Raw genomic sequence first — 72,089 nt, forward strand, 5'->3', positions numbered from 1 at the left:
TATGATGGAGATAAGGAAGAAAAACTCGTTCATCATGACTTTCTGATGGAAAATAATGAATCCTACCTAGGAAAACTAGTGAAATTCAAGAACAAGTTATTGGTTATCAAGGATAAAAAGGCCAATGGAGTTCTTGAGATTGAGTCTCCTTACTCTAGGAGAGTCAAGTTGGTGACAAGAAAGATGCTGAGATTGTGTTGGTATCATGAAAGGAAGAAGCACATCAATATTGAAAATCAAACTTGAGCTTTATTGGGTCAAGCTAGTGACGTTAAAGAAGCGCTTGTTGGGAAGCAACCCAGTTTTCTAAACTTGTCTTTTATTTTTATTGTTGAACTTATTTACTTCTGTTATTAATATAGGATTTGATGTACTTGGCTTAAAACTTAATCTGTGATGCAATGGTTTGATGATGATATGATTTTTGTGATGAGTGTTGCTTTATGATGTTGATTATATTGATTGATGTTGAGATGATGCATGATGCTGATATACATGTGGTTGCTCACAATATTGTGAAACAGATGCATAAGGTAAACTTGTGATTGTGATATTGAGCAGGATGTTTATCTAAATGTTGGAACTTGAATTAGCCTGTGTAAGGATTGAACTCTAAAGTTTTTTTGTCAATGATTGCTATTACTTTGAAAGCAAGAATGATTTTGCCCAGGTTTCTATGATTGAATCACTTGCTTGCTTGTGTCATATGATCAAGGCCATCTGTTGTTATCCCTTTTTTGCCAATGCATGATTTTAGCCCAATAAAAGAGAGCACAATGTGTTATATCCTTTGAACCTTTAGCCTTAAACATGATATCAAAAATCTTTTTGAAAATCTTTACCTTGAGTTAAGTTAGGAATATTTGTGTGGTATTGATAAAGGTTCAAGTTTGGGGTTGTTGGGAAATCTGAAAAGGGAAAATAAAAAGAATAAGCATTGAGCTAAGTATTGAGCAAATGAAAAGCAAAAGAAAAAGAAAAGAAAAGAAAGAAAGGAAAAGCTCAATGCAAGGGAAAGTTGGGAATACATGAGAATGGTTTCTTAAAAAAGAGAGATTGTGTTTAAATGATGAAATTATGAATGACTCTCTTAACTCAAGGATTCTGTGATCTGAAAAAAATAATTTTTCTTCTTAGCCTAGCCACATTACAAGCCATAGAAAAGACCTTGTGATGATACTTGCTTGTGAGTATGTTTGATTGCGGTTAAATGAAAGGCAAAATTGATTTATGTGACATTGTGATAGTAGAGTGAATGAGTCACCTCTATATACACATGTACACCTGTGTGTTTGAGAGAAACATTTTTCCTTGGTAAGGAGTAGTTCCATGTGTTAAAATAGAATGGCTTAATTTTCAACACCAAGAGGGGGGTGAATTGGTGAAATACAAAAGAAAAAGATTTTTAAGATCAGCGGAAATGAAGTTGATTAAATGCAGTACAAAGTCGATTAACTAAAAGTGTAGGGATAGAAAAATCAAACACTGCTTTTTATACTGGTTCGACCACGCCTACATCTAGTGTCCTTCCTCACCAGGAAGCAAATGCACTATAATGATCAAGGTTTTTACAACAAGACTTTTATAGAGACCTCCACGTCAAAAATATAAAACACCTCTCTAACCCTCTAATCAAAATATAGGCATACAACACACAAAGACAAGCAACAAGATGTCCCCTCTCCTGCCGTCTTCAACCCTTTGAGAAACCCCTCAAAGTCCAGAACGCAGCACTTCCTCTTCCTGTAGTCACAACAGGGCAACAACACCAATCTTCACAAGTTTGAATTCCTGATCACCAAAACAGACACCTTCAGTACATATTTGATCAGACAGTAAAAGCACACAATCCTTGCTCTTCAAGCTATCTCTAAAGATGAACACCACGGTCTTCTTTAAGATTTCTTGGACCTTTTCCCAAATTTGTAAGACAACAGTAATATGAAAATTATCACATAATTCGTTAGATTTTCAAAACTTCATATAGAATTCAAATTTGCATCAATATATAGTTTTTCTTAATTCTAATGCTCTTCAGTCGACTTTGCCACTAATGAAGTTGAATACAGTCGTGACAATTATAACAGTTAGTAGTAGTTATAATAGTTAGTAGCAGTTATAACAATTAATTGATTATGCAATTAATGTAGTTGATTCACAATTAATGCTTGGTCAAACATATTTTAAAATATAGTCGTTAGACACTTTAAGACAAGCATTAACAGAATTTCAAAACATAACAAACTTAGTCGAATGGCTTGTGCACATAATCGACTTTGTAACGGTTAAAACATAGTTTTAAAAAACATTCTCTTCAAAAATTCTCACAGCACACTTTGAAAAAGTTTGTGCAAAGCCACGAGTTTTAATCGACTTACTTCATAATGAAGTTGATTTAAAACTATTGTTTTGCTACACATTTTAAGTTCAACTAAAGTGCATGTGGTTTTTCTTTTCCAAAACAATTTTCATGCAATCACAGTTTAAATCTTACTTATATAACATAGGGAATTGCAATTATCAACACAACACAAACATGTTCTCATATAATCATAATCACGAAAGTAATGAACATGTAACACATAAACACATGTGATATTAATTATGTGTTGTCATCATAAAAAATCAGAAGCTCTGAGATTGTAGGTTCAGCTAAACCAATGCTCCCCTATCAACAATCTCAACACCATATATGCATGATTACATCTTATCTTGGTTGATTGATCATTCAAGAGGATAACATCTGTTGAATATTCTGTGATTAGGTGAGCACCATAATGAGTTAATTGAATCAAGGCATGTATTCATCTTGATTGATAATCTTTATAATAAGCTGATATGAGCGACTACTTGTCTTGAAAGAAAAGGTTTTGAAATGTGTTGAAACCATTGTAGTGATTGTTTGAAAGCTAAGTTACATTTTGTTTGCTTGAGGACAAGCAAAGTTCTAAGTTTGGGGTTGTGATAACGGTTGAATTTACCGTTATTTGATACTTAATTTTGATACTAAAAACACCATTTTTGACTTACAAACTAGCTTGAAATCATAGTTTTGTATGAATAAGAGAGTTGAAGGTGAATTTAATGATTTTATGCTAGATTTCCTTGTTTTCAATAGGAATTGAGATGATTTGGAAAAAGAATTGAAGTAGTAAGGAGTTGGAACTCAAGAAGAGCTGGAAAACCATTAGAAAGGAGGAACGCAGCAATGCTGAGCGCCATTTCAGGGGCCCTCAGCGCCAGATTACACTGTCTCACACTTGGCTGCCCTTTTTTTGAAGCCCTCAGCGCAGGAAGTCCCTATCTCGCGCCTAGGCGCCCTTTTTAGGACGCTGAGCGCCACTTCCTCAAGTCGCACCACGCCTGCTTGCCTTTTGAGATGACCCCGAGCGTCAGATGATTCGGCACACCGCCTGGGCGCCCTAAGTGGAGCGTTGAGCGCCAGTTTCGTGGGCTTGGACCCATTTCCTATTATTTTTATGTTCTATTTAAGGACTTGGACGTCCTAGGGACTGTATCTTTTGACAGAAGAGGTGTAGAAACATACTCTTTGACTCCTCGAAGGCGGATTTGGATGCGGAAGCTCCTATATTCAACTTTAGTGTTTTATCTTTCATTCTTTTTCCATTCGTCATCTAGTTTCACCATGTCAATAGTGAACTAAACTTTATTTGTTGTTGGGGCAGGATGTAAACCTTTGTAAACTCTCATGTATTGAATTGATTCTTCATTATATATGCTTCTTTCATTAATTGTTAGGGTAACTCTTCTTCGGTCATTGCTTGCTTTGTTTAACTCATTCATTAGCATGATGTATGATTTGCATGAGTATCGGAAGGTATCTCACAATTCAGGTTCTGGAGAATTATTCCTAGAAGCAGTATTGCTCAAGAATGGGGGTATGAGTTATGTTGTCTTAAGCTTCTGTTCGTAAGAATTAATTATTAGGGATGACGAAAGACGTTATGATCTATAATTAAGGACAGGCTTTCTTCGCCGAGGAATCAGGTTTTAAGTGTTTAGATAGTGACATTGACATTAATGAAGAAGTATAATTTGTATATACATGAGAGCAAACTAGGTGAAATCTAACCCCAACAACATATTCATCCCATAATATCAAATTCGTTCATCTTTGCACTTTTGTCCAATTGATTAAGTTGCATACATATTTACTTTTCTGTATTTGCATTTTACACCAAAAGAGTTTGTTTTCAAGTCTTATTTAATCAAGAAATCACAGAATTGTTTAAGCCGTGAGTCCTTTGGGAAACGATACTTGGTCTTACCATGTTTATTACTTGATACGATTCGTTACACTTGCCGGAGTCTTAAAAATGATCAATAATTGCATGTTTTCTGAAGTATGTGAGTGTTAAATTGTTGCTAAATATCAATGGTGTTTACTTACATGGGTATTTTGATCGTAAACACAAGCCAAAGACACTTGAGAGAGTTGAAGAGAAAAAGATACATTTTGACTTGAGTGTTATTTTGAGCGTAAACACAAGCCAAGGTCAACTCATGTGTGAAGAATAGAGTGATTTCATTTGCATATCCATGACAAATTGATTTCTAGATTATTGATCTATATCTAGTGCTATTCATTCTTGTGATCTAGATGCAAATATGGAATACAATGACTTAGAACAAAGTCTTGGAATTAATAAATTTTGCCTAGGAGTGCAAAATGAATAGTGTGGGGGTGTGATGACTGCATATTTATGTCCACATTTTAGATTTAATTTCAAAATTTTAGTGGAATAATTGTGCTTAAATGATTGATTTGAATAAGATTTTGCATGATTGGCTTTATCGGGTTTGGGAAATAAAGAGGCTTAAAATGTGATTTTAGTTGCATAAATTATTTTGGATAGTCTAAAGTGCAATTGGGGAAATTTTTGGACTTCTGTGCAATTTTGAATAAAATAAAAACGGTTGAAATGTAATTTTGGGCAAGTTTATTTTAAAAGATAATTTGAAGAAAATATATCTTAAGATATTTTATTTAATATTGTTAAATAATTATCTTATTTAACTATATCAATAAAAATCAAAAGATAATATTTGCCAAATCTTTTTGAATCTAGAAAAGATATTATCAAATATTCTCAACAAAAGATATTAGATATAAGATAAAAGATCTTATCAACAAAAGATTCAGATTCCAAGCCTAATCAAGCCTATATAAAGAGACCCAGGGAGGCATAACTCATTCATTCTCTCAGACTCCTCCACTAGGAAACATTCATCCACCACTCCTCTCATTTTATTTCATCCTGTATTCTACTCCATTCATGGAGGGCTAAGCTCCTAGTGCAATTCCACTGTAATTTCATTATGGATTCTGAGGTTAAGTTGAATTAATGCAATTATTTCTTTTGATTATTGATTTGAGTTGCTATCTTTCTATGTATTTCATCTCTCAATCATATTAAAAGCAATTATTTTTTCATCACAACGTGTTTGAATCTACATGCATATTAATTATATGAGTTCAAAAGTTTCTAGGTTTGGTTAAGAATCTACTTTGATTAAATTTAGGAACTTTCATTTGATTAAACAGGTTTTTACTATCAATTGAGAATGTACTTTGGTTGGTGATAATAATTGCAACTATAATTAATTGAGAATTTACTTTGATTAATTGGCTTTTAATTTTGTTAGGAGAATTAAGAATACACATGATTAAACACAATAGAATTTGATAGAGAATGTACTTTGGTTGAATTCATTGTGAATAATCTAGAAAGGTTTTGCATTTGATTGAGAATCTACTTTGGTTAACTGCATGATCGCCCTCAAATTAGTTAAGAATGTAATTAATTTGAAACTTGAACAATAATCAATTGAACAATTATCTGTGGATAACCGATGATGAATCGATCTTGGAAAAGTAGTGGAATTAGCCTATTTCATCATAATTGTTTCTAGGTTTCTTCTTTGTTCTTCAAACATTCTTCAAACATTAACTCCATTAGCATAGTTTCTCACTTTCATTATGGAGCATGGCATAGCATTCATAAGATTCAAATATTGAAAAACAATTCTGTATTCGTTGGGAAACGACTTAGGGTTACTTTAACCCTATCTACTTTCTTGACTACTGACTTGGCAATATTGAAGTTGTCTTGAAAAGTAGTATTAATTTGATAGCTTCAACGATAGCGTATCAACATGTTCCTGATCAAAGGAGGCACAAGCTTGAAGACAAGACTATACGAGGAATATTCTTGGGATATATATCTTGAGAAATTAAAACAAAAAAAATTCGCAAATTCGCTTAGGAGTGGTTTATTCAGAAACCGCCGAAAATCCTTTTAAAAAAATAAGAATATTTATCTGCGGTTTTATTGAAACCGCTAGAAACTTATGGAGATTTTTAAAACCCCAGAAATTAACCTCTAGTAAAATTTTAAATTTTTTTAGCGATATACTTTTGAGAAAAATTACAAAAATGTCACCGCACCATTTTTTGCTTCAATTCCAACTAAACCGGTGTCAAATGCGCAAGTTAAAATCCTTTTTTTTACTAGTGCTACTTCCACATTTTCTCTACATTTCACTATCTCTACATTTTCTCTACACCATCAACTATTTATTTCACAATCTCAAAAAGACTAAGAGTAACTATAATCATTTATGAAATATTTATATATAATGCAGTATTTGGATCTGTTTATTGATATTCACGGCTGTTTGGAATGAAAATATATTATCGAAAAAACTTACTCCATGTATGTTGTTCATCTTGGATTAGTAAAACTAATTCATAAAATAAGTTAGAGGAGATGAGGGGTAGTATTTTAAATTTTAATTAAAAAAAAAGAAAAGAAAATTGTTGCGGACAGATTCATAATAAAATGGGAAGCAACAAAATGTAAAGTATAAATGAGAAATTATGATATAAGAGTTTAAGGTTGCATTTAAATATGAATGGGGTAAATTAAAGTAAAACTCGACAGGATGTATATAAAGTTAGTAAAATTGTAAACCTTGTTATTCTTATCCGGTTATTTTCTGGGTTGTCTCCTTGAATGAACCTTAGGTAGGTGTGGAGTTGATAAATACTATTATGTTAAAAGCTGTTACAGATCAGTGATGACCGAAGTGTATCATTTGCATAATGAATGTGGTCTAGCTTCTGAGGTTTCTAGTGCAAGTTATGTTATGTTATATATAGTGTTAGGATAATAGTTTCGCTTTCCTTCGCATATAAGCGTTTTACTGCTTTATTATTTTCTGATGAGTGATGGTCGTTCAACGACTTTGTGATTTATGCGACGCATTCTTTTTACTTCAGTTTGCAGTGATTATGATCTCTACATCGCGGCCTATGTTATTGATACCGAGCGACAGTAGTTTATTAAAGAACTCGTCCTTGACTGTTTGGCTAAGTTGACAATGATTTCTTTCCGAACTCTCCATTCATCAATTTTAGTGTTCTATGTACTGGGCAACTCTCCATTCATCAATTTTACCGTCCGACTAAGTTGACAGTGGCTCCTTTTGGGAACTCTCCATTCATCAACTTGGGTTTTTCCGGGACTGGACAACAGTGATTACTTTGAAGAACTCGTCGTTCATCGCTTGATCAAGTTGACAGTTGTTCCTTTTGGGAACTCCGTCCATCAACTTGATTTTCATTTGCTCATTATCCGTTCGTTGTTAGTAGTGGTCGTGCAACATTGCCATGGGCAGAATGTTGAGAACATTATATTAACTTTTAACAAGAAAAGGAAATACAATGAATAGTTATTCAACTAAAATAAAACTTTAAATTGTGAAGTGTTCTAGGTGTTGGGGATGTGGCCGTCCGGATGGGCTAGGCGATAAGCCCCATTCTTAAGGTCTTTTGTTATCCTGAAGGGTCCTTCCCATTTGGCAGCGAGTTTGTCGTGCGACGTCGTCCGTCTTGCGGTTCCTGTCTTTTTCCACACAAGTCCCCCTCTTGAAAGTTCCTAGGCCCTACCTTGGTGTTGTATCTTTTTTCAACTAGTCGTTTGCATGCCTCCGATCGCACAACCGCTGATTCCCGTCGCTCCTCTAGGGTGTCTAACTCCACCCTCAGTTCTCTTTCGTTTAACTAATCATCCTCCAATTGTCGTCGTAAAGATGACTCTCCTACCTCCACATGTAGCATGGCATCAATGTCGTAGTTGAGGATGAACGACGTTTCATCGGTCGTCCGTGTAGGACGCACTAGTATGCCCATAAGACTTCAGGTAATTCATCCACCCAAGCTCCTTTCCCCTCAACTAGTCTTCTTCTCAACTTGGCCACGATTGTTTTGTTGACCGCCTCTACTTGACCGTTTGTTTGCGAATGCTCCACGGAACTGGTGACTTGTTTAATCTCTAAGATTTTATAAAATTCGACTATTTTTTTATCGATGAATTGTCATTCGTTGTCTGTCACAATCGTCTGGGGGAGCCCGAATCGATAGACCAATTTCCAAATAAAATTCTGCACTTGTTGGGCCGTGATTGTCGCCAAGGCTTTCGTCTCCACCAACTTGGTAAAGTAGTCGATGGTGACGAGGAGGAACTTCTTCTAGGCCCGCCCGGGTGGGAAAAGGCCGACAATGTCCTTTCCCCACTAGCAAACTGCCAAGGAGAGACCATGCTATGCAAACGGCTGGAGGGGCCGGTGTATACATCATTAGCGTGGGCTTGGCAGGCTGGGCACTTCTACACGAATTGTTTAACATCTTATTCCATGGTAGGAAAGTAATAACTTGCCTTGATAGCCCTATCTTTCAGAGTCTTTCGTCCGGTATGAAAGTCGCAAACTCCGTTGTGTAGCTCATCCAACATATATCGTGCCTCGCGCTCTGAAAGGCATTTGAGGAGAGGGATGAAGAATCCCCTTCTGTAGAGATCCCCGCTTATGATGACGTACTGAGCGATCTTTCGCACCTCCGCCAGGTGAATTAATTGTTCGACATCCTACTGTTTCATAAGTCGTACGATCTCCTATTTCCAATCATTATCCTCTATGATGGCTGCTCCTATTCTACCGAAGGCCCTGTCAACACCCGCCGGATGACAGCGGTGAGTTGTTGATGCCAAATCCCCTAGCCATGGTCAAGCACTTTCAAGAGAGTGGAAGCCATCCATGAAGATGACATCAACTCTACCTTGTGGGCCACCTTTGGAGCCATCCTGGAGCATGGATTGAAGATTAGTGTAGGAATTTAGGCCATTGTATTAGGCCATGTAGTGTAGGTTTGTTTAAGACTTGTATTAAGGCCTAAGTAGCATAGGATTTTCCTTAAAAGTTAGACATCCAAACCAAGGAAACTGTGTGCCATGTGTCAGGCTTCCATTGGAGAGAATTTACTTTTTAAAAGGTAGCCACATGGCACCTTAGGAGTGGAGAGTTTTTTCTTTTGGTAGCGACCACATGGCACTCTAGGAATGGAGAGGATTGTGTTTTGTGAGTGGCCACATGTCCTCCCATCATTGGAGAGGATTTGTGGACACTTGTCCATTCCTTAGAAAGCCTCATTTTTGGCCAATGAGGGCAAAAGTGGGAGATCATGCTTTTAGGGTTAGAAGGAGACACCCTTGGCCTATAAATAGAGGTATCTCCACCCTTGTATTTCATCTTTGATGTTGAGTAATGTTATGCTGCCCATTTTTGGCCATACTACTCATCTTAGATCAAGACTAGAGCAACCCATGAGGCCCCTCTAGTCACCTTTTTCCTTGAGTTGGCCTAACCTCTCTTGGAGCCACCAAACACTACACCACCACCACCACCATATCTCCTAGAGGTTTTGAGCTTCTACACCGTTCATACATTAGCTCATCATCCGTGGACCATTTACCACCACATTTCTGCACCATTCATCCAAGGAACACCCCTCCATGCACATCTCCTAGCTTTGGCCTGACCTAACCAGGGAGGTTGCCATCAGTTGTCCCTTCTCCTTACCACTGGAAAGTTTAGAAAGCATGTCCACCTGGGAATTGTCTTCGCGAGGGATGTTCTTGATCTCAATCTTTTCAAAGTCCCTTGTCAAGACGAAGGCTTTTTGGACATATCCCAAGAGGTGGTCGTCCTTTATCTGGAAGTCATCATTCATCTGTCCCACCACCAGCTATTAATCCGTTAGACACGTCACCCATTGTACGCCATGTCCTTTGCAAGTTCCAATCCTGCCACTAGTGTTTCGTACTCTGCTTGATTGTTCAAGGTTTTGAATTTGAACACTAGGAAGTGCTTCAAGAGGAATTTGTGTGGTCCTTCCAATACAACCCTTGCACCGCCACTCGCTTGACCGGACGCCCTGTTCACAAACAGGTTCCACTCAAAATTAAGGGTGGTTTGGGGTAATTCTACTTCGAAGTCTGCCAAGTGTTGTCCTTTGACAAATCCACTTAGTTCGTAACGTAGGCCGAATTTTGACAGCTCCACCGCCCAACCGTCCATCCGACCGGCAAAACCGGGCTTTCTTAAAATTTTTGAAACGGGATGATCCGTTCGAAACCCTATTTGGTGGCTTCAAAATTCGGGTCACGTTGAGTAGTGCCAGCGCGACCTTTTCTACATGTTGGTAGCGAGTTTCAGCGTCCTAAAGAAACCAGCTTATGAAATAGACAAGCCTCAGCTTAGACTTTTCTTGCATCAAAACGATGTTGATGGCCTCATCTAACACCCCCAGATAGATTTGTAGATCTTCCCCTTCTCCTGGTCGGTTCATGACTAAGGAGAAGGTCAAGATTGTCTTCACCTCTTCAAAGGCCATCTCGCAATTCGCTACCCATTTTTCCACCGACTCCTTCTTCATCTTTTTTAGTATCGGTCGTAAGCGCTCGGTCAACTTAGGGATAAATCAGAAGAAGATTGTCAATCTACCGACCAGTCTTTTGACCTCCTTCAAGGTCGTTGGCCTCTTCCATTCTAGGATGGCTGCACACTTGTCTGGGTTAGCTTTTATTCCTCGGGTTGTCAACATGAACTCTAAGAACTTCCTGAGGTGCATTTAGCCGGATTCAACCTCATTCCATACTGTCGAACCTGCTTGAAGATTTCCTCCACTAGTTTCTTCTTGATAGTCGTGCTCTTAGCGGGGACGATTTTTGTCCCACTCTCCCTTACCTTGGTCTCGGTCGTCCGCCAAGAGTCGTTAGGCGTCATGTTTTGCTTCATCCTTTCCTCCAGGGCAGCCTTGCCATGTTCTTCCTTTACCGTCTCGCCTGCTTATGGTGCTTTTTCCTACACAACTTTAGTTGTGCACTACGCCCATAGTGCTTCCAACTCTACCCCGTGGCGCTGTTGCATCTCCTCCATTTTTTGTTACAGCATCCTAATCATCTCTGTCGGATCTTCTGAACTCATATTTCTCGTGGTCACCATTGGGTATTGATCAAGTCACTCGGCCCCATGGTGGGCGTCAAAATGTTTCGAGTATGAGGTCAAGTTACTTCAAACACCTACACCATTTCTTCTTTAATGTCGTTCGGTACCTAACTCAAGTCTTTGTCTTCACTCCACCGTCTGGACGGGTACCTGCCAAAGGTTCTCCAATGATAAAGTCAATAAACTATTCATACGGGTGTTCAGTGTAATGGTAATAAATGCATAGTAAATGTGATCACCTACCTCTTACCTTTGACATATATTTATAGTTTTTGACATGGTCTTGAGATTAATGAAACCTTAATCTCGGCCCAATCTCAGTCTAATACCTCTAATTACCATTTACCTTAATCGCGGTAGAAAACCTTTATATCCACTAAGACCGGACATCTCTGCTCTTAGCCGTTCGGTCTTGCGTAGTTGCTTTAGTCCCTAGGATCGTCCGACTTGTTTGGTATAGAGTGTCATGTATGGTCGTCCGGGCCATAGGGTACACTTCCATTTACATTTTTGTGCTTCTGCTTCACAGTATTCAAAGTCATGTTTAGGCCATTCCTAAAACAACTTATCCTCATGAAATCGATACCACCATTCGGTGGAAACATCTTTCAACTTCGTGTAGGATATCAATTGGGGGTCATGGACGCCGTTGTTAGATTGTAGTAGAAAAATTCGGCACGATAGTGAATCGCAACGGAAGAAGGAAAAGTTAAATTTGTTGGGATGATATTTTTGAAATCGCAATCGAAAGAAGGGTGTGTTGCCGAGTTTCAAGAGTTGATCGGGAAGACAATTTTTTGGGCCATGTGTTTCAATTAGAGTAGATTTTTAATGAATTTTTCTGACAAACAATTGTGTTTTGGTTGAAAGTGTTCGAGGGTCAGTCGTTCTTCCTTGCTCTGCTCTATTTCGATCGTCCAATCCTCTCCGAGAACTTAATCCACGTCGATGGCTTGTTGACCTGCAGAAGACACTCTGACGCTCAAGTCAGATATATTTCATAAAGAGCTCTCTATTTTATCATGATAGATCAAGGTTATTTTACTTGGACATCAATCGTATATTTATAGGGCTTGTAGCAGCCAAGCACATTGATTAACCATTAACGCAAAATATTTTTAGGCAATCAAACTCGACAATCAAACCCAATAATCAATTATTAATATTGTATATTTGTAAAGCGTAAGACAATCTTACCCATTAATACCTGCTAATATACCTGTTAACTGCCCATAAATGACCATTAACTCCGATTGTTATATTTCATATAGTACATAAGTCCCCCAAGCCCAAGCAAGCTCTTTATTGAAAGAGGTGTGTAGGGATTATTACAAGTTTAAGAGAGCTCGCTCACCTTGTATTTAGAGAGTCTATTTTCGATGTGCTTTAAGTCTTCTTTGGAATCATCGAGTGGCATGCTATAGGAGTTCTCTTTGAAAGCTCCTTCTGCTCTTAGTCGAGGTGAATTCGTCTATGGAATCACCAAGCGGAATGATGCAGGAGTTCTTTATGGAAGCTCCTTTCGGTCTTGGTTGAGGTGATTCGTCATGGAATCACTAAGTGGCGCGATGTAGAAGTTGTTAAACAGTTAAGGTTTGCATTAACACTAGTGCAGAAAAGGCCTTTAACGTCACCCTTTAGACGTTCGACCCTCGAATATCCAACGTAAAAAATGACCGATGGCATTTTCCGTAAATAAAACAACCATATAGACGTCTATTCTGAAGGGAACAGACGTCTAAAGAAATATAGACGTCTGATGTGGGGGAACATACTTCTATATACTCATTTTCTAAATCTAAAAAGTCACCTTTTGACTCCATTTAGACGTCAGATCCCGCCAATCAGACTTCTACAGCCATATAGACGTCCGATGTGGGGGGAACCGACTTCTATATACTCATTTTTGAAATCTAAAAAGTCACTTTTTAACTTCATTTAGACGTTTGATCCTACCAATCCGACTTCTACAGTCATATAGACATTCGATGTGGGGGGAACCGACTTCTATATACTCATTTTTTAAATTTAAAAAGTCACTTTTTAACTCCATTTAAACGTCCGATCTCGCCAATCTGACTTCTACTGTCATATAGACGTCCGATATGGGGGGAACCGACTTTTATATACTCATTTTTGAAATCTAAAAAGTCATTTTTTAACTCCATTTAGACGTTCGATCCTATCAATCCAACTTCTACAGGCATATACACATTCGATGTGGGGGAAACCGACTTCTATATACTCATTTTTGAAATCTAAAAAGTCACTTTTTAACTCCATTTAGAAGTCTGATCCCGCCAATCCGACTTCTACAGCCATATAGACGTTCGATGTGGGGGGAACCGACTTCTATATACTCATTTTTGAAATCTAAAAAGTTACTTTTTAACTCCATTTAGACATCTGATCCCTCTAATCTGACTTCTACAGCCATATAGACGTCTGATGTGGGGGGAATCGACTTCTATATGGCTCCATTAAAACACCTCGAACGCGAGGCAGTAGTTACGCGCACTTAATCTTCATCCTCTTCCTCGCATTTTCTCTCTACGGGTTACGTTTTTCAGATTCATTTTCTCACTTTTGCACCGTTTTAAATTAATTTTACTCCGATTACATCACTCTTTGATGCATTATCTTTCATTTGAACCGATTAAAATGCGTTTCAGTTGGGTTTTGGTGCAGTTTTGCTCGTGTGCTTGGGCGGCGTTCTTGGGCGGCGATTTCTTGCATTTTTCACTCCTCCAATTCTCTCCACTACATTTTTAAAACCTTCCAAGACAAAAAAAAACGTACAATACATTCTCTTCAACTAAAATATAAAGTTGTAAACTCGAATCATCATGAGCCAGGAGCAATCCGAGAGGCCTCTGATAAGTGTGAAAAAGAGTTGTTTTTACACTTATAAATGATCTCAATCTTCTAATTATTCAAGTTATTACTCAGTGAAATGTTGTAATAGGAAGTAGATTGTTTGTAAATTATTGTACAGGAAAGGATGTATAATTGGGAGTCTGTCAGCCAATTCTCGCATAGCGCAAGCCAAAACTCGCACTGTCAGGAAATGGAAATTCGCATAGCGCACCATTGCTTGTGCGCTGTGCGAATAACATCAGTTGAGAGGCAGTGGTTACACGAAATTCGCATAGCGCACACACACCTGTGCGCTGTGCGAATTAATGAAGTTATTTGTTTTAAAAGACGTGACAGAAAGGCAAAAACCATCTTCTGACACACGAAAATAGCCAGAGAAAGACTGGAGAATTCAGGAGACGATCAGGAGACCTGTCAAGACATCAAGACTTCACTTTATGCAAGGAATTGCTGTAAAGAGTACGTTTGAGATGTCTAGGATAGGCTAAATTTTCTGTTCATTGGAATTGGTTGTATGATGAAACATTGATGTAAAATTTCTGTGCAATATATGTTTTTGTTCATGTTCTTTTCTTGACTTGCTTTTGATTATACGTAAGTATTAATCTCTTTAAAATTTATTTTGTACTGGAAAGTATTTTTAGAACCAGAAACGTAAGAAAAGAAACTAAAAGTAAATTACGCTAGGAATAGCTTCTGTGCTTTTGGTCATTCTCACATCTGAACTTAATGCAAAATTATCTGATGAATTAATTAAGGAATTAATAATTCAATAGATAATTTTAGAACTTGTTTTAAGGAATTGAACCAAGATACTCTCATGATAATGCTTGAATAGAGAATATATGTTGTCCAGGATCTTACTGTAATGTTAGTCAAAGACCAATTCCAATGATCTTTTATCGCATTTTTCAAATCTTATTTTTGTTTACGTTGTTAATTTCATGCTTAAATCCAAATTGAAATCACAAATATCATCAGTAATTGATCTTGACAAATAAGTTTAATTGATTAACGTAACTCAAATTCCCTTGGGAGAACGATACATTTTTACTTATCCACTGTATTACTTGGAACGATTTGGTATACTTGCCAAAAAGTCATCAAGTTTTTGGCGCCGTTTCCGGGGATTTTGATTGTTATTGTTAACTCAGACATTTATTGTTTATCAATTTCAATTCTGTTCCATATCTGTAATCCATTGTTTTAATTTTTGTATATCTGTATATATACGTTGTGTTGTATTTCTGTTGTTATTTCTTTGGGTTGATATCTTGAGATTTTTGTTCTCTGAATGAGTAGGAGAACAAAATCTGAAAATTTAGTGTTTAATTCTGAGATTGAGAGAACAGCCCGTAGGAATAACAGTAGACGTAGGAGAGAAAATAGAAAAAAAGAAGCTAGAGAAGCTAGCTTGTCTGCTATCTTCAATACTTTTTCTTCATTTGATCAAAAAGATAAGGATATGGAGGGAAATAATGGGGAGGAACAAGTTAGGCGTACGTTGGAAGATTATGCTTCTGTGTCTATACCTTCATCTTTCAACAGTATAGCCCGACCTGTGGTGAATGCTGCTCATATGGAAATGAAACCTACACTGATTCATCTTGTTCAAAGTAATCAGTTTACAGGAATGACACACGAAAATCCCTATGATCATCTGACAACTTTTAATGAGATTTGTAACACTGTAAAAATTTTACATGTGCCAGATGAAGCAATTAGATTGAGTCTATTTCCCTTTTCTTTGGCTGGAAATGCAAAGCTTTGGCTAAATTCTTTTCCTGAAGGGAGTCTGACTGCTTGGGATGACGTAGTGGCAAAATTTTTGACTAAATATTTCCCCCAATCCAAGATCAATAAAGGTAAACAGGAAATATCCTCCTTTCAACAAGAGCATGAAGAGTCGTTGAGTCAAACATGGGAGAGGTTCAAGGGGTTGCTGAGAAAAACTCCAATTCATGGATTTGACATTCCCACTCAATTAAACCTTTTCTTAGGAGGTTTAAAATCTCACACAAAGCTTATGCTAGATGCCTCTGCTGGAGGTAACATTAGGTGGAAGACACCTGATGAGGCACAAGAAATAATTGAAAATATGGCATCTAGTGATAATGATGTCCAAAGTGAGAGAGTGCAAACGCAAAAGAAAGGCATGTTTGAATTGCAATCCCAAGATGCCTTATTAGCCCAAAATAAAATCATGACTCAACAACTTGAATCAGTAATGAAAAAGTTATCACAACTACCAAAGGAACTCCAAACTGTATCACAGGCACAACATAATCAAACTATGCAAGGTTGTGAACTTTGTGGTGGAGAGCACCAAAATGGACAGTGTGCTATTCAGTCCAATGTTAAGGAAGAGGTAAATTATATGGGAAATCAAGGCCGTTCGGGCAACTATGAAAATTATAATCAAGGATAGAGACCTCATCCTAGCATGGGTCAGGCTAGTTCTAGTAGACCACCACAACAACAGTTTCAACAACAACCTACTCTTTCTGATAGGACATCCAAACTTGAAGAAACTTTGCAACAATTCATGCAAATGTCCATATCAAATCAAAAGAGCCCAGAATCTTCTATAAGGAACTTAGAAGTTCAAATTGGTTAGTTGGCCAAGAAATTAGAAGACAAGCCTGCAAATACATTTGGAGCTAACACTGAAACAAATCCAAAAGAGAATTGTAAAGCGATTACTACAAGGAGTGGTAAAGTGTTAGAAAGGGTAGTTGTGAGAAAAGAGGATGAAAAAGAAAAATCCAGTGAAGAGCAGGAAGAGAAAGAAGAGAAAGTTAATGAAGAAGAAGATAAAAAGAAGGCAGTGGAAGAGAGTCATAAAGGAAAACAAGTTTTGAATCCTTTACCGTATCCAAAGACTTATTCTAGAAAAGAAAAGGAAAGTCAATTTTCTAGATTCATGGCTCTCTTCAAAAAGCTGGAAATCACAATTCCCTTTTCAGAAGCACTTCAACAAATGCCCTCTTATGCTAGATTTATGAAAGATTTGTTGACAAAGAAGAGAAAGTATATTGAGGAAGAAACAATTGAGGTGCAAGGGAATTGTAGTGCAATCATCCAAAAACTTCTACCACCAAAATTTAAAGATCCTGGTAGTTTTACAATTCCATGCACAATTGGAAAACTCCCCATTGGAAAAGCATTGATAGACTTAGGTGCAAGCATCAATTTAATGCCTTTGTGTATGTTGAAAAAAATAGGGGACATGGAAGTAAAACCAACAAGGATGACACTTCAACTAGCAGATAGGTCTGTCAAGTACCCATATGGAGTCATTGAAGATGTTTTAGTGAAAGTTGACAAATTCACTTTTCTAGTGGATTTTGTTATTCTTGACATGGAGGAGGATATTGAAGTCCCCCTTATACTTGGAAGACCTTTTATGAAGACTTCTAGGGTGATAATTGATGTTGATGATGGTCATCTGAAGGTGAGGTTACATGATGAAATAGTTACCTTTAATGTAGTAGAAGCTATGCAACACCCTAAAGATAGAGGAAATTGTTTCAAAGTTGAAGTTTTGGATGATGTTGTTGAAAAAGTGAGAAGTCAGATGTTTGTGAAATCTCCCTTAGAGCGTGTCTTGATAAATTCATGTGAGGAACTTACTTTAGAAGAAGAATCTGAAGTAGAGGAGATTTCACAACATCTGGAAAAATTGAAAGAAGAGAAATCCATTGATGTGAAAGTGGAAAAATTAGAAAAGGCTCACTTAGATGATCAGCAAAAGATGGAATTAAAAATGCTTCCTGGTCATCTTAAGTATGTGTTTTTAGAGGAAAATGCCAAGAAGCCTGTGATAATAAGCAATTCTCTGTCAAAGAATGATGAAGCAAAATTGGTTGAAATCTTAAAAGAAAATAAAAAGGCAATAGGTTGGCACATCTCTGATCTGAAAGGTATAAGTCCAACGTATTGCATGCATAAGATTATGATGGAAGAGGACTACAAACCCATAGCACAACCACAGAGGAGATTGAATCCAAATTTGAAAGAGGTGGTGAGAAAGGAAGTACTTAAATTGCTTGAAGCAGGAATGATATATCCTATCTCTGATAGTGCTTGGGTGAGTCTTGTACATGTTGTTCCTAAGAAAGGGGTTATGACTGTTGTTCAGAATGATAAGAATGAATTAATTCCCACAAGAACAGTCACAGGGTGGAGAATATGTATTGATTACAGAAAACTAAATCAATCCACCAGGAAAGACCATTTTCCTCTCCCTTTTATGGATCAAATGTTGGAAAGGCTGGCAGGGCAAGCCTATTATTGTTTCTTGGATGGCTATTCCGGGTACAATCAAATAGTAGTCAATCCTGAGGACCAAGAAAAGACTGCTTTCACTTGTCCCTTTGGTGTGTTTGCATACCGAAGGATGCCATTTGGTCTATGTAATGCTCCTGCCACATTCCAACGTTGCATGTTAGCCATTTTTGCTGATCTTGTTGAGAATTGCATAGAAGTTTTCATGGATGATTTCTCAGTCTTTGGCAAATCATATGATTTATGCTTACAGAACCTGGATGTAGTCTTGAAAAGATGCATTGCCACGAACCTTGTGTTGAATTGGGAAAAATGTCATTTTATGGTTCGTGAGGGGATTGTCTTAGGACATAAGATCTCATCTAGGGGAATAGGTGTAGATCAAGCTAAGGTTGATGTGATTGAAAAGTTACCACCTCCTACAAATGTCAAAGGGGTAAGAAGCTTTCTTGGACATGTTAGATTCTATAGAAGGTTCATAAAATATTTTTCCAAGATTGCTAAACCCCTTTGCAATTTGCTTGTGAAAGACACTCAGTTTGAGTTTGATGATGAGTGTCTGAAAGCTTTTGAGATATTGAAAGAGAAGCTAGTCACAGCCCCTGTTGTAGTTGCACCAAATTAGACTCAAGATTTTGAGTTAATGTGCGATGCTAGTGACTATGCCATTGGGGCTGTATTGGGACAGAGACGTGGCAAAGTTTTTCACGTTATTCATTATGGTAGTAAAGTTCTGAATGGTGCACAATTAAATTATGCCACAACTGAAAAAGAATTTTTAGCAATTGTGTATGCTCTTGAAAAGTTTAGACCTTATTTGATAGGATCTAAAGTGATCATTTACACTGACCATTCAGCCATAAAATACTTACTGGCAAAGTCTGATTCAAAGCCACGACTCATAAGATGGGTTTTACTGTTACAGGAATTTGATCTTGAGATAAAAGACAAAAAGGGGAGCGAGAATGTCATTGCTGATCATTTGTCTCGCCTCCTTAACACTGAGGTGACTGAGAAAGAAGGAGAAATTAAGGGAAAATTTATTGATGAGCGTCTGATGCTCATACAACAGAGGCCATGGTTTGTAGATATGACTAATTTTAAGGCTGCAGGAATTCTCCCTGATGACTTGACTTGGCAGCAAAAGAAGAAGTTCCTACATGATTCCAAAGAATATCTTTGGGATGATCCTTATCTCTTCAAGTTGGGTGTTGACCACTTACTGAGGCGGTGTGTCATAGCAGAGGAAGTTGCTGGTATCCTATGGCATTGTCATAATTTGCCATATGGAGGACACTATAATGGAGAAAGGACAGCCGCTAAAGTGTTTCAATCTGGGTTCTTTTGGCCAACCTTATTCAAAGACGCACATGTTCATGCAAAAGGTTGTGACAAATGCCAAAGAACGGGAAGCATTTCAAAATGACATGAGATGCCACTGCAGGCTATTTTAGAAGTTGAAGTGTTTGATTGTTGGGGAATGGATTTTATGGGACCATTACCTTCTTCCTACAACAATGAATACATCTTAGTAGCAGTGGATTATGTTAGTAAGTGGGTGGAAGCAACAACATGCCAAAAGAATGATGCCAAGACAGTGGTCAAATTTCTCAAAAGACAAATCTTCTCAAGATTTGGAGTACCTAGGATCCTCATAAGTGATGGAGGATCACATTTCTGTAACGCTCAATTGGCTAAGGTCTTGACACACTATGATGTGAAGCACAAGATTGCCTCACCTTATCATCCTCAAACCAATGGCCAAGCTGAAGTTTCTAACAGGGAAATCAAAAGAATCCTTGAAAAGACTGTTTCATCATCAAGAAAGGATTGGGTTGCAAAATTAGATGATGTCCTTTGGGCATATAGGACTGCATTAAAGACTCCTGTGGGGCTAACACCCTTCCAGTTAGTCTATGGCGAGTCATGTCATCTCCCAGTTGAGATGGAACATAAAGCATATTGGGCACTAAAATTCCTTAACTTTGATTCTTCTCTTTGTGCAGGTAAAAGAAAGCTTCAGTTGCAAGAGTTGGAGGAAATGAGGATGACTGCTTATGATTCTTCAAGAAAATATAAAGAAAGGGTCAAGATGTACCATGATAAGAAGCTGATAAAGAGAGACTTCCAACCTGGACAACAGGTATTGTTGTTCAATTCTAGATTCAAACTGTTTCCAGGTAAGTTGAAATCTAAATGGTCTGGTCCTTTACTGATAAAGGCAGTCAAGCCTTATGGTGCTATTGAATTGACGGATCCAAATTCTTAGGATTCAAATAGAAGCTGGATTGTAAATGGTCAAAGATTGAAACATTATTTGGGTGGAGAGGTTGAACGCCTCACCACAATTATTCATTTATCTGAACCATGAAATGTCTGGGTCAAGCTAGTGACGTTAAAGAAGCGCTTGCTAGGAGGCACCCTAGCACATGTTTGTATATATCTGTGATTTTTTGATTTTGTTTGTGTAATTGTTAAGTTTGAGAGTCGAGAGGAAGTGTGAATGAAGACTAAGGAATGATTTCTGACGCTCTAGTCGCACAGCGCACAGCTGAGGTGCGCTATGCGACTACATGATTTATTGTAGCAGTGATTTATTCGCACAGCGAATTGCATGCGCCATGCGAGAAAGAAAAAGAAATTGTTTTGTGATTATATTCGCATAGCGCAATACATGCGCTTTGGATAAGCAGGACGAAAAAAATCATTAGAGCAATTGAGGAGAAAGTGAGCATTAATTCGCATAGCGCACACTTTGCGCTATGCTACCAAGAGTTTGAGGGAGAACTCTGTCAAAATATTCGCAAGGCGAAATTTTGCGCAGAGCGAATTATATGTGAGAAGGAAAGTTTTTATTTTAATTCGCATAGCGCATAGCTGAAGTGCGTTATGCGAATTATGTTCAAAAAAAAAATTAGTCGCACAGCGCACAGTTGCGGTGCGCTATGCGACTAAACACCAAAATTAAAAAAAATAATAATTAATTATTCACTTCTGCAGAAAACGAGAGAGATTCGCACAGCGCATAGCTGAGATGCGCTATGCGAATTTACCTGTCAGTGAATGACATTTATTACGAGCTTATTCGCACAGCTGAGGTGCGCTATGCGAATTTACTTGTTCAGTTCAATTTTTTAAATCTTACCTATTCCCTTTTCAGTTACCATTCTTCATTTTACTCTTGCCACCCTTCTATTCCACTTTCGCAGAGCGAACGTACCCTCCCTCTCTGTCACCACTTCTCCATTACCACCACTTCCCAGACTTGCCTCTGATTCAGTTTGTCTACCTTTCATCTTCACTCTCTGATCTTGGTCACTCTCCAAAGGTTTCACTCCTACTCCATTTTCTTCTTAGATTCTTAGTGTTCATGGGACTATAATAGGGTTTCTTGTCTACTTGGCTTGATTTGTTTGAACCACATAGTGCATATAAATTTTCAAGCCAAATCTGTTTTTGCATAAACATGCATTTGCATTGTCCTTTGATCTCTGATGGATGTCCCCTATTCTGTCTCGCGCTAGGCGATGGATTCGCATAGCAAATTACAGGTCTGGTTTTCTGATATGAAATTAGCTTAGCGAGCAACTCGCATAGCGAATTACATGTTTGCTTTCTGATACGAAATTCGCACAGCGACTCTTGTCGCATAGCGAATGGTTTCTGAGCGAAGACACCTATTTCTCATTTTCGCACAGCGACTCGTGTCGCATAGCGAATTAGTCTTGACAGCAAGCACTGAAAGTGCAAATTCGCATAGCGCACACTGGCGCATAGCGAATTCCATCTGCCAGCATCTGTGTTTTGAGTCATTCACTTGTTCTGACCTATCTTCCACAATTGTTTGCACTGTCTATTAATTCTTGCAGATGGCACCTCCCAAGAGCACACAAGAAAAGAAGAGGAAGACCACCCGAGGGTCTTCTTCTAGATCACAACCTTCCGAAGCCCAAGAGGAGAACCTTGTCCTGAACTATGATCAGGACCGTTTTATTTCAGAGGCACATTTTGATAGGTTCCATCAGATTATTAGGGGTAGGGCATTATTACCTGAGAGGAGGATTGAATTGAAACCTGGAGAATATGACCATATCCAAGAAGAACTGGAGAAGAGGAAATGGAATTTTGTATTGGCCAACCTCCCAGATGAGATTGATGAAGTATTGGTCAAGGAATTTTATGCAAATGCTTGGGAACCTGACCACTCTCAGCGTCATTCTAGAGTCTCCAAAGTGCGTGGCAAGCTAGTACGCTATGACCGCCGATCAGTGAACAGGATTCTGAATACACTGATGTTTCAGTCGTGCCCTCTAGGCGCTTTCATGTCCAGCTATCCTGACCATGACCTTATTGCCTCCACTTTATGCCTCCCAAGATATGGCTATCAGTTTGGCACTAGTGGGACACCAGTGAGAATATTAAGGAAACATTTGAATTCACTGGCCACTATGTGGAGTCTCTTCACCTTCACAAACATCTGTCCCAACTCTCATACTTCCGACATCAATCTGGAAAGGTCGTATATGGTATATGGTATTATGACAGGGATTGACATGGATGTGGGACCTTATATCTCCCAAGAGATGGCACTGATTGCTGATAATGATACATGTAAGCTTGGATTTCCTGCCTTGGTCACAGCCTTGTGCAAAGCCAATGGAGTTGTTGGAGTCTCTGATATCACTTTGAAACTTCAAACCCCTCTCAACAAGAAATTCTTTGATAGGAATTGCACCAACAGGGGAGAGTTCTCTGCTATGAATGCTCCTGCTCCAGTTCCTCCTCCACGCAGGAATGTTAGAGCTGCCAGACCACCCGTAGCGTCGTCCGTTCCTTCACCTGATCTTTTCACTCGTTACATGCAGCAGAGTCTAGCTCACCAGGACGACATCCGCGACTGGTGCACTAGTATGAGGCAGGGTCAGGTGTCCTTACAGGATAGCATGTATAAGTTGTCCCTGGGAATCCCTGATTTTCCTCCCGACTCACTGATGAGTGGAGCCGAGTTTGCAGTGCAGATTCCATGGCCTGAGGGCAGGCCTGAGTCCAGGTGGGGGAGTGCTTATCCAGGAGCATCAGAGCCAGAGATAGACGAGCAGGAGGACATGATGGCAGGCGATGGTGATGAGGAGGAAGAGGAGCCAGATCCCAGATGGACACAGTAGAGTTATCATTCACAGGAGAGCCAGTGGAGATCAAGAGCTGATGGGTCGTGGTAGAGCGACTCCTGTTGTTATGTTGATTGTCATTTTGTATTTCAGTTTAGTTGTTTGTATGTGGAACTTTGTTTAGTTCAGTTATGTTTGTGGTTGTAAAGACAATTGTGTTTTGATTTAATGATTTGGCATTGTGTGATTAAATTATGTGATTCTTGAGGATGATGACATGTATGTTTGTGGTGGCTGTGCTTCAAAATTTTTATCTGTGTGTATGAATATGACCAGGTCTGTGAGTGTTGAGAGCATATGATGATTGAGAGATATTGAGTTGTCTAGATATGGAATTGGCTTTTGCAGATTTTGATTCTACGTATATACACACAATTTTTGGTTAAGGAGGAAAAAGGCCCTGTTGATTATTGATTATATAGCTACTTGACCAGATAGCCAACCTTTAGACACTGTGATTCATTTGTGAACCTCTTTGAGCCTTGATTTAGCTTAGCGAGTAACTCGCATAGCGAATTACATGTTTGCTTTCTGATACGAAATTCGCACAGCGACTCTTGTCGCATAGCGAATGGTTTCTGAGCGAAGACACCTATTTCTCATTTTCGCACAGCGACTCGTGTCGCATAGCGAATTAGTCTTGACAGCAAGCACTGAAAGTGCAAATTCGCATAGCGCACACTGGCGCATAGCGAATTCCATCTGCCAGCATCTGTGTTTTGAGTCATTCACTTGCTCTGACCTATCTTCCACAATTGTTTGCACTGTCTATTAATTCTTGCAGATGGCACCTCCCAAGAGCACACAAGAAAAGAAGAGGAAGACCACCCGAGGGTCTTCTTCTAGATCACAACCTTCCGAAGCCCAAGAGGAGAACCTTGTCCTGAACTATGATCAGGACCGTTTTATTTCAGAGGCACATTTTGATAGGTTCCATCAGATTATTATGGGTAGGGCATTATTACCTGAGAGGAGGATTGAATTGAAACCTGGAGAATATGACCATATCCAAGAAGAACTGGAGAAGAGGAAATGGAATTTTGTATTGGCCAACCTCCCAGATGAGATTGATGAAGTATTGGTCAAGGAATTTTATGCAAATGCTTGGGAACCTGACCACTCTCAGCCTCATTCTAGAGTCTCCAAAGTGCGTGGCAAGCTAGTACGCTATGACCGCCGATCAGTGAACAGGATTCTGAATACACTGATGTTTCAGTCGTGCCCTCTAGGCGCTTTCATGTCCAGCTATCCTGACCATGACCTTATTGCCTCCACTTTATGCCTCCCAAGATATGGCTATCAGTTTGGCACTAGTGGGACACCAGTGAGAATATTAAGGAAACATTTGAATTCACTGGCCACTATGTGGAGTCTCTTCACCTTCACAAACATTTGTCCCAACTCTCATACTTCCGACATCAATCTAGAAAGGTCGTATATGGTATATGGTATTATGACAGGGATTGACATGGATGTGGGACCTTATATCTCCCAAGAGATGGCACTGATTGCTGATAATGATACATGTAAGCTTGGATTTCCTGCCTTGGTCACAGCCTTGTGCAAAGCCAGTGGAGTTGTTGGAGTCTCTGATATCACTTTGAAACTTCAAACCCCTCTCAACAAGAAATTCTTTGATAGGAATTGCACCAACAGGGGAGAGTTCTCTGCTATGAATGCTCCTGCTCCAGTTCCTCCTCCACGCAGGAATGTTAGAGCTGCCAGACCACCCGTAGCGTCGTCCGTTCCTTCACCTGATCTTTTCACTCGTTACATGCAGCAAAGTCTAGCTCACCAGGACGACATCCGCGACTGGTGCACTAGTATGAGGCAGGGTCAGGTGTCCTTACAGGATAGCATGTATAAGTTGTCCCTGGGAATCCCTGATTTTCCTCCCGACTCACTGATGAGTGGAGCCGAGTTTGCAGTGCAGATTCCATGGCCTGAGGGCAGGCCTGAGTCTAGGTGGGGGAGTGCTTATCCAGGAGCATCAGAGCCAGAGATAGACGAGCAGGAGGACATGATGGCAGGCGATGGTGATGAGGAGGAAGAGGAGCCAGATCCCAGATGGACACAGTAGAGTTATCATTCACAGGAGAGCCAGTGGAGATCAGGAGCTGATGGGTCGTGGTAGAGCGACTCCTGTTGTTATGTTGATTGTCATTTTGTATTTCAGTTCAGTTGTTTGTATGTGGAACTTTGTTTAGTTCAGTTATGTTTGTGGTTGTAAAGACAATTGTGTTTTGATTTAATGATTTGGCATTGTGTGATTAAATTATGTGATTCTTGAGGATGATGACATGTATGTTTGTGGTGGCTGTGCTTCAAAATTTTTATCTGTGTGTATGAATATGACCAGGTCTGTGAGTGTTGAGAGCATATGATGATTGAGAGATATTGAGTTGTCTAGATATGGAATTGGCTTTTGCAGATTTTGATTCTACGTATATACACACAATTTTTGGTTAAGGAGGAAAAAGGCCCTGTTGATTATTGATTATATAGCTACTTGACCAGATAGCCAACCTTTAGACACTGTGATTCATTTGTGAACCTCTTTGAGCCTTGATTTATTTCTTTCACCCTGAGCCTATTGTGTGATCCGACCTTACACCTTAGAAGAGAACATGTACAATGCTTTAAATGAGGTTACTGTTGAATTCAAGTTTGGGGGAAGAAAAGAAAAAAAAAACTTGATAGATGTCTATATAGACGTCTAACCTGTATGGATCGGACGTCTATATAGACGTTTGACCTATTGGGTCTAACGTCTCATTAACGTCACTGACATAGACGTGGAAAGAGATCAGACGTTAAAAACCCAAAATAACATACGTCTAAATCCCTTTCTACACTAGTGTAATGACCATTAAGAGGTAAATTAATTGGTTAGATTCATTTAAACTCTATAAATAAGGGTTTAGGTTCGAGGTAAACTCACGTTTTACTAACTAATAAATTATAAAAGGCCTACAAAGAAAACTTTTGACTTCAGCATCTGAGTGTCTTCTGCAGGTCACCCCATTCGGTGTTCGGTTGGATGAAGATAGGAGAAGGTGGACGCTCGGCAGTGGAGGCAAGACGCTCGACAACGACAGGAGGACATTCGGCGGAGATCCTTGTCCCATTTCAGCAAAAACACAAACGCTTCAATATTTTATAATTTATAATTTATAATGAAAAGCCATTAGAACCTAACAAGGTTGAACGTAGGACTGAACCTTCCTGTGCATCATATTTTTACTCACAAAAATATGCGTTAAACAAAAATAAGTAAACGTTCAATATTTTATAATTTATAATTTATAATAAAAAGCCATTGGAACTTGACAAGGTTGAACGTAGGTGGTCCAACTGATCGAGCGAGAAGGGATTGAACCTTCTTATGCAAGATATTTTTACTCACAAAAATATGCGTTAAACAAAATATTCAATATTTTATTTTTATAATGAGAAGCCATTAGAAGCTGACAAAGCTGAACATAGGTGGTCCAACTGACCAAGCGGGAAGGAACTGAACCTTCCTGTGCAAAATATTTTTACTCATAAAAATATGCGTTAAACAAAATATTCAATATTTTATAATTTTATTTTTTGTGGAGGCATTTAATTTTTTGCCTCAACCTGAAAGTTTTCAAAACAAAAGACATATATGCCTTTTGAAATTATTATGGAATTTTTTGCTCTTGGAGCAAAACTTGGTATTGATATGAAGTAGCGATGACTGAGCGCACGTCTGATTCCCCGTGATTTCATGAGGATTCCGCTTGGCTTCACGGTGGATGCCAAATGTTTCGGTTGAAAGTTTCTAAGGCTCGGTCGTTCTTCGTTGCTCTACTCTCTTTCGATCGTCAAGTCCTCTATAAGAACGCAATCCACTTCTATGGGTTGCTGACCAGCAAAAGACACTCTGACGCTCAAGTCAGATATGTTTGATAAAGAGATCTCTATTTTATTAGGATAGATCAAGATTATTTTACCTAGATATCAATCGTATATTTATAGGGCTTGTGACAGCCAAATATATTGATTAACCATTAACGCATAATATTTTTAGACAATCAAACTTAATAATCAATTATTAATATTGTATATTTGTAAGTAAGATAATCTGATCCATTAATACATATTAATATAATACTAATATACCTGCTAAATGACCATAAACTTCAATCGATATATTTCCTATAATACAAATTGTATTGGAACAGCCGGCAGCTCCAGAATGGGCTCATTTTGTTGGTTGCATAATAGACCGAACTCAGGCAGGTAGTCGGTGGAGTGATTCAAGTTTTTGTTTCTAAGATAAAATGGAAATGCAATGTGAACGTGGCCACATTTATCGGCGCAGTGGTTCTTGCCGGTTGCAGGTTTCCCTATGAGAAACAGCAGCGTCAATAGAAGAGATAGCTTCTGAAAACTAAGCATTTTGTGGTTGATTTGCAGTTTCAGGATGTCTTTCTAGTCAGCACCAACTCCGCGTTGTCTTACTGTTCAGTCAATTCAATGACTTGTCGGTCGAAATTTTCCATTTAAAAAAAAAAAAAGTCCAATATAAGATATAATTTTAAATGAACAAGCTATTGGAATCATCCCGTTTCTTGTCCAGTAGCTTGTGTTTTAAGTGGGATTAAATAACACAAATAGTACCTACCACTTGACTTTTGCAATAATTAAGTGATCAACTTTAGGGAATATATAAAAATTGGTTATACAAGGGAACTTAAGGGAAAAAAAGTTAGGTTTTAACTTGGGGTTTGAAAGTTTCTTATGCGTCGAGCTAAATTTTAGTTCAATTTGTCTACTCAGCTAATATATTGTAATTTGGCTCAACTCTCAACTTTTTATTATTTATTATTATGGGTTGTGTTGAGAATCATATAGATTCAGCACTGTAAAATGGACCGAAGTCCATTCTGTTTTAGGTCTTAGTTTCTTTTATTATTTTGGCCGTTTCCAGTTTATCAGAGCTCTATAAATAGAGCTCTGCTTTATGTTTTACAGTTCAGATATTACAACAACATATAACAGAAAACAGTAAATGATAATCAAGAAAGGTTACGTTTACTTACACTGCTCCTTGCTCTCTTCATTTTTCTCTTCTGCGTCACCGCCGTCTGAAGCCTCCAAGGCTGCCGGACCACCGCGCCATCACCAGTCTTCTCAGCTCTGTGGGAAGAACTCTCTGGAATCCTCTGATCTCTTTCCTCTCTCGTGTAGAAGCCTTTGACACGTCTGCAAAGGGTATTACACTCTGATGGCTTTACTCACGTCATGGGCCGTTCAATATTGGGCCTCTCTCATGTGCACACCATTTTGGGCTTCAGCTTAATATGGTATCAAAGCAGGTCTAGTACCTGCTCTGCTTCCGCTGCCTCTGCTGATATTCTTGATAGCTTCTTGGGCAGGCTCTTACATCTTTAGGCCTCATGGAGCAGGTGTATCAGTCGTCCAGTACTTACTACTCACAACAGGCTGAATTCAACAACCCATCCAGCCCCTACTATCTACACCCAGGTGAGAATCCTGGACTCACTCTCATCACACAAACTTTGAGCGATAACAACTACTCCTCTTGGAGCAGAAGCATGAGAAGAGCTTTGCTTTCCAAGAACAAAGTAAAATTCATTGATGGGTCCATAAAGAAACCCCAGAAAGATGACACCCTGTATGATGCATGGGAAAGATGCAACATGATGATATTATCTTGGATAACCAAGACCCTTTCCCCAGTAATTGCTGAGAGTGTTATATACGTGGAAGAAGCAAAAGAATTATGGGATGAGTTGAAAGAAAGATTTTCCAAAGGTGATCATTTCAAGATTTCGGACCTCCTTCAAGACATCCACTCCATTAGACAAGGGGAAAGAGGAGTCAGTCAATTCTTTACTGATTTAAAGATTCTGTGGGAAGAATTGGAGTTCTTGAGACCCATACCCACTTGCACATGCAAGATACCATGCAGTTGTGATCTTTCAAGAGTTTTCTTGAAATATAGAGAAATGGAGCATGTAATATGTTTTCTAAAGGGATTGAATGACTCTTACAACACTGTTAGAACACAGATTCTCCTGATGGATCCCCTTCCAAACATCAATCGGGTTTTCTCTCTTATCATGCAACAAGAGAAACATGGGTCAGCTGATGCTAAAGTCCTGGTAAATGCTGCTGACAGAAACAGCCAGTGGAAAGGCCAAGGACGGGGCTCTGGATTGCATGGTCAAGGTAGAGGAAGAGGTAGAAATCCTAACTATGGAAAACAATGCTCTTTTTGCAACAAGATGAACCACACAGTTGATGAGTGCTACTCTAAGCATGGGTACCCACCTTGGTACAAGAAAACAGAGGGCAGTCAAGACAAAAAGAATGAATGGAGTTCTACCAATGCTTGCCAAAATACCACTGAGCCAGATGGGAATCAGAGAGCACAGCCTACTAATAACAACAATATTTTTAACTCTCTCACTGCAGAACAGATGCAGAAGCTACTTCGAATGATAGACAAAGATGATGAGTCAACCCACAAAATTAACCAAGTTCAGAGGATTGACAGTGAAAATAAGCAAGGTAACTCTTCCTGGATAATAGATACTGGTGCTACTGATCATGTGACACATGATAAAATGAATTTTATCACGTTTTACCAAATTAAACCTATATCTATAAGATTACCCAATAATACTACCTTAACTGCTAAACATGCTGGTACTGTACAATTCTCTAAGAACTTTGTCATTTTCAATGTTCTATATATTCCTGAATTCTATTTTAATTTGATCTCAGTTCAAAGTCTTATCAAAGACTTGAATTGTAATCTGACTTTCTCCTCTAAGACTTGCCAGATAAAGGAGAACCATACATTGAAGATGATTGGATATGCTAGTTGTTGGGGAGGGCTCTATTATCTGCAGGATTTTCCTAAATCTGACCAAAGATATATTGCCAAGACTGCTTTTTCATTTAAGAATGTTGATGTAAATCTGTGGCACCATAGATTAGGCCATCCAGGGGACAGAGTTATAAAGCAAATATGTGATGATTTTCCCTAGTAAGATTAGGTACTGTTTGTGATACCTGCCATTATGCTAAACAACGAAAATTATCTTTTCTGAAAAGTACTTCTACTACTACTGAATGTTTTGATATTATTCACTGTGATATATGGGGTCCTTTTGGTACTGTCTCTATTCACGGTCATAAGTACTTTCTCACCATAGTTGATGATTATAGTAGACACACGTGGATTTTTTTTAATGAGTAATAAAGGCCAAACCAGGGATCTGCTGCAGAATTTTGTGACTAAAATTAAAAATCAGTTCAACAAAGGGATTAAGACTATTAGGTCAGATAATGGTCCTGAATTTAAGTGTGTGGATTTCTATAAATTGCATGGCATTAATCATCAAAGGAGCTGTGTTGAAACTCCTGAGCAAAACTTTGTTGTTGAAAGGAAACATCAACACATTCTGAATGTTACTCGTGGCCTCCTTTTTCAAGCTAATGTGTCTAATGCTTACTGGTCCTATGCTGTTAGTCATGCTGTCTACCTCATAAATAGGTTACCTACTCCCATTCTTAATAACAAAACCCCTTATGATCTGCTTTATAACTTGCCCCCTTCCTATTTAAACCTCAAAATCTTTGGATGTTTGTGTTTTGTTTCTACTCTTGAGCATAACAGAAATAAACTTGACCCAAGAGCTAGGAAAGCTATTTTTCTAGGCTACAAACCTGGTGTGAAGGGCTATCTTGTACTTGACATAAACACCAAATAGCTTCTTATCAGCAGAAATGTTGTCTTCCATGAAGACATTTTTCCTTACAAAAACTTGCAAGACAGCATTACAGATTCAGCTAGTGGAAATGACAGAACTGAATTTCTCAATGATCTTCTAAAAGATCACTATCACAATGATGATGACATACATGCCGAATCTGATGCTGCTAACCGGGAAGAGGCACAACAACTCACTGCTGATGAAGACAGCAGTGACAGTACAGGAGACAACCAGGATGTACAATTGCAAAGAAGGTCAAATAGACCCAGAAAAACTCCTGACTACCTTAAAGATTATGTTCATCAGGTCAATCAATCCCTATCTTTGAAAAATAATCTTAAAACTCCTTACCCGATATCCAACATGTTATGTTGTGATAATCTTTCAGAGAGGCATCTAAGATACACCATGGCTGTCACCGTAAGCAAGGACCCTAGATCTTACAGTGAGGCAAAAGGCATGAATGAATGGGTGGAGGCCATGCAGAGAGAAATCAAAGCTCTGCAAGACAATGACACATGGGTCCTAACTCAGCTACCTCTAGGAAAGGCTGCTATAGGATGTAAGTGGGTGTATAAGACGAAATACAAAGCTGATGGTAGCATTGAAAGGTTCAAGGCCCGCCTGGTAGCAAAAGGCTACACACAACAAGAGGGAATAGACTACCTTGACACCTTTTCCCCTGTTGCTAAACTAACTACTGTCAGGTTACTCATTGCCCTAGCTGCTTCAAATAATTGGTTTCTACATCAACTAGATGTGGACAATGCTTTCCTACATGGGGAACTCAATGAGGAGGTGTACATGGAGCCACCTCCAGGTTTGACCAACCATAATAAAGGGCAGGTTTGCAGGTTGAGAAAATCTCTATATGGCTTAAAGCAGGCCAGTAGGCAATGGAGGAGACAGGGATGTTAGGTTGCAAGCCTTCTTCTACTCCTTTCCTCAGTGATACAACCTCATTATACAAGGAAGACAGCTACCTGGATGATCCAGGACCATATAGAAGACTTATAGGAAAGTTACTCTATCTTACAAATACTAGACCTGATTTATGTTTCTCAGTTAATTTACTTAGTCAATTCATGCAATCACCCACTGACCATCACTACCGTGCTATTCAGCACATTCTCAGGTATATTAAATCTAAGCCCTCTGAAGGGCTATTTTTCTCTGCTGACTCTCCTATGCAGTTAAAAGCCTTTAGTGACTCTGACTGGGCTACTTGCCCCAATACTAGAAGATCCACAACGGGATTCTGTATCTTCCTCGGATCATCTCTCATTTCCTGGAAGCCTAAAAAGCAGAAGACCATTTCCCGATCATCCACAGAAGCTGAGTACAGAGCACTCGCTGCCACTGTATGTGAGATACAGTGGCTCTGCTATCTGTTACACGATTTCCAAATTGAAGAGTCAGGGACCCCTGCTTTGTACTATGACAACAAATCTGCGAGACACACAGCTCACAATCAGAGTTTTCACGAACGCACCAAGCATATTGAGCTCGATTGCCATGTTGTTCGTGAAAAAATTCAGGAACATCTCCTAACTCTTCTACCCGTGCGATCCGATGAGCAACTTGCTGACATCTTCACCAAATTCCCTCATCGCGTCAAATTCAAATCTATTGTTCCCAAACTTGGATTGGTGACCATACACCATCCAGTTTGAGGGGAGGCTGTTGAGAATCATATAGATTCACCACTATAAAATGGATCGAAGTCCATTCTGTTTTAGGTCTTAGTTTCTTTTATTATTTTGGCCGTTTCCAGTTTATCAGAGCTCTATAAATAGAGCTCTGCTTTATGTTTTACAATTCAGATATTACAACAACATATAACAGAAAACAGTAAATGATAATCAAGAAAGGTTACGTTTTACTTACACTGCTCCTTGCTCTCTTCATTTTTCTCTTCTGCGTCACCGCCGTCTGAAGCCTCCAAGGCTGCCGGACCACCGCGCCATCACCAGTCTTCTCAGCTCTGTGGGAAGAACTCTCTGGAATCCTCTGATCTCTTTCCTCTCTCGTGTAGAAGCCTTTGACACGTCTGCAAAGGGTATTACACTCTGATGGCTTTACTCACGTCATGGGCCGTTCAATATTGGGCCTCTCTCATGTGCACACCATTTTGGGCTTCAGCTTAATAGGTTGATTAGTTAGTTGTTGATTAGTTTTAGATTGTTTTGATTTTTTAATTTATTTCATATATTTATTGTAATATAAACAAGGTGAAATTACTCAAATTTTGTAATTTAAGTCAACTCAATATGGTTTATAGGTTAGGTGGATTGAGTCATAGATGCTATGTTGTTATATATTTATTACAATAAAATTGAAATAAAATGGCTTAACTTTTTTTTATAATAGCATAATCAAATTATCCACTCATTTAATTAAATATGATTGCGATAATAGTTAAAAATTAAAATATCAATTCGATGAGTTCAAATGTTATTGACCAACAATTCAATATTTAAAAAATTAAATTTTTAATCTAAATAATTAGAAATACTAAATAATTATAATAACAACACTTATGAAAAAAAAAGGGTAAAACAAATCATAAAGGTTATTATTAGTTGATTATTGGTTGATGATTATATATTTATGTCTTTATTTAACATTTAATTTTGATTTCTTAATTAATTTTAATGCTAAATGAATTGTTTAAATTAATATTTATTATAATTAGATCGGACACGGATAAAGATATCCTCGCAACAAAAGATCTAACCAATTATTCATCTCATTATCTTTCAAATATCTCTTTAAAAAATATTTATAAATATTTTAAAACTTTTATATATTCGTGGATACTCAGTGAATATTTAAAAAAATTAATTTATAAATTTTTAAAATAAAAATTTAAAAGATATAAAATTTAATATACATCAAATTAAATTCTAATTTTAATTAATTTTAACCTAATAAAATGTAAATTAAATTTTATTTTTTATTTAAATTTAATCTAATAAAATATAAACTAATTGTAATTTTTATATTCTACCAATGTATTAACCAATGTAATATGTTGTATAATTTCTATACTTTATGCAAATTTTTGTGTATGAATTATTAACCAATGTTGTACACTTTCTATACGTTTATTATTTACATTGCCAATTTAACGGATGTAATAGGTCCAAAATAAAATATGTAAAATATGGTTTCTGCACTAATGTGGATTTAGACAATTATAAATTGGATTTGAAAACTTTAACCATTCACCCTTAATTTATTCAAATCATTTGCTTATTTATTCTTTATATATATATATATATATATATATATAACTCTATTTAATTAACTATTCAATTTAGCTAATGATTGTTTATATATGATATAGCTTAATTAGCATTCAGAAAGTTGGATTGGTACCTTAATTCACAACTTTTATTGTCATTCCTTTGTGCTAACCAAATTTCTCCTTCTTTGTATAACTTCTTCTTCACACTCATCCTTCGAGGACACACTAATACGAGGGAACACAGACTTCATGCTACTCCCTTAGATTTTACTATAGCAGTGTCGGATTTAAGCATTGTCCTACTTGTAAGCGATGTGTGGAACAGTTTGACCACCATCGTCCATATGGATATCTAACTTGTGCTATGAATTTCTTATGATTAATTTCTTTTATTTTTAATTTTAATCACAAGATATGGAAGGTAAGGGATTTCTTACGTAGACGTCGGTTGTGGGGGCAGACGTCTATAATATTATAGACATCGGGGCCCCTCCAACGGACATTGAAGAGGCTGAAGTAATTAACTCTTCAACTATCCTATCAGCAACTTAAACGTCCGTTGTGACGGGGGCCGGACATCTATAATATTATAGACGTTGGGGCCCCTCCAAGAGACGTTTAAGAGGCTGAAAAAGTTAACTCTTCAAACTGCCACTTAAACGTCCGTTGGAGGGGCCCCGACGTCTATAATATTATAGACGTCCCCCCCCCCACAACGGACGTTTAAGTTGCTGACAGGGTAGTTGAAGAGTTAATTGTGTTCAGCCTCTTAAACGTCCGTTGTAGAGGGGTCCCAACGTCTATAATATTATAAACGTCGGGGCCCCTCTAATGGACGTTTTAAACCCCTCGCAAATATCAATATTTAAATACAAAACACGTCATATTAGTTATTGCCCCGATGTCTATAATATTATAGACGTCGGGGCCTTCCAGTACCGGATGTCTAGTGCTATTTATACTGAAACTCGAACCCGCAAGGAGTTACGCTCACTGTTCGTCGTCTTCCCCGTGATTTCACTCTGCGGCATTGAATTTTCCAGGTGCGTTTTCTCTGTTTTGGACCATTTAAATTTAGTTTTAATCCGATCAAATTGTTCTGTGATGAAATATCTTTGATTTGAACCGATTAAAAATCGTTTTCGGTGCATTTTGGTGTAGTTTCTTGCGTGTTCTTGGGCGGCGTTTTTGACTATTTTTGGCCTACGTTTTAGGTCGTGCACTCCTCGATTTCCCTCCATTTCATTTGGAATCTGCTCTTCAGGTTAGCTTCTTCGTTGATAATTTTTTTGTACGCATGTTATTGGGTTTTGTGTATGCATGTTTTTGACTTTAAGGTCTGCATGTGTTATTGGCTTTTGAATATGCATGTATTAGTTGTGTTATTATAATTGTCATGTTAGATTATAAGTATCAAATCATTGAGTGACCCTTAGTTCCCGTTTGAAATTGAACACAAATGATTAATCTTTTAATCGTTTGTGTTAAATTTTGAATTGTCCGATTGGACAGTTTGAGAAAATTAATTTTCATAATTTGCAATAACATGTAAGTTGGAGTCTATGGATAAGATTGATAAAATTCCGGTCAGTATTTGTGTTGTTCTCCGGATGCATATTTGATTGTGGTCATCGTTGACTACTGTCATTTCGTGTATTTCGGAGACCAATGCGAAATGCTGCCGAAATCTTATAAAATTTATGATGTAGACTTCTTTGCATGCGTCTTAGCAAATTATGAAAATTAATTTTTTTGAATGGGTAGGGCCTAACCTTGTGAGAGTTAAAAACTTAAACTGATGATTTTACGAACATAGAATGGATCGAAGCTGGATGAATGAACGTCACATCAGTGAAGAATATGATAAGGGTGTTTCAGAGTTCTTGCAATACGTTGAACAAAATGCTAAGTCTGTGAACAGGACATATTTTTGTCCTTGTGTGCGTTGTCTTAATCAAATACGGCAAGACTTAGGCAATGTGCGTGACCATCTATTCATGTTTGAAATCATGAGGACTTATACCGTTTGGACTTGGCATGGAGAAGTATTGGACCAGCCTACCACGTTACGAGGAATGGATTATGTGGAAGAATGGATGAGTGATCATTTAGAAGACATGATACATGATGTCGGTGAAGATAATTTTGGAAGAGCTAATTTGTATGATTCTCTTATAAATGATTCAGAGCAACTGTTGTTCCCTGGATGCTCGAACTTTACACGTCTGTCTGCAACTTTAAAGTTGTTTAGTTTAAAAGCAAGGAATGGATGGATCGATAAAGGTTTCACCGAGTTGTTGGAGTTGTTGAAGGAGATGCTTCCAGAAAATAATACTCTACCTATTCGTAATTACGAGGCAAAAATTTTTTTATGTCCAATGGGTCTTGAATGTCAAAAGATACATGTTTGTCCTAATGATTGTGTTTTGTACACAAAGGAGTTTGCTTCGCTAAAGTATTATCCAACATATGGTTTATCCCGTTTTAAAAAGAAATCTGACAGAAACACTACTGATGAAGGTAATAATGGTGCACCTGCTAAGGTGATGTGCTATTTGCCTATAATACCTAGGTTCAAACGTATGTTTTCTGTAAAGAAGATGCAAAGAACCTTAAATGGCACTTTGACGAAAGAAAGTGCGATAATCTTCTTCGACACCCTGCTGATTCACCCCAATGGAAAAAGATTGATGAAAAATTTCCAGAGTTTGGTGCAGATCCAAGAAACTTAAGACTTGCACTTGCAACTGATGGTATGAATCCTTATGGAAACTTAAGTAGCAAACACAGTTCATGGCTAGTTATGTTGATCATTTACAATCTTTCTCCTATGTTGTGCATGAAGAAAAAATATCTGATGTTGTCCATGATGATATCGGGTCCTAGACAACATGGAAATGACATTGATGTTTACTTAAAACCTTTAATTGATGATTTGAAATTGTTGTGGGAAGAAGGGGTCGACGTGTTTGATAAACATGTTCAGGAACAGTTCCGTTTGCGTGCAATGTTGTTTTGCACTATAAATGATTTCCCAGCTTATGGAAACTTGAGCGGTTATAGTGTTAAAGGTCATTTTGCATGTCCCATATGTGAAGAAAACACTAGTTACCTTCAATTGAAGCATGGACAGAAGACGGTATATACAAGACATCGAAAATTCCTTCCTTGTAATCACCTTTATCATAGATTGAAAAAAGCATTTAATGGAAGTGCTAGGGATGAGGTTGTGTGCAGACCCCGAAATGGTGAAGAGGTGTACAATGAAGTCAAAAACATTGACATTGTGTTTGGAAAACATCATAAAAGTACCCTTGCAAAAAACATTTGAAAGAAACGATCAATATTTTTTAAGCTTCCATATTGGTGTCAACTTGATGTTAGACATTGTATTGATGTGATGCACGTTGAAAAAAATGTTTGTGACAATGTCATCGAAACTTTATTAAACGTCAAAGGGAAGAGCAAAGGCGGATTAAAAGCACGACAAGATTTGGCTGACATGGGAATCCGATCTGAGTTACATCCACGGATAATAGGAAGACGCACCTATCTGCCCCCAGCATGTCACACACTTTCTAAAAAAGAAAAACAAAGTTTTTGTAACTGTTTAAGAAGTGTGAAGGTTCCACAAGGTTATTCTTCAAATATTAGTAACCTTGTTTCTATGCAAGAGTTAAAGTTAGTTGGTTTAAAGTCTCACGATTGTCATGTATTGATGCAACAATTGTTACCTTGTTATTTGAGGCATATTACCTCCTTCTGTTAGGGGTATTCTGACACGTCTGAGTTTGTTCTTTAATGCCATTTGCAAGAAAGTTGTTGACCCTCGAGGTTTAGATGAATTGGAAAATGAAGGAATAAACTACTATGTCAATTGGAGATGTCTTTTCCACCTTCTTTTTTTGATATCATGGTACATTTGATTGTTCATCTAGTCAGAGAAATTTGAATATGTGGGCCGGTCTTCTTAAGGTGGATGTACCCAGTTGAGAGATACATGAAGATCTTAAAGGGATATGTCAAGAATCAGTATAGACCAGAAGCTTCAATCATAGAGCGATACATTGCAGAGGAAGCCATTGAATTTTGTTCATGTTATATGCCATCTTGTGAACCAATGGGTCTTCCCAAGAGCAGACATGAAGGAAAATGCGAAGGTAAGGGTGTTCGAGGTGTGAGAATTCAAAGTGTTAGCAGAAAATAAGTTGACCAAGCTCATTTGTACATCTTAAACAACATTGTTGATGTGATTCCTTACATTTCTGACCACGTTAATGAAATAAAGGCAGCAAACCCAAGAATGAGTGAAAAATGGCATCTTAGTGAACATGTGAAAACCTTCTTACAATGGTTTAAGAAAAAGATTTATGCGACTCCACATGTTTCTGAAAGTTTATTAAGGTTATCTCGTAGGCCGAACGCAGATGTCATTACATATGGTGGGTACTATATAAACAATATTTCTTTTCAGACAAAGGTAGAAGATGACAAAAGTAGAGTTCAAAATAGTGGCGTCACACTACAAGCTGAGGTTGTCCACTTTGCTAGTTCTAAAGACAAAAATCCAATCACAACATCCATGAGTTATTTTGGAATAATACAAGAAATATGGGAAGTTGATTATTTCACTTTTAGAGTCCTAGTTTTCAAGTGTAAATGAGTTGATATAAATTCTGGTGTCATGACAGATGACTTTGGTTTCACATTGGTAGACTTGAACAAGATGAATTACACTGATGAACCATTTATCATGGCTAGTCAAGCAAGACAAATATTTTACGTAAATGATCCAGCGAATAAAAAATGGTCAGTGGTTTTAGAAGGAAAAAACATGCATGGACATGATGATGACGATTCTTTTGATATACTTGAGACAACATCTGTTGCATCTAGACCCATTGAAGACCTAGTTGATGACGTTGTCGATGTCATTCAGGCAATTCATAGTGATCACAATGAAGGGATTTGGGAGAAAACAATATCTTAATAGGTTGTGATATTTTTTGTATTGACTTTATAATTATGTTCATCAAAATTGAATTATTACTAACCTTGTATAATTTTTCAGGTATGTCGGCCTTAGACTCAGGATCGGGACAGACCAGACGTGGTCGAGGCGTCACACAATTGGCAGATGTGACAGCCGGACGCTTTGATGGGCAAAGGAGACATGTTGACATTGACCCCAGATCAGGTCAGGCATCAGGGCCAAATGCTGATAGGTTTAGGAGTTATCTGGGTAAGTTAGCAAAAAGCCATGTTTCTATCCTTCATGCAAGTTGGGATGACGTCCCAAAGGTCAACAAGAACCTCTTATGGCAAGATATTCAGGTATGTTTACTTACAACACTGTTGATATACTTATTTCTTTCATCTCTTCAAATCAATAACATGTGTTTTGTTTTAAATAGCAACATTATGATATTCCAAACACGATACAAATTAGAAAGACAGTGTTATCGCATATAGCGATAAGATGGAGGGATTTCAAAACAAGGCTGACACGACTATATGTCTTTGGAGACAGACAAGATCAAAATCCATGTCAGCAGTATACCTTCACAGAGGAGGACTGGATACAGTTTCGTGCATCTAGAGAGTCTGAGGAATGGAAGGTTTGTTTCTTAACATCTAAAAAGTCTTTCATTAAGTTCTTATGATTTTACACTTATTTATATACATGGTTTCACAGGGTAAAAGGTTAGCCGTCCAAGAAAGACAACCGCTAAACGATGCACCACACTTGTTATCACGAGGTGGTTATGCAAAACTGGAAAAAAAATTAGAAAGTCTAGAGCGGATGCCTTGGGACTTGAGTCGCTGGACCTAGCACCTGTAGCTGCTAGGTACGAGCTGTGGAAGGCTGCTTGGACTAAATCTGATGGAAACATGACATCTTCCTCAACATCCTTGATCTCACAAAGAATTGTAAGTTCAAATTCTAAACATTGTTTGATTGTGGTTCTATCACAGCATGTCTTCTAAGTAACTTCATTTTTTTATGTGCAGGATGAGTTGGTTGAGCAGCAGACTCAGGGAACATTTGTTGGCCAAGGTAGGAACGACATTCTAACAACGACCATTGGAAAGCCCGAGCACCCAAGACGTGTACGTGGAGTTCCTGGGGCGATTGGTCTTCGTGACTACTTTGGCCCTACACAGAAAACCACTCAATCAATGAGTCAGGAGGCACTGAGGCAGATGGATCTTCAGTGGGAGGAAAGACTCAACCAAAGCATGCGATCAATGGAGCAACGATTCATGGAGCAGCTACAAGAACAAAAAGAAATACAAAGAGCGCTTGAAGAGAAGCTGCATTCCATGACGCAGGGCAACACGGGACCCGGTGAAACTCCCACACCACCTCGTGTCAGCACTAGAGGATCATGCTCTGCTGTAGAACCTACTCAGTATAGCGGTTAATATGAGCTATTGGTTGATGGGGATCCCCCACGCATTATGGCTGTCGAACGAGTGCTTGAGTGAGGGCTCACTATTCATGGTGTTCCCATATTACCCTACCACGTGCGTGTGACGATTGACGAGATTCGAGATCCCCAGGCTCAGGTGCCTGTACCCACTCCAGAAATTAATTTTGTGGGGGAGGCCATAGGCTCATTTATAGCCTGGCCTCGAGCATTGATCATGTCACACATCGCTACTCCACAGGTATAATGTCTTTGTTATTAGTATTTCTATATTAAGTTTAAAAATATTTGTTGATAACTCTTTGATGAAATTCTTATCTTCAGTTCACACGTCCTCAGAAGAAGCCGATTCATGATAAAGTCATACATGAAGATGATGACATGGCTAAAGCGGAGGATGATCCTCTATCAAAGCTAATGACAAGATTACCCAAGTTGAAGAGAGCACCATTAGAACTATATTGGGATTTGAGAGTATTTGGTCTGCCCCCCCCCCCCCCCCCCCCATGTGCCAGTATATATCACATTTCCTGATGCATTGGAGGTGATTGGGAGAGACAGGATGTTGAATATTTCCATCATTCAATTGTGGTGCATGTAAGATAGTTAATTATGTCTTCCATATTTCTTTTTGTTTGATTCCTATAGTTTCTAACAACTTAACTTTGTTGTTTTAGGTACATGGACACAATCGTTGTAGACCAAGGTCGGTCTTCCATGTACGGATTTATTGAACCTCAGACCATTCAACCTTCTGGTAACACACTTGAAAACAGACAACATTATTTGCAAACATGGATGGATGAGTCAAAAAGAGACGTATACCTTGTGCCATACATTGATGGGTAGGTGTTGTTATATGTAAAGTTCATTATTAAAGTTTCCTTAATAACTTATTTAAATAACTATTTGTCCTTCGTGATAGGTCGCACTGGCAGCTGATAGTCATCATTCCCAAACAATGTAAAATTATATGGTTTTGTTCGTTGCACAGGAAGATGAAAAATGACTTGAGAACCATGCTTCAAGGGTAAGTGTTTCTCCAAAAATGAATTTGAATTTGATGTTCACCTTAAACTTTTATGATAAATATAGTTATGATAAATATAGTTATGATAATTTTACTTTATGTTTTCAATCGTTACAGAGTTATTGGTAAATCTCGAGGTCAACTAGTTCAAATTTTATATACAAAGGTTGTAAGTCATTTATAGTTCTAATTCATTTTCTATGTTATTGAATGATCTAAATTCTTGACTATTTAGTTTGTCATTTTAGTGTAACCAGCAGCAGGATTCATGGGAATGTGGCTTCTATGTCATGTGTTGGATTAAGACCATCATTCGAGCTGTAATGACTGGAATGAGGTAATGATGCATACCTTGAATACATTACAATTCAAATTCGTCTTTAAACATATATGAAAACATAATAAATCTTTCTTCCATTTTGCAGCGCTTCAAGAGTACATCTCCTATACCAGAGGACACAATCATGCAGATAAGGCAGGAGTGGACAGCTTATCTTCTGCAAAGATGGAGTTAGGAACAATTTTATTTGTTGTTGAACATTGCTTAATTTTAGTTTAAGTTTATATGTTGATACTTTTGGTATTGGATTATTTTGTACATTAAGTAGAACTTTCTTTATATGAATCGCAATTATACTATACTATATTGTTCTGGGACAATTTTCTGCTTTTCAGGTGTGGTTTTAATACAAAAATAAATTGATTTTAAAAAAAAAACGCCCAGTAGACGTCGGTTAGTGCACTGACGGACATCTATAGACGTCTGTCAGTGCACAAACGGACGTCCAAACCCCTTAATCCCTAAACAACCCATTCAGGCATATAGACGTCCGGGATGGCTTCAACAGACGTCTATATAAACGTGCGACCTGACACAATGGACGTCTGACTAACATCACCCACAAAGACGTCGGACGTCAAAAAGCCAAAAGAACAGACGTCTAAAGCCCTAGTGTTATTTTCAATTGAATTTCCTTGTCTTATTATAATTGATGAGTTTTATTTTATATTCAATTTGAAAACGTCAGATGAAAAAGAAATAAAAGAAGGACGCCTAATTTTAAATACCGTCTTATCAAAGCAAAAAATATATTTCAAAAAATAAAATATAATTTGTATCACTCCAAATGAGTAGAATTATTATACCAATATTTTAAATTTGATATTAAGTAAAAGGCAATATATGTATTACAATATTTTTCATAAGTTGCATAATAAAGTTTTAATGAAACATTTAAATATGTTTTAAATTAGAGGAAATATGTAAAACATTAAAAAAAATATAATTCTTATCTATCACTATAACTTTTAAGTTATCTCACTTATACAACTTTTAAGTTATCTTATTTATGAGTGTCCGTATTATCTACTTACATATGACTAGAGCTGTCAAATGAGCCCCTTTAATAAGATTTGGCCCTAACCCATGTGGGTTGGGGCCAAAAAAGCCCACAGAGCCAAAAATACTCTTTATTAAAAAAGCCCACAGGGCTAAAAACCCTTAAAGCCCTATAGGCCAGGGCCAGCCCATGGGCTTTCCTTTTTACAAAATTTAACGTCTAGAAACATAATATCATCATACAAGTAATCACAAATCATATGTATTTTTTATCCAGCTTTCATTTTATCTTTGTTAGTAATAACTTATAACCATAATTGATTCATGTATAATTATATTTTTTTACCAATAAAATTAATTTTCTACTTCATAACTGTTTCTATATTAATTAGTTTAATAATAATGCTTTTATACAATTATTTCTTAATTTTCAAATTTTATTTTGATAATTTTTTCATCTTAATTTTGGTTTGTAAATTTGACGATTCAGAGATATCCACATAAAATAGGTTTAAAAGTTAAAAAATTTAATTTAATATGTAAAATTTTGATGGACTAACGAATTTATTTATTGATGATAATCTATTTTGTCACTAGTTTAAATCAATATCATTCGATTAAGATTTGTGATCAAAATTACATTATTTTTAATTGGTGTGAACATGTTAAAATTTTGACTTAATAACTTTTTTAATTTTCCAAATTTAATAAAATTAATATTTATTATTTACAAAGTTATATAATTCTTTTAAAAAAAATTTTATGAAACGTATTATTTAGTCATTTACATCAATTTATATATTTTTATGTCTTTTTCATATATTTTATATTATATTTATTTGTCTTTCTTATTAGTTTCTTATTAAGAGACATTGATGTAATTTATTTATTATTATAATTATTATAATTTTTATTTATTTTATATGTTAATAATTAAATACAATAATAATTTGAATTTTAGTATTATAAATTATAACATTATATTTATTTAAAAATATTGTATCTATTATTTAATTATTTTTTATTACAATCGGCTCAATTATGATAAATAATTTAATAAAAATGATCTTTGTTGGATAAAGATAAGCATGATTTTAAAATAGTAATTTAATCTAAAAGGTTAGAAAAAAATATGATTTTATAACCACTAGGATTACATCTAGATCTTGTATACAGACATATATGATATTTATAAGAATTTTGCCTAACAAGAATTTTCACTAAAAAGTTAGTTCTTTTATTACGTGAAATTAATTTTAAACTTTACAAAGTTTGTGGTTTAATTTTTTAATGTGTATATATATATATATATATATATATATATATATATATATACAAAACATTCAACAAAAGAATTTTATATGACAAACTATACAAAATAAAAATTTTACACCGATATTAAAAATTTATCCAATCAGTAGATTTAAATTTAAAATCTATCCATAATTAATATTTCAAATATTTATATAGATATCAGAATTCGATTATTGAAAAATCGAATTTTCAACTGTGTTACTTTTATAATTTATTTTTTGAATTTTTTTTTCTTTTAAATAAAAATAATAATAAAAATTTTCTTTTTTAACTTTCCAAAATAATAAAATTATATATTTAAAATATACTTATAATTAAAAAATTATTTTAAATAAGTTTTTATAAAATCAATATTTATACATTTATATTTAATTAAAAAGATATTAAATATCATGTAAATTTTGAAAGTTATTGAACTTGTAAAGTAAATAAAAGAAATAACTAAAAAAATATTAAAAGTGAATTAATTTAGTTTGGGGGCTAGCCCCATCCTAACCCTACTCCAGCCCACTTTACGTGGGGCTTTAGGGGTTGGGGCTTTTAAAAAGCCCCCTATTAAGGGGGCTAGAAAATTGGGGCTTAATTTTAAAAGGGGTTAGGGTCAACCCATGGGCCAGGGGTTGAAATGACACCTCTACATATGACTTACAATTGTTGTAGGTGAATAAATCACAACACACATAAAAAAATAAGATTAAACTATTGATACTTTAAAACCTATAAGTTTTAAATAAATAAAAAATACTAACAATATACATTTAATAAATTTATAACAATAATTTAAAACTCAAATTTCTACAAGCATTACATAAGAAAACAACTACTAAAAGCTAAAAATTAGTTTTCCTCACCTATAAAATAGTTCTAATAATTTTTAAAAGGCAAAAACACATTTAACTTTATTAATACTCTATCCAAACATAAGTCAGATCACACGTTATAATCACTTATCAACAAGAGATTTGTATTAAAGAATTCTAAAATACATGGATGCAAAAAAAAAAAAGCTTACTTTCAAGGAAAAAACAGATTTAAGCATAGAAAAAAAGGTTAAAAGTCCAACTTACCTTAATAGAAATTTTGATGGACTATCATTATATAACTCGATACTATGATCACAAAAGTAGTTTATGATCATCAAACAATTAAGTGAAGTGAGAAGTGAAGTGAGAAGATAAAAGAATTATAAAAAAAATGTTTCTAAAGAGATTATAATTTTATATAAAAAAAATTCTGTTATTAGAAATTTATTTATAATTTAATCATTAACTTGTTGGTTTAATCATTCACTAAGTCCCTATTTTCGCATGGAATCTCAATTTCGTCCCTTTCTTTCTGAAAATATCAATTGGGTCCCAATTTTATGAAAATTGTCATTTCCGTTAAATACTGTCAAACGACGTTACAGTGTGTTTGACGTGGCACGCTGCGTTGGACGTGTTATCTGACGTGGTTGAAGAGAGCAGGAGCAGTGGGGCACGTGGATATTGAATATTTTATAAGTAATGAGAAAAGAATTGTTTTATAAGTAAAAAGCACGTGGATATCGAATTAGGGATTCTTCTCTCTCAGTACTTCTAGGGTTCGGTTCGTCCAAAGTTGATTTCATTTCAGAAAATTGGGGTATGAATTTGGGTATTTAGGGTTGAATCGAGGTTGACCTTCAAAGAGTGTGCAGTTGTCGTCGTCCTCATCGGAGTTGTGGGACCTTCTTCAGTTGCAATCTGGAGTGGCCAGGTCAGTAAAATTTTGGTTTTGTTAGAAACCTTTATCTTGCGATGTTGGGTGGTGGTCCCCGTCTATGTATTGTGTTTTATTTTTGATTGCAATGTTGTGGTCCCGTTGGTGGGATTGTGTTCCATTTTTTATTGCAATGTTGTGGTCCCGTTGGTCGGATTATGTTCCATTTTTTATTGCAATGTTGTGGTCCCCCATGCCCCCCATGTTTAAAGTGATAATTTTCTATGTGTGTGAGTGTGTTTTGGTTACGGTTTTAATACATGTTTTGTCGTGATTTGATTATATTATAGGTGTACAAATACTTATATATAGTGTTTTGCATCATGGACGAGGATATTGAGGTTGTCTTTCACCATGGAGGGAAATTAGTTAACGATGGGAAGCTTAAGTATGAAGGGGGGGAGACATCTAGGTTTATGTTTGACCCAGATGTTTGGAGTTATTTCGTGATTGTTAGTGTAGTGAAGTCTTTGGGATACGATGGGCTTAAAGATATGTGGTACTCTGTAGGAGGGGCTTCAATTTTGGATGATAAGTTAGAGCGTCTGTGTGATGACACTGGTGCCATGCATATGGTTAATTTAGCTAGGCTGAATGGTGAGGTCCATGTGTTTTTGATACACCCTGTTTCTGAACCCGAAGTCATACATATGCTGGAACATGTTGGTAATGATGAAGGAGAAGTTGAAGAGAGGGGTGAAGAAGTGGAAGTTGAGGCTGTAATGGAGGAAGAGGTTGATGGACTTGAACAAGTTGAGGAAGTTGGTGGTGATGGTGAAGAAGTGGAAGTTGAGGCTGTTATGGAGGAAGAGGATGTTAGAGTTGAACAAGTTGGTTGTGTGTTGGAAGAGATGGGTGAACAAGTGGAAGTTGAGGCTGTTATGGAGGAAGAGGTTGTTGGAGTTGAACAAGTTGGTTGTGTGTTGGAAGAGATGGGTGAACAAGTTGAAGTTGAGGCTGTTATGGAGGAAGAGGTTGTTGTAGTTGAACAAGTTTAGGAAATTGGTGGGGATGGTGAAGAAGTGGAAGTTGAGGCTGTTATGGAGGAAGAGGTTGATGGTGATGGTGAACATGAAGGTGTAGAACAGAATGAAGTTGAAGCAGATGTGGAAATTCGAAGTTGGAATTCCTCTTTTGAGAATGGTAGTGGTGATGGAAATAATGAGTGGTTGGAGGGGCTTGTTGATATCAATGTTGGTTGTGATATAGATGATGATATACATGCAGACTTCGAGGGAAATGTGGAAGTGGAAGTCCAAAGTATGTCAAATGACTCTAGTGGACCATTAATTAGTGGAGCAGAAAGTATGTCAAATGTTGGTTGTGATAGAGGTTTATCAGATGATGAGTGGGAATCTGAACAATTAATTAGTGGAGCAGAAAGTGACTCTAGTGGACCATGTTCTAGTGTAGAGGGTTATGGGAGTTTTCCAACATTTGTGTTGCCAAAAAGTATGGTTGACTTTAAGTGGGAAGTTGGGATATATTTTGCTGAAAAGCAAGACATTTTGGAGGCTATAAAAGATTATGCGTTGGATAATGGAAGAAATATACACTTTGTCAAGAATGATAAAGAAAGAATCAGGTTGAAGTGTGTGGGTGCAAAAGGTGAATGCCCTTGGAAGTTATATTTTGGTTATATGAAGGCAGTGAAAACATGGCAGTTGAGAACAATGGTGGACAACCATACCTGTAGCAGGGAGTTCAACCTTAAATTAATTGATGCCAAGTGGTTGAGCAAAAAGATACACAAAACTATTAGAGATAGTCCAACAGTTAAGGGTGTGGATATAAGGGAAAAAATTCAAAGGAAATGGAACATTGGTATTTCTAGGTGTATGGCCTATAGGGCCAAAAACATAGCAACAGAGCAAATTGATGGCTCTTTCAAAGAACAGTATAAAAGGTTATATGATTATGCCCATGAGTTGGTGGCCAAAAATCCTGGGTCAACAGTGAAACTAAAGGTTGAGGATGTGGGGGGTAAAGTCATTTTCAAGAGATTCTATGTATGTTTAAAGGCTTGCAAAGACAGTTTTATGTCATGCAGGCCAATTATTGGTTTAGATGGAGCATTTTTGAAAGGTAAGTACGGTGGTGAGTTGTTAACAGCTGTGGGCCGAGATGGGAATGAACAGATGTTGCCAATTGCATACTGTTTTGTTGAAGTTGAGAACAAGGAGTCATGGAAGTGGTTCCTGGAACTATTGATAGATGACCTTGGAGGGGCTGAAATTATTGAGTCTTGCTACATGAAGTCCAAATATGAGGAGACATATTCAACAATCATATATCCCTTAAATGGAGCCAACATGTGGAACATTACTCCATATCCTGATGTGTCTCCACCACACAAAAGAGTAATGCCTGGACGACCAAAGAGAAAACGAAGGCTAGAGCAATGGGAAATGAGGAAGGATGAATCAAGAATGACCAAATCTGGCTTGCAAAAGAGATGTGGCATATGTAGAGAACATGGCCATAACAGAACTCGTTGCCCATTAGCAACCCAACCAGGAACTGTGCCCAGTACATCAGCAACCCAAGCAACTCCATCCACTCAACAATCTGAAATATTCTGTACATCAGCACATCAGCCCAGTACATCAGCACATCACTCTGGGAATCAACCGTAGTAGACAGTAGGAATTAACTGATGCAAATTTGTAATATTTCTGGTACTGCAGTTGATATTAACTGATGGAACTTCATGTTGATAACTGATGTAATATTCTAGTCTGTATGACAGCACTTTTATGTAGGAACTTCAGCTTAATTAAAACCGAACGCTAGATACGGACGCTCGCTAACTGAGAAAACATGCAAAATCAACATTACATATAAGGAACGAACGCCTTCAAGTTACTCGAGTCTGCCGAACGTTACAATCACTAGTATAACAAAAGGCCAAAACCGAACGCTCACAAACACTACCACACAGACCGAACGCTTTAAGATTCAACCCAAATTAAAACCGAACGGACGCTCGCTAACTGAGAAAACATGCAAAATCAACATCACATATAAGGAACGAACGCCTTCAAGTTACTGGAGTCTGCCGAACGTTACAATCACTAGTATAACAAAAGGCCAAAACCGAACGCTCACAAACACTACCACACAGACCGAACGCTTTAAGATTCAACCCAAATTAAAATCGAACGGACGCTCGCTAACTGAGAAAACATGCAAAATCAACATCACATATAAGGAACGAACGCCTACAAGTTACTCGAGTCTGCCGAACGTTACAATCACTAGTATAACAAAACGCCAAAACCGAACGCTCACAAACACTACCACACAGACCGAACGCTTTAAGATTCAACCCAAATTAAAACCGAACGCACGCTCCCTAACTGAGAAAACATGCAAAATCAACATGAAGTACATTCCATCATAAGAACGAGCGTCACATATATGACCAAAAATTACAAACAATACAAACTTTTATAGTCAAAATAACTTTGGTTCATTGCATTCTAAGTACATCCCATCATAAGTACAATGAAATCATGGTGATGGTGAACGAAAAAACACTATTGTAAGTACAATAATGTTCACCACAACAAGAACACAGACAATCCCTAACAGTACATTAAGCCTATTTCCCAATTTCTTCACAGAGCAGTCCAAATCACTTATAATCTTCCATCCACCTTCCATTGCTTCTCTGTTCAGCAAACACTCAGACTTGCCTTCACTACTGGTTTCCGTTTCAATAACCCCATGATCTGCACACCATGTGAAATAATTGCAACCACCATCTTCACCACCATTCTGTACAACAAAACACCAATCAGGGCACCCTGGAACTGAAAATAAGAACAACGAAAAACCCAACAAAAAACCTTACCTTGAACTTAGGGCAGCCCCAAAATTGCTTGCCTCTGTTCTTGACTGTTCTTGCAGTTCTGATAACACATTTCATCCCACAATAGCACAACGGACTACCATTGCTGTTCTTAACTCCTCGAGCACCACTACAGACCACATTACTATCTTGCTTCCGCCACCCGCTGCATGACGAAGACGAGCAGGGATGCATCTTCAACCGCAACTTCGATTAAACCGTAGAAGTACTCAGAAGAATTCGATCTGCACGAAACCTCAATCCCTAATTCGATCTGCACGAACCCAACCCTAGAAGTACTGAGAGAGAAGAATCCCTAATTCGATCTGCACGAAACCTTAATCCCTAATTCGATCTGCACGAACCGAACCCTAGAAGTATTGAGAGAGAAGAATCCCTAATTCGATATCCACGTGCTTTTTACTTATAAAACAATTATTTTCTTTTTACTTATAAAATATTCAATATCCACGTGCCCCACTGCTCTTGCTCTCTTCAACCCCGTCAGATAACACGTCCACAACAGCGTGCCACGTCAAACACACCGTAACGCCGTTTGACAGTATTTAACGGAAAGGATCGATTTGTTGCAATTTTCATAAAATTGGGACCCAATTGATATTTTCAGAAAGAAAGGGACGAAATTGAGATTCCATGCGAAATTAGGGACTTAGTGAATGATTAAACCTAACTTCTTTCCACTATCTTCTTCATTTATTGCTTTAAATTAATTTTTTTAAAGATTTAAATATTCTTTATCTTTATTTTTATGGACTTTGTTCAAGATTTATTTTTTCAACTGTTTAATATAATTTTAATTTTTGTAAGTTATATTCAATTTGGTTCTTTTCATGATATTGTCTACATTATTAATAAGTGATAAATTTGTATTAACAAGTGATAAATTTGAGTAAATCACGTGTCAGTTCATAATTTTTTTAATTTTTTTTATTTTCTTTAAAAATTTAGATTTTTTTTTTAATTTAAAAAAAAGATTCACGTGTCAAGTCAATATTGTGTCATGTGACAATATCAGTGTCTTTTGTCAAGTTAGTGTCATTTATCAAGTTACTATCAATGTCATGTGTCAATATTAGTGGCACGTGTTACTATTTTATATTCAATTCAATCTCAATTTTCATTAATTTTATTCAATTTAGTCTAACTTTTGTTAATTTTGTTCAATTCAATTCTAATTTTGTCGTTCTCTAAATTGAGATTAAATTTAATTTTTATTAAAATTCACATTTTATCAAATATTTGTTACTTTATTTTAAACCAAATCTAATTATGTTATTGAAATTTAATTATTAGATTTATGTTTGATTTTTTCTACATGTAAAAAATAGGGTTAGAGTTGGTTTAAAAATAATGAAGAATTCTTCTTCTAGTTTTAAAAATAATAATGAACTTTCATTCTAATCTTAAAAATAACTTAGAATTTCCCTTGTAATTTTAAAAATAATGAAAAAGAATTCTTATAATTTTAAAAATAATGAAGAATTTTTTTTTCTAAATTTAAAAATAATAAATAATTTTCTTTCTAATTTTAAAAATAATGAAGAATTATCCTTCTAATTTCAAAAATAACATCGCGGAACTAAACCTCAAAAGTCTAGGCGTCTTACAACATAAGGTTAAAACCTTACAAATATCAAATTCATTATTCAAAAACATAAAATTACTTTAAAACATGATAAATCCCCCATAGTTATTCCCATAACTCTCGTCGTGCTACTTCATCTCTGCCTCATCTACAATGTCATCTACTCCCGTACAAGTACGATCATTGTAGGTGGAACCACAACCACAAAATGAAAGGGTGAGTAACTAAGAACCTAACATAGCATATAATTTCAATATCAAAATATCATAACTTAGATTATCCTAGTCACAACCTTACAATACAACACAATATTCAACTCATAACTTAGATCATCACCACCCAGACTATCAAAGTCACAATATTACAATACATCACAGTATTAAACTCACAACTCAATCATTTACACGAGCTTCTGTATGTTTCCTTGAATTTTGTCGTACCAAACCTGTTTCGCAAAACAGGGCGATTCGAGTCGTCTTCCATCGCAACTTCAGACCTATCTCCCCAACTCCTCAAGGAATTACGAGTAAAAACTTCGGTTAGGCGCACCCACCGAGCACTATACTCACACGAGCCGAAGTCATTGGGCGAGACATCCAACCCTCTCTAGTCCCTACGCACGAGGAAAGGCTGACACTCGAACCTCAGTCTCCGCAATGACTCAACACACTATCGTATCGCAATACGAACACCATCGATTCGACAAAAATTCTAAGGAAATGACAGAACGCTTGCTCTCACAATTTTACCATCACAACCATCACCATCATATATATAAAGTCAACTAAATTCATTGACTAACAAATAATTAAATAATTTAATTTAATTATTCATTACTAATTTCACACTTCCATAAACTAGAACAACATTTCTAGTGCACCCCCACTTTTACTAAATTCCCAACACCAAAGAAAACACCTAATTTCAATACACCCTTTTTTTTTTTACTCTAAACACACTCTCTTCTACATCTAACTCTTCAAGTGAACCCCAAAACTATCAAATTACTTTTTCTCTTACTTCCAAATAGGTCCTACATGAAACTACTCATTTCTTACCAACTCTCTCTTTCTCTATTTACGTAACCCTTCACTTCTTTCTCTTTCTCTTTTGTTTTCAATACACAATGTCATTCACTCATCTTTTCTCATAAAACCATGGATCTCACTTCCCACTTTATTTGACTTTTCAAACCAAACAATTTCTTCCTCACACCAAAGTTACGTAACCACTCTTCTTCACCCAACTACCTTACTTTTTTTTTCTTAAATTAAATCCACCAACACTCAAGACCCCACCATATTATACACCACTTTCTCCTTGTTTTCCTCTCTTCATTTCTTCCACCACTTATGGCACTCCACTTTCTTCTCCTATCTTTTCTTTAATTAATCAACCTTCCACCAACACTCACTTCTAATTTGTTTAATCTCTCCTTGGCTTTCCAATCCCAACTTCACACCCATTCCTCACCTCATTTACGTCCCATCCATGTAACCCCTTCTCCACACACCTAAACACTACAATTTTCATTTCACTATTCTCTTTTTCTTCATTTCCATAACATTCCAAGTCAACTCCAAGACTCTACTCCACTCCTTTCTTTTTCAACTCCTACCCCAAGACTTTCATTACTTCTCCTTACCTCTATTGTAATGTGCCCATCTCCACCTTCCACTTTCATAATTCTTCCTTCATGTTCTTCTTCCACTCAAGACCCCAAACTTTCATTCTTCTTCACTGTTTTTCATCTACTACATATACCCCAACATCACTGATAACGATAATTTTTACCATTATTTGCAATTACCAAATCGACTCTTTTGAAGCTTGAAACATGTTTAATCCTCCCTTTTATCTAACTTTGTGAATAAGTTTAGCTTAGGCTTCACATAAAAGTTTTCATCACTAATTCCTCAAGTTGTAGGCAATTTGCGTGCTTTGGAGGAGTATTTTAACTACCAAGAGTGGGAACCGAGGAAAAACTACAAAAGTAAGGGTTTTGAAGGAACAACGGAAAGTACCTCGCGCCTGGGCGCAACAGAAGGGGGGATGGGCGCCACTTTTTGCGAACACCTCGCGCCCGGGCACCCTAGTAGGGGGGCTGGGCGCGACTTTTTACGCTGGCCTCGCGCCCGGGCGCCCCTCAAGAGGCGCTGGGCGCCACTTTTTGCGCAGGCCTCGCGCCTGGGCGCCCTAGAGGAAGGGGGCTGGGCGCCAGTCCCCAACACAGACCTCAATGCATCCAACATGTATACCCATTACAACAACACCACTTTTTCATAAAATATAAACATGTATAATCCATTAACTACCCCATATAGTAGAAAACGAAAATGAACATGTGAATACCCATTCTCCATGCAACAACACATGAAACTTAAACCCAAAAGAAGAGTACATTCCTTAACATGTTAACTTTAATCCCAACACACAAGAAAGAAAGCATGCAACAACATTATATTGTTACCTTCTACCCATCATACATTATGTTATATCTCAAGTTAAACCCCTTACCTCTTGAAGACTTCCTTTGTAAACCTTGAATCCATCTTCACAAGACTTGCAGCACCTTGGCCTCCTTGCAACTCCAAAAGCTCTCAACGTCACCTCACTCACGGATTTTGCAGCAACGACTTCACTCCCACAAGTGTTGAACCCTTTTCCTCCTTTTCCCACACTTGTAGATCTGTCCAAGAGACACCATGGCCCCTTAATCCACTAAGAAGCACTTAATAATTGGAAAGGAGGTCTGCCCACGTCCTCTCTAACCCAAGGGACCAACATTATGGGTCTGGAGCATATTCCCCAACTTTCCTCGCAATCCCCACGTGTTTCAAATCTGAAAATGTGAAAACTGACAAAGCTCGTGCTAGGGCGCCCTTGGGAATAGGGCGCTGGGGCGCAAGTCCCCCAACAAGTCGCAACTTTGACCGTCCGGTTGACCCCCTTCTCGAAGTTGAAAATACGCGTATGAGTACTCAAATCGAATCTCTTTGAGTCTACTATCCAATCAAAAAAGAATCGACTCAATTGATATTTTCTACAAAAATTATAATTAAAATAGTAAACCATGTCAAACTTTGACAGCATTCTATTTTACATTATAACTTGAACTTTTTTACCACTCGGTAAATTCTTGAGGTTCTAGGGCCTTACATGACCCCTTCGAAAGCAATTCAAAATATGATATTTTTCTCAAACTTTCGTCTAGTTAGACCCTACATTTTCCCAACAAAAATATAATAGAGAGCTCTATGAACTCAAGTTCCAATCTAGAGCACAAAGTTTACGCCAGGCCACTGACGTTTAGCTTGTGCCATCCGTCCAAAACCTTTAGAGCTCACTAAGATTTTGTTTACTTGAATGGATTTGGGGGAGAGTGATTGAATGAATTTGAAAGGATTTGAAAGTAAATTTTTTGTTGTTTATTTGAGTCGATTTTGGAGGTAAGTGAGAGTGGATTTGGAAGTAAAGTTTGTGAGAATTAGTGTAGAATTTGATTGATGTGACAAACTAAAAAATTTCCTTCCAAATCCACTCTCACTTACCTCCAAAATTGACTCAAATAAACAACAACAAATTTACCTTCAAATTCTTTTAAATTCATTCAATCACTCTCTTCCAAATCCATTCAAGTGAACAAGGGCTAAAAGTTTATTTTCAAATGGCGCCCAACAACACTTAGTACGTGGTTAGTGGTCAAAAATCTCTAGAGCACTAAAAGTAGTTCTCCTTTCGCACCCAACGATTTTACCGTCTTGTCCAGCACCATTAGAGGATGTCAAAATCTGATATATGTATTACATTGGTCCATTAGGACTATACAAGTTGTTTAATTTTTTTTTAGTGAAATAAGTCTAAATTAGTTAAAGAAAATATACTCACATAGTGTTAATTGATCAACTTAATACATCCATACCCACTTGAGAATTTTACCCATTTTCATTTCTATCAAAGCAACTCAATCACTCAAGTATAAAATTAATATAAAATCAACCTAAATGATCAAATCAACAAATCATACTCAATGAAATAAACAAGGAAACAAACACAAAATTAAATCAAACCAACCCTCTTACTAATCCATGTAATTCATCGGATAACAATGCAACTTTATAATTGAAAATCAAACATACTCAATTGAAGCAAAAACATCATAACCAATTTACTCCACATTAGAGTTCAATATCACAACCCTTTAGCACACTTTTCTCATCATCGTCTTCGTTGGGTAGTAATTGTATATCTTTGCTATCTTTTTCTATCTTGAAATGTTTTTTTCTAAAGCTAAAACTCCATAACTTTATAGAGTGAGTTATTCCAACATACAAAGGTATAATACAAAATAACAACTCAAAATAAGGTAAATTAAGCTCAAATGATGACTTCTCTCTATTATCTCTATTAAGATTAATGATTAAAATCATACAAAAACTAGAGGAAGATAATGTTATATAGTAAATTTAAACTTCCTCTGTTTAAAAATCCAACTGATCCAAAATTATCTCAATGTACTACTATCAAAATCTAAAATAGATGTGAAATAGAAGATAATTTGAAAGAAATAAGGGGGAGAAATGATTCGCGGAGAAAGGGGAACAAAAATTTGGAAAAACTGATAGAAAGCTTTAATTGTTTTTTCTTCTTTTATCATTATCTTGTTCTTATATTATATTATTATTTTTTCACGTTACAAGATTTCAAAGTATAATTTTCTTGTCTTAATATCATGCATATTTATTGTCTTATTTAAGCAATCTTTTGTTTTTGTAGGTTTTTCTAAAAGCATCTTAACAGGTAGGTTATCTATTTCTCCTTTTATTAAATTCTATAATATATCAATTGCTTTCTTGCACGAACAAAATTATTTATTAAATTTATTCATTCATTTTATTTTCACGCACTTTAAATTTTGACGAAACTTAACTTGACAGGATTATTCAATAGAATAACAAATTTCAAACGATCAATGATGATCTGGAATGATGCGGGAGAATTCATAGGTCAAAATATTCTACCAATATTAATTGCAACTAGATATTTGTTTGGACTCTCACTTTTCCTAGTGATATTCATCTATAAATGGCGACGAAGACATTTTTCAGTGTATGAAAACATTGAAAACTTTTTGTTAGACAGTAATATGAATCCCATTAGATATGAGTATAGAGAAGTCAAGAAAATGACTAAAGGTTTCAAAGTGAAATTAGGAGAAGGAGGTTTTGGTTCTGTTTACAAAGGAAAGCTTCAAAGTGGGTTAGATGTAGCAGTAAAGATGTTGAGCAAATCCAAAGACAATGGTCAAGACTTTGTTAATGAAGTAGCTACCATTGGAAGAATACATCATGTGAATGTAGTAGGTCTTATTGGATATTGTGTTGAAGGAAAAAAGCGTGGTCTAATTTATGAATACATGCCTAATGGGTCATTGGATAAATTTATTTTCTCTAAAGAAGGAAGTGTTCCTTTGAGTTATGAGAAGATATATGAAATATCTCTTGGAATTGCTCATGGGATAGCATATCTACATCAAGGCTGTGATGTGCAGATTTTACATTTCGATATCAAGCCTCATAATATTCTTTTAGATGATAACTTTACTCCAAAGGTTTCAGATTTTGGACTTGCAAAATTGTATCCTACAAAAGACAAATCCATTATTTTGACTGCAATAAGAGGAACACTGGGTTACATGGCTCCAGAATTATTCTACAAAAATGTAGGTGGAGTTTCACATAAAGCAGATGTCTATAGTTTTGGAATGCTTTTGATGGAAATGGCAAGTAAGAGAAAAATGTTCATAGTTGCAGAACATTTTTTAACATTCAAGTCAAAATTATTTTCCCTTTTGGGTCCATGATCAATTTACAGAAGAGAAAGATATTGACATGGAAGGTGCTTCAGAAATGGATAAAATTCTCATAAGAAAAATGTTCATAGTTGCACTTTGGTGTATACAATTGAAACCATGTGATCGTCCAACAATGAGCAAGGTTGTAGAGATGCTTGAAGGAAAAGTTGAAAGTCTTGAAATTCCTCCAAAACCTTCCTTTTATCCTCATGAAATGTTAGAACATGATGGTACAATTAACTCGGACGAAATATCATGGAGGGATTCAACTAGTTATAATGTGAACGTTGACAAAATCACGCCTAATCACTCATATTTGGAACAACTCATTTGTTAGTAGTTAATTATTATTATAGACAAAGTTGTAATTTAAAATTGAGGCTCATACTATGTATTGCCCATTTAAATCATGCTCACGCACTTTTATGACTTCTTAATGGTGTTAATGTGCTCTTTTATATTTTCAATTTAAATTTATAATCTTGTCTCTAAAATTAAATTTAATCTTTAAAGATTTTTTAAAGGATTTAAAAGGATCATTTTCTAGATAGTTTGAATCAATTTTTGTTGATAATTTAAATATATTAGTTATTAAAAATTATTGCAAAATAATTCGCTTTTTGTTTAAACATATACTACATATAGATGAAGGTTAATTTATATATATAAAAAAAACCTCAATTTTCATTATTTAGGAATGAGGTTCATGGGAGATAAAGGAAGACATAGCTGCAACAGGAAGGAGGAAAAGAACAGATGGAGTGAGGTGCAAAAGGAAAGTGGAAGTGTGGTGTGACATGTTGAGCTATGGTGACGAATGTTAGAAATCAAGACTACAATGTCTAATCCTACAAAGTTGCTTCAACAAAATATACTAAAATTGGTCAAATCATTATTATTTTAATTAAGAGTTGGAATTTTTGTTTCTAAAGCTCAAACGTAATATTCATCTAACATTAACTATGTAAGGTGTAATTTTTGTTTTTTCTAATTTACAAAAAAAATAGCCATTTTTCCTAAAAAAAAATGACATGAATGAATATGTTATATGGTAGGAATTTTCTTACAATTTTTTTTTTTGATATTTTTCTTGTAAAGAAGTAATACATTTGTATTGATATATTTGTTTTCAATGCATAAGACACAGATAAAATACAACATCTTGTTAAAAAAGTTTTATTTACCGATATATTCGAAGAAATATAACTATTTTCTTCTTGTCCACTGAAATGTACCTAGAACAAAATTTGAAGAAATATATAAAGAAGGACTTTGATATATCTGAAATCCATCCTATTTAATAACTCTCAAATTATTTTAATAAATTTTTATTCCATTTAATTATAAATTTATTATTTATTATATTTGTGTTTTAAAAACCACATAATATATGCATATAACTCTTGGGGTTGTCAACATATATTTTTCTTCTACAAATAAATGTAATTTTTGTGGAACAAACTGATGTAACTTTATTTTAATATGTTTACAAATATAAGAAATAATATATCAGGAGTGATGTGAATATTCGCTGACTAAGGATATCAGGAGTGGTGAGAATATTCCATTGTAATTTTGTTGAAGATTATAGTGGAATTCTATGTGGATAGAGGAGACCAGATGTAGCTTAGTTGAACTGAATGAGTATAAAAATATCCATGCATTTATTATTTATCTCTAGCTAAACGTTTCTCTTATAAAACCTACAGTTGCACTCTAGTTTTGCATACAAAAACCTTCCCATACTAAACAATTATCCTTTAACGAAGGAAGTTCTTACAAACACTACATTGTATATTTTGAATAGCACGTAAAAAGAAATAATCGTTTATAATCACTTGCAAAGTCAAGTGTTTAACAATTACTTGATAAATCTTGTACTCGATGAACGGGTTATATCAGAAGGGTTGTGAAAAGATTTTTTTCATTTACACTATTTAACCCCCTTCTAGTATTTTTCAAGTACTTCATTGATGAAGGTTTTCTTGCATAGTGATCATTTGAGACTTGATTTGGACATCATAAAAATAACTTCATGATTTTTCTAACATTTTTAATATTTATCATAGATCTAATTTCATGAACACTCATCCCACACCAATGTGTCATTATGCATGTCAATATTATAAATGTGAATGGTATATATGACAATAAAGTTTTAATTTATGTGGAACCTATTTTAAGAAAGGAAGAGTAGGATAGTTTGCTCAAGCATTTGAGGCATATAAGAGGGAATGATATCTACGATGTATAAGGTTGTTGTTTACAAATCTTGGAACTCATAAGGGTTTTTAGGTGTAAGGAACAAAGTAGAAGTGTGAGGATTTATAGTTTGTTGGAAGTCCAACATCGATTAGATATAAGGTCTATTAAGAAATAAATTTTAAGTCTAACTCAATTCCATGAAACTGGTTTTCAAGGTGAGGTTTTCACTCACTCATATACTCTAAATTTGTTTTATCTCTAGTCAGTGTGAGACTTCCAACACACACCTGTTAAGACAAGATCGTCTAGAGATACTAGACTATCTAGCAACTCGAGTTTTGAAGTTTAACATACAACACTTAACGAAATATCGTTTAGTGAGAAAAACGTCTAAGAGAAGTATAACTAGAACATCTATGTTAAATACAAGCAAGATAAATAATGACGTGTCAGTTATAAAAGATTAAATTGTAAGTGAAAAAAGAACGTCTAAGTCAAAGAAGTAGTAAACACTAATCTTTTTATCAATTAAGACATTACTTTCATAAGCACAAAATCACATTAAACACTCATACTACGAATCATGCCTAAATGCTCTCTTAACATATGGAAGATGAGATAGTAACATGGCATAATAACTGTGGACATGCAAACATGAGATTAATCTCAAAGTTGCAACACCATGATCTCGTAAAAGGACTATTAGAAGTATCATTCAATGATACAATCTTCTGTAGTGCATGCATTAAAGGTAAATAGTATGGATTAAAGTAAGCTTCCAGAGAAAATCCCAGTGACGAGAGTAATAGTCTAAACGATTTGTAAGCAATCAGTTGATTACAATTTGAAGAGAATTAAAACACTTGTTGTGAAAGTCAAATGAGTTAAGGAAATCAAGACAGCGTATTAGAGCATACCAAGATTTTCTGGTACCAGGAGTGGTGAAACTCAACCAGTCTAAGGTAACAAGAGTTATTCGCTGACTAGGGATACCAGGAGTAGTGAAGAATACTACACAACCAGGAGTGAGTGAAACTCAAGTAGGCAACGTATCGGGGGATACCAAGAGTGCCTAGGGATACCAGGAGTGGTGAGAATACTCAGTTGTAATCTTGTTGAAGATTATAATGGAACCCTCTAACGACATAGGAGACTTGACGTAGCTTAGTTGGAGTGAACCAGTATAAAAATATATGTGCATTTACTGTTCACTTCTATCTCAACGTTTCTCTCATAAAACCTACAATTGTATTTTAGTTTTGAATACAAAAGCTTCGTATACTAAAAGATTTTCATTAAAAAAGGAGAAGTTCTTACAAACACTACAGTGAATATCCTTAATAGCACGTGAAAAGAATTCATTGTTTAAAATCATTAACACTATTCAACACCCCTCATTGTAATGTTTTTCATGTAATTCAGTAACTTGTTGAAGTTAGTGGAATCTTTTAGAAGTGCTTAAAGAGAACTGGAGGTAGCTCAGGATGAGTGAAACAGAATAAAACAAGCATTTATCTTTCCCATCTTTTTATTGTGTTTCTAAACGCTTTTAAAGATACTCAAGTGCTCAAAGACATTCTGCAAACTGTCTAACCCCTGTAAACAACGTTTGTCACTCTTTTCAAAAAGTTTTCAAACTCTATTCATCCCCCTTTCTAACGTTTGCCTTTTATTTCATTTACTTCACAAAATAACATGCATAACAACCAATATTTATACACATTGGACCATCAAACACATGGCCCTCATTAAACCCAAAAATTTGATCCAAAACATGTGTACACTTCTTTTGTACCAAAAGAGAAAACACTTAATCCCTCAAACATATCAAGCACCACAAATTTTCTACAACACTGAAATCATAATTTTCTTAAACTAGATGACTGATCATACACCTAGTCTTACTGCTCTTGAAATCAATTTGTGCATCATAAAATTCAGAACTATATCTCAAACCAATACGCAATGCATTCTTTAAAAACAACTCACGTCCAACAACATATATTCATCGTATCATCTAGTCATAGAACAAAAGATACAAGGTTTAACACCCCTTACCTTTCTTGCAAAAAACTTCCTTCTACTCTTTGTATTCCTAAACAAAGCACATGTCCCTTTGCTATCACACTCCAACAAAAGCAAAGAAAATTATTCTAAGACACACAAAACTCACGTCTCACAGTTATTTAATATTTTCACGTTGACCTAAAAATTAAAGCCTTTAAACCCTAAAATTCAGATGGAGACATTATTTAATATAATTAATAACATAATTAAAACACATTTTATGCACACAATAAGAATTGAACCCTTGATATCCAACACCTAACAAGAAGCTTTAACCAACTGTGCTACACTTCACTTTTGTTTAAAATATTATTTCTTATTTTAGTAAACATAATTGTCATCCAAACCACCCTTCCTAAATTTATTTTTTCTCAGTATTACAAATCTTCACTTGACTTATCAATCTACTAGATTGTGTCGTCTTCATCTTTGTCATATTTTGTATTCTTCTCTGATTTATTTTTGTTGTGTCTCTTGAAGATTCAAATTCAAAAGCGATCTCTTTCCTAGACAAGATCATTTCATATATGCTAATCAAACTTCTGAGCTTGGGGGACTTATATACATATTATGCCCAACAAATATCCTATGTAACACGGTGCAACAAAGCTCATTCACCTTCACTAACCTAAAGTGGTTAGAAGATATTCTAAGATATATTTATTTGTTCAAATATTCATATATTAATCGTATATGTGGCCAAAATCTCGATAGTTTGATTACTTCATGATATTTCTTAATATTATATATCCACAAAACATATGACATATCAAGTAAAGTATCACATTATTGTTATTATCCTATTAATTATCATATATATATATATATATATATATATATATATATATATATATATATATATTAAGTTGTTATTTTACTAATATTATTTTATATTGTTTTGATTCTATCTGTTTTTACATTAAACCTCATAAGACCTATAAATTCTATAAATATACATGCTATTTCACCAAAAAAATACACACATCCTCTCATACTTAATTTTTTTACTCTAATGTCCAAATTCTCTTTCTAACTTGAGTGTAAGAAAGTTTTTTACGTGTTCCGGATATGAGAAACATTGATTAATAATCTCTAAAACCCACTTATCCAAAGTTATCTTTAAATTTCGTGTAAGAAAAATTTGTTTCTAACATTTCAAGTTTAAACTTTGTTACTCTAAAAAAGCTATATTAATTCATTTATTTGTACGTCCTCTTTTCTATATATTTTTCAAATACATATTTTAAAAGAAAAATAAATATATTTTTTAATATTTGATGATAATGTCTAAAATTAAGCAAATTATTATGCAAACTGTAACATCCCAAAAATATAACAAATATATATTATGGTAGTCCACAATTATGATATAGGAGAACAGTTAGGAGTCAAACTTGCAGCTAAAGTCTTAATAATTACAGTCATCCCAAAAATGGCTATAATTTAAAACTTTAAACACCCATAAGAGTATTTCAAGATAGTATAACTTAACTAAGAAATCCTAAACAAACTAAGCTGCAACATCAACACCATCCAGGGCCTGCTCTAGGGGTACGTCATCCACCTCTGGTCACATCCAAGTGGATGATCATTGCAACAGAAACACGACACAAACAACAGACAAACACAAGAAGAAGGGTGAGCTAGATATACAAAAATTATGTTATACAGTCACACACACAACATGCATAGTTCACTCAAAACATGGTAAATGACATTACAAGACTTGTTGCATTATAAACCGACTCGTCCGGACTAGAATGATTGCCGAGCTATGGCGGGTTATGCACTCGTGGTGGCCTCTACTGCTTTGCAAAGCCGTTGCCAATGGGTTCCACCTTACCACACTCACGAGGTTAGTCTGTTCCGCGTCCTGGAGCATACTGGAAGCCTCCAAGACTAGGACCTCCTGCTACTCCTCACCACATGGATCAATCCTCTCTACTTGAGAATGAAAGACCATTGGAGCATCAGGAAAACCCCCAAGACTGAGCTACCATGCAAATCATTCTAAACTTTCAGGGCACCACCATGAATCTTCTCCTTGAAGATCATGGAATTACGTCCAATAACATAGGGCACCACCATGTAACCTCCCTTTGAGATCCATGGAATTACGTCCATAACATAGGGCACCACCATGTGACCTCCCTTTGAGATCCGTGGAATTACTTCCATCAACCATACTGTTACACTTACGCCAATCACAACTTTGTTTCATACATACTTCCAAACTATAATTCACACACAATACAACATACCCTCAATCATGTTGCAAAATCGAGCCACCCAAATCAGTTATATAGACATACATACATCTTGGCAGTCAAACAACATCAAACAACTCAAACAGATGAGGAAAACTGTGAAACCCATTGAACCAGGTCGCATAGTGCACCAAGATGCAAGGCAAGACAGCAAAAATTCGCACAGCGCACCACCCTTGGTGCACTGAGCGAATTTTCCTGACGGAGGGAGTGTTTTTCAGCTAAAATTCGCATAGTGCACCACCCTTGATGCGCTGGGCGAAGTTTCCTGACAAGGGGACAGCTAAAATTCGCATAGCGCACCAAGTTTGTGCGCTATGCTAAACTAAAAATTCTAATACAAATTATCACACCCTAAACCCTCGCATAGCTCCCCAAATTCGCTATTCGAATTAATCTAGTCTTTTCTCCAGCAACCCCTAGTCACACGACACCCGGATTCGCTATGCGAATCACCAAACAGAGCAACCCTCTCTAGCCATTCGCACAGCGCACCAACTCGCAGTGCGAATGATCAAACTGAGAGCACCTCTCTACGAGGACTCGCTATGCGAAAACATTCGCTTAGCGAGTCTGCATAATTTGCAGAACGTAAGTTTTGCTAAATTATGCAACTCACACACCCTGTCAACACTCAATTTTGTCCGGGTTGTAAAAAAATGTGTTTTTATTGGTTTTTTTTATTATTTTTCTTTTATTTTATTTCACCTTTTTGTTTTATTCTATTTTTATGTATTTAGATTTTTGCTTTTAATTCAATTTCTATTTTTCTTATATTCATTTTGTTTTAATAGAGTTAATTAATCAAAATAATTGAAAAATTGAAAAATAAAATTAAAAAAATAAAATTTAAAAATAAAATAAAAATTAAAAAAAAAAGAAAGAAGAAATAAAAAACGTGGGGGAAGTGGCGTATGAGGGAGGTGTCTGAAGGAAGGAGACCAGGTGGTTAAGGGAATATTTTCTAAGATTTTTTTTGGAAGGAGAAAGGGGGGAGACCAGGTGGTTAGAAGTGGATAATTCCAAAGATTTTGGGAGAGGATTTTGGGGGGATCAGAGAGAGAAAAAAGGGAGAAAGAGCACACGGGGAACCATCATCTGGAATCATCATCCAGACGGCAGTGAAAGCGAAAGGCTAGAGGAGGTCACCGGATACACAGCTAGCAGTAGCAGCAGCCATAGCAGCAGGTAGGTCTTTTGTTCACTTGTACATTCAGATTCATCATATATGCTTACTGCATAAGCTCCATTCACCCTATCTCGCCAGCCCATACACCATTATCACGGAATCATCTATCCCACTCATTCTCATATGCACACTACACACTCATCGTTTCCAAAACCAAATGGACAAGGTTCAACCAACATTAAACCAATCAGTAAACATTAAAAAATTAGGGGAGGCAGAGAAGGAAAATTGGTGTTGCAGGGGGGCATTCGGCATTCGAGAAAATCCTCGAATGGGGAGGAAGAGAGTGGCTGATTGTTTCGGGGTTGGCGGTTTGGAAGTAGTAGTCTGCTGTGTGGTGGTGGCAGTGGCATCGCTAAGGTTGTCCTGGTAGGTGGTGATGACCGTGTAGGTGGCCGAGGAGGTGGACGAGTATAGGCACGGGGAGGGACATTATCGTGACAGTGGTCGTGTTCGTCGTGGAGGTTTTAGCAATGGTGAAGTTGATGTTGATGGATGATGATGGCACGAGCGGATCGGTGATGAAGACGGAGGAAAACCATCCCTGAGAATCGCTGGTTTTCGAAGAGAGAGGAGTGGAGACGGTGGTGTCTTGGCTGACGGTGATTTTGGTGGTGCGAGGGGTCGCGGCGAGGCCAAGGCGCTTTCTGTTTGAGGCGACGGTGGCTGGCTATGGCAGAGGTGGTGATCAGTTGTGGTGCTGAGCAAGAGACCTTGAATCTCTGAAGAAGGCGCGAACCGGCGTGAAGGAGTGGGAATGAGGATGAATCTCTGAACCCTAGGAAATTCTAGGTTAGAAAGCATTGGATTGGGCTCAGCCCAGAAATGAGCGTACGTCCGGAGCATTAGGCCCCTTTTGGAGCGCTCGTTATTTGGCGTCCGTTCGCCATATCCCCACAATGAACGCTCGTTATCCAAACAAACGAGCGCTCGTTAAAACTTAAGCCTTTTCGACCGTTCGCTCAGCCTTCTCCCTAACGAGCGTTCGTTATCCAAACGAATGAGCGCTCGTTAGCTAAGCGAATGAGCGTTCGTTAGCCTTAAGCCTTTACGTCCGTTCGTCATTTCAATAACGAACGTTCGTCCTTAAGTTTCCATTTTTGAACGTCCGTTCGTCTTTTCAAACAACGAGCGTTCGTCATTAGGCTTCCATTTTTGAACGTCCGTTCGTCATTTCAATAATGAACGTTCGTCCTTAAGCTCCCATTTTTTTAACGTCCGTTCGTCTTTTCAAATAACGAGCGTTCGTCATTAAGCTTCCATTTTTGAACGTCCGTTCGTCATTTCAATAACGAACGTTCGTCCTTAAGCTTCCATTTTTGAACGTCCGTTCGTTATTCCAATAACGAACGTTCGTCCGTTCAATAACCAAACGTTCGTCACTCAGCTTTAATTTCTCAACGTCCGTTCGTCATCTTCCCAATGAACGCTCGTCATTCAGCTCCAATTTCTCAACGTCCGTTCGTCATCTCTTCAACGAGCGTTCGTCATTCAGCCTTCGTTCTCAACGTCCGTTCGTCATATCTCTTGACGAACGCTCGTCATTCAGCTCACATTTCTAAACGTCCGTCCGTTATATTCCCCAACGGACGTTCGTCCTCTCCCCAACGAACGCTCGCTATTCTGAATACTGTCCTAACGTTCGTCCAGCCTCTCCCATTTCTTTTTTTGTTTATTTATTTTATTTTCCTTTATTGTCTTATTTTATTTTGTTCTATTTATTTATTTTAAACATATACTTATCTTAAAATATATACTTAATAATACAATATTTATAGTTTAAATAAAAAGAATTTACAAAAATATTTTTAAAGGTTTATTAAGCACACGTGTGACCACTCGCGTCGTCCTTGTGCTAAAATCCTTTTATTCTTTCATATAAAAATTTACAAAAAAATACGTTTTGAAGGTTAAGCACACGTGTGACCGCTCGCGTCGTCCTTGTGCTAAAAACCTTTTTTTCTTTTCTTACATAAAATTTCAAAAAATACATTTTAAAGGTTGAACACTCGTGTGATCGCTCGCATCGTCCTAGTGTTCAATATCTTTCTCTCTTATTTACGTAATATTAAACGAGGGTATGAGTGCTCGTGCGATCGTCCGCATCAGCCTAGCACTCAATACTCTCAAGTCTTCCTAAATAAGCAGATAACGGTATGAGTGCTCGTGTGATCGTTCGCATCGTCCTAGTGCTTAATATCGTTATCTCTCTTTTCAAAAATAATTAAAAATATTTAAATATCATTTTAAAGGTATGAGTACTCGTGCGACCGTTCGCGTCGGCCTAGTACTCGTTACCTTCTTTTTCTCGAAAATATTAAAAATATAAAATTTCCAAAAATTAAAAACATCTGCTTTTCCAAACAACAAACAGTCTTTCAAACTAGAACTACGTAACCCTGATTTCTCATTTTGAATGAGAATACGTAGGAGCAAGGTCAATCCTTGTCGGGCCCAAAAAACTAAAAAAATATGTTTTGTTTATTTAGAATTTTATTTTAGGGGATAGTTAAACATTTTGAAAACCACATCATATTCGTGCATTTAGTTAAAGGTACTGCCTTAAGGCAGGCGCTGTAGGGTGCTAATAGCTTCCCTATGCGTAACAGACTCCCCGAACCCAGAATATGGTTTTCGTGGACCGTGTCTTACTATTTTATGGTTTTTCCGTAGTTTTCCAGAATAAACTATGGTGGCGACTCCAAAATCTGTTTTCAAAACCCGTTTCTTTTTGGATCATCGTCCCGTCGCGATTCCGGTTGCGACATAGTCCAAACAGTAGAATATTACAGATTTCATCACACATGCACACCATACAATAAAATCAAAGAATGTCTAGCTCCCCTTACCTTGTGGTTACAGTACAGTACAACTCACAAAAAATAGAAAGGCTTTGATAGCTACACAGCCAGCACCCAACAAGACCCTACAATCCACTGAAGTGGGAACAACACAGCTCTTAGAGCTAGAATGGACAGAAAATCGAAATGGGGCACCACCAGTTGCATACAACCAGTAGAGTGGCATGCCCTAGGTTCCAAAAACAGTGGAGGAGAAGGGAAAACGACTTACTAGTCGGAATGAAGAAAACGTTTGGTAGAAATGGAGCTCTCTATGTCGCGGATGCTTGGGCAACACAAAACTCAAATTCCTACAGTTCTTTAAGCTGGAAATCTAGAGAGAAGGCGGAGAGAGTTTAGGGCATGAGAGTTTTAGAGAGAAGGAGAAATGAAGTTCAGGGGAAGAAAATGGGTTCTAAAGAGCCCCTCTTAAAGTCAAGTTGGCCTTAGTTTAATGGGTCTGATTGCCCCATATAAGGCCCAAAGGCCCTTTTATAAATTTACAGGCCCTTACACAAACCACTTGTAGCTTTCGTTTTTATAAATAAAATTTTCATAATATATATATATATATATATATATATATATATATATATATATATATAATTCTGTAATATATTTATTTAGTTCTTTTTATTAACATGATCAATTATTCTTTTGTCTTTATAATTAAGTAGTTAGAACATCTCGAGGGTATGCACCGTCACATATTCGGATGACGTGATATTTTATTTATCATGTAAATCTAATAACTAGTAGTTACTGTAAAATATATATATATATATATATATATATATATATATATATTAAAAGTTAAAAAATGGAATTTTTTCATGTGAGAAAAAAACAATAAAACGGATATGTTAGATAAATTAGAAAAGGATATATCAAAGCCTAGATAATATTATGCACATTAAAGAGTTGTAGTGGTGTGTCCAAACTTATAATTTTCCAGGTCAAGTAAACATTCATAATTTCCACTCAATATAGGTTTTCTGTGTTATTTATTAATCTAAAAGTCTAAAACATGGACTTTTGGTGCTTTGTTTGGGGACAAATTCCTCAGTTGTGTTGTATTTTTCTAGAAGTCCATATAGAAAAGTTAAGACAACTCACGCCGGCTAGTGACACTGAATTATTACGATTTTATTTTAGACTAAAGAATATGACCAATCACTTAAGAAATGCAAAACCATTTTCTTATTAAAAAATCCAGTCAGATTCATATCGCAAAACTCTGATATTTTAAATATTATTTAACAAAGAAATAAGTTATTTCAATTTTTAATTGGCCACAACTTGTGAAGTGTCGGATGGACTTTTTCTTTTGCGTAATGCACGTCCTAAGAATGTAAGATAGAAAAAACAGAAGACTCTACTGTGGGGTAATCAACGACAAAATTGTATATGTCACGCTGTCTTTCCTTCCTTCATTTTCTTTTACCTTCCCTTTTCAATCATTTATCTCCACATTAGTGTAACAAAGAAAAATGACAGCGGTTATTTTCGACAATACGCTTCGATTTTTGAACCGAAGTCTATACTGACGAAGTGAAAAAGTGAGATTTTTAACCTCAGTTTCAATAAAGGTAATATGCCCAAGGTTTCTGCTTCGGTTTTTCTACACCTGAGGTAATAACATGGGTCTATGGCAGCAGTTCAAGCTAAAACCGATGCCAAAACCCTTTATTTATTTTTTTGCAAAATCACGAGCTTTTATATGAAATTTTTTTAAAAAAATTCAACACGAACAAAAATTCCCAAAACCAAAACAATTAAAACCCTAATTACAAATCTCAAATTGTAAGAAAATTTTGCAAGCACAGAAACTCCAAATTTCCAAATTAGGATTCAGATTAAAAAAAAAACTCCCAAATCGGTACAAGGTCAGAAAACCTAAACTCTGTGCCGGAGTTAGACGCAACTTCCCTTCGCCCAGAAGACACCAGAACACCGAGAAGCGAAATGGAGTCTTCCCTCCATGCGAAACACGAACCAGAGTTGGAGAAGAGGAAAAGGAGGTTTGCAAAACGAAACAAGAATAAAAGAAAAGATGAAGATGGGTGCTTCCCCTTCTTGTGAAGCAGCAACAGAGGAGTGAAGAAGAGAACAAAACATTGGTGGAGAGAACCCCAAGGGCGAGAGAAAGCAATGGCGCTATTTAACCTGGGCCTTCTGTCTAAAAATTCCTCTGTTCGTGAAATTTAAACCTAAACGCATGTTATTACCTCGGTTATTTTTTTGACCGAGGCAGTAAGCCTCTACCGCCTTGGTTCTATAAAGAACTGAGGCCTAAAGTGCTAGAAAAATTCAAAAATTATATTAAATGGCATTTTTGTAATTTTAATGAACCTTTTTAATTTAGTTCCAAGGAGAACTAAGGCCAAAACTCATGCACAAATTTAATTACCTTTTGTGAAAATCTAAACGTTACAACTACCTAACTTAATGAGAGGAGGATATGGTCTCGGTTCTACAAGGAACCCAAGCCATAGCCCCCTTTCAAAAACCCTGCACAGAGATATTTGTGAGACTGGAAATAGGATTCTTAATTGGAGCAGGGGGTTTTGGCCTCAGTTATGAGGATAACCGAGGCCAAAACCCTTCACAGAGATATTTGTCAACTGAAAAGTCTTTTTTTGGCTACTTTTGTGGGCTTTGTGGCCTTGGTTTTCCTCATAACTGAGGTTGCAAGTGCTTTATGACTTCGGTTAAGATAAAACCAAGGTATATACTTTTCCAATAATTTCAAAAATGTCACCACTCCATTTTATGCTTCGGTTTCTGGCCAATTGAAGCATAATAGGCACGTTAGTAACCCTGTTTTTTACTAGTGTCATTTTCACTTATTTTTATTTTATATACCTCTTATTTTAATATCTGATCATAACTCATCATAATGGAGTATTTAAGAATCAATTATACCTTATCATATTTCAAAGAAAGTATTTTATAATTTTTTTTCTCTTATAATTTGTATATAATTTTGCATGAAATTAATGGAATCGATTGAATATAATAAAAATTATATATGGAATAAATCTACCTAGTGTTATATATACACATAGGGTTTCCAATTTAAAATAAAAAAGTCATTAATAGATAAACAGTTTTTTAATTCACACATTACACTTCGGTTTCAAAAATATCTAAGTGTATGACAATTTCATAATTTTGGCGACACTATATGTCTTGGTTCAATGCGAACCAATGCCTAAGGGTGTGTATATTGTCTATGTTCTTTGACCAATTGAGGCAAAAAATCCTAGTGATCAATGCAAATCAGACTTTTCACCTGACAATTCTTTCGAAATAACCCTACTACCTTTGTTCTCTAACCAATCGAGGCAAAAAAAACCCTTACAACTTTTTCAAAATAGGCCTACTGTCTTGGTTCTTTGACCAACCAAGGCAGTATGTCTTGCAAAAAACTAACAACCTCTGATTCTGAACGTTCCAAATTCATTTTTTCAACCTTTCTTGCCTCGGTTCCATTTTAACCAATGTCATAGGCCCTTTATGCATTGGTTTAACCGCGAACTGAAGCCTATATAGTTAGTAGATATTTTCATATTTTCCATTTACAATTTTATTTTGAATTTTTTCTGGAAGGTTTACGCATCGGTT

General features: G+C 36.5%; 3 protein-coding genes, 1 non-coding gene and 3 pseudogenes across 4 annotated transcripts; 5 read left to right on the plus strand and 2 right to left on the minus strand.

Moving 5' to 3' along the window:
* Positions 1–16,105: 16,105 nt before the first annotated feature.
* On the minus strand, positions 16,106–16,212 carry LOC148205162 (small nucleolar RNA R71). Its single transcript, XR_015783975.1, has one exon. It is a non-coding gene; the product is annotated as a small nucleolar RNA R71 (small nucleolar RNA).
* Positions 16,213–17,494: 1,282 nt separating this feature from the next.
* On the plus strand, positions 17,495–20,902 carry LOC148205163 (uncharacterized; annotated as a pseudogene).
* An 8,385-nt stretch (positions 20,903–29,287) lies between these two features.
* LOC148205164 (uncharacterized) lies at positions 29,288–30,748 on the plus strand. Its single transcript, XM_088103414.1, has one exon. The coding sequence runs from the start codon at positions 29,288–29,290 to the stop codon at positions 30,746–30,748; it is 1,461 nt and encodes a 486-aa protein (XP_087959540.1).
* Positions 30,749–39,030: 8,282 nt separating this feature from the next.
* LOC148205165 (uncharacterized) lies at positions 39,031–39,717 on the plus strand (annotated as a pseudogene).
* A 7,904-nt stretch (positions 39,718–47,621) lies between these two features.
* LOC148205166 (uncharacterized) lies at positions 47,622–49,217 on the plus strand. Its single transcript, XM_088103431.1, has one exon. The coding sequence runs from the start codon at positions 47,622–47,624 to the stop codon at positions 49,215–49,217; it is 1,596 nt and encodes a 531-aa protein (XP_087959557.1).
* Positions 49,218–50,057: 840 nt separating this feature from the next.
* Positions 50,058–50,717, minus strand: LOC148205167 (uncharacterized). The gene is made up of 2 exons (XM_088115657.1): positions 50,438–50,717; positions 50,058–50,361 (listed from the first exon to the last, which is right to left on the minus strand). The coding sequence occupies exons 1-2, from the start codon at positions 50,627–50,629 to the stop codon at positions 50,095–50,097; spliced, it is 459 nt and encodes a 152-aa protein (XP_087971783.1). The 5' UTR covers positions 50,630–50,717; the 3' UTR covers positions 50,058–50,094.
* Positions 50,718–57,012: 6,295 nt separating this feature from the next.
* Positions 57,013–58,231, plus strand: LOC124846305 (rust resistance kinase Lr10 pseudogene; annotated as a pseudogene).
* The last annotated feature ends 13,858 nt before the right edge of the window (positions 58,232–72,089 follow it).

Source organism: Vigna umbellata, chromosome 1, assembly GCF_029865625.1.
Source record: "Vigna umbellata cultivar VRB3 chromosome 1, Vumbellata_1.0, whole genome shotgun sequence".
In the NCBI taxonomy this organism is placed as follows: Eukaryota; Viridiplantae; Streptophyta; class Magnoliopsida; order Fabales; family Fabaceae; genus Vigna; species Vigna umbellata.

Coding starts and splice junctions, on each gene's coding strand:
- LOC148205166 (XM_088103431.1), top strand. CDS start 47,622: ATGGAGGAAGAGGTTGATGGTGATGGTGAACATGAAGGTGTAGAACAG.
- LOC148205167 (XM_088115657.1), bottom strand. CDS start 50,629: ATGCATCCCTGCTCGTCTTCGTCATGCAGCGGGTGGCGGAAGCAAGAT. Junction 50,362..50,437: donor GGGGCTGCCCTAAGTTCAAG/GTAAGGTTTTTT, acceptor TTTGTTGTACAG/AATGGTGGTGAAGATGGTGG.
- LOC148205164 (XM_088103414.1), top strand. CDS start 29,288: ATGAGAAGAGCTTTGCTTTCCAAGAACAAAGTAAAATTCATTGATGGG.